Source organism: Helianthus annuus, chromosome 5 (assembly GCF_002127325.2).
Source record: "Helianthus annuus cultivar XRQ/B chromosome 5, HanXRQr2.0-SUNRISE, whole genome shotgun sequence".
NCBI lineage: Eukaryota > Viridiplantae > Streptophyta > Magnoliopsida > Asterales > Asteraceae > Helianthus > Helianthus annuus.
Genome location: NC_035437.2, coordinates 169,577,793 through 169,633,254, shown reverse-complemented (window position 1 = coordinate 169,633,254; position 55,462 = coordinate 169,577,793). Strand labels below are relative to the sequence as shown.

Below are 55,462 nucleotides of genomic sequence, written 5' to 3'. Positions count from 1 at the left end.
TCTTCCAACCATTACTTAAAACTAGTCTTAAGGGATAGTTAATTCTCTCAGTTAGTCGAACAATCGACGATCCTGGGCAGCTGATGGAAATTCTTAATTGTTGCTTAATTTGGGTTGTGATATTCAATGCATCAGCAGAATGAACCTTCTTTCTTAAATAACAATACCGATTTCTTCAGGATATCGAGTTAGGCTATATGAATCCTTTATTTTAAAACTTACTTAATCGGGGTTTCGGTTCTTCCAATGATGGTACTAGCTACCTTGAAGGTTTCATAATAGAATAACCCGAAATGGGATATAGATCTTAACTCTACTTGTCTCTCAAGAGGTGAACATGGTAATTCTTATAAGGAAGCTAATTATGACACATAAAGATGTCAGAGATTTCCGTACTCTCAGGCTTTGGCTCATCTGTCGCTGTGGGTGTCAGATAATGACACATTCCTTTTACCATTGCAAAGTTGCCCTAAGTAGAGATACTTATAAGGACATTTTTATATTGGATATCTTCTTTGAATACTACTAGTCGACTTTAGTACTATATGACTATTGGGATATCTTCGGGGATCCCATGCATTAAACCTCCATACTGATCAGGCATGGAAGCAATCTATGGGACGCACTAGGATACGCAAATCCTCATATGGCACTCTTATCAAACATAGTTTGGCGTTCGCAGACGATAGAAAACAATAAAAAAAATAATAAAATAAAATAAATAATATATATTGTCGTACTCTTTCTGGGGAAAAGTACTCCAGATTCTTATGAAAGGATTTTCTCCGAGGATGCGAGAGAGGTCATTAAAGATTCCATTGGTAATTTATACCTCATATTTAATATATGGAGTCCTTATGAAGAGTTTTAAAAATCTGATGTACTTATAGTTTACGAAGGATTTACTGGTATCCGAACCAAAATAAAACTCTTAGCATTTAAATTACTGATAAAACGACAAGGAATTGTACCTGATGTCATTATTTATGGGCCAGCTTAGGCACTTTAGGCGTTTTCAATTTTTTGGCTTTACTTCCTCCGCCGCATTTCCTTTGACATATTTAGGGCACGTAGTGTTGATGTGGCCTTTCTCATTACAGCCAAAACAAACTGCATTCTTCATGTCCTTACAGTCCAATGCTTTATGTCCCTTAGACTTGCAGATCCCACAAACCCTGGGCTGTGATTTGGATCTTAGTTTGAGCCTGCATTTCCCATAATGGCGCTTCTTGCAAGTCTTACATACTGGTTTCTTGTCAGACTTTTGTTTGTTCTTTTTCTTAGAACTCTGGGAGTTATCTACCTCCCTTTTCCTTTTTAGTCCATCCTTTGCATCCGAGGCATGAACGAGATCCTCCTTAAGAGCAAGGAAATGTGGTCCTAGATAAAACTTGGACCGAGCAGCATGGGGCTCTTTTAACTTTTTCACAGCCTTCTTCACAGCTTTTCCAACGGCTGCGTCTATCATATTTTGAAGAACATCTTTGGAAATTCTAAGGTTTACAATTTCAGCATCATTAGCATGTGTCGCGTCATCAATGGCGCGATTGACTGTTATCTTACCCGAGTTTGCCATACTCGATATTGGTTCCTAATACCAATAAAACAATTTCTTAGTTGAAATCCAACAACTGCTATTTTTCACTCTGATGGCCTTAATATATACTAACCATGGTGTCAATCACCTATACAGGCTATTATAGCACTAACATTCTTAATGAACGTTATTTAAATATATTAATATTACTTAGCCTAGGTCGCAAAAGACCATCAATGGCATTAAAGATTTGGACCTAGTCCATTACCTTTCTGACAGAGGATCAAAACGTCACATCTGACTTTATTATATTAAAGAATTTAGGTAGCTTGAAAGCTTGCCATAGGAATATCAGAAAAGAGTGATTCCTATTTAGATATAAAATATCCATCTAAGGTTTGTTGGAGCATTTTCTAAAGTGTCATCGGCCAATTCCTTCTTCGTATAAAATGACCGAAGTCCTACTAAGACGGAGACAACAGTTCTCAACAGTGATCGTTCATTATTGAATCACATGTGTCAGTATCAATTAAATTTCTGCATAAACTGCTTGATAAGGAATAGTACCTGCTATATAGTTATCCTTCCTAGCATTCATCCGGAAGACTCATGCATTTGTTTTTCCCTGGCCTCTCAGGCTTCTTTATAAGCTTTGGGCAGTTGGTTTTGATGTGCCCTTCCTCGTTACAGTTGTAGCATGTGGCGTTCTTTAACCCCTTGCATTCTAAGGTTTTGTGGCCCTTGGTCTTGCAAATTCCACACAATTTAGCGCGTGGGTTTATTGTACATTTTCCAAAATGCTGCTTTTTGCAGTTATTGCATTTGGGTCTGTTATCAGACTGACTCGAGTTCTTCCTCAACTCGGAATCTTTCCCACGCTCCGAGCTTCCCTTCTTCTTCTTGTTAGTTTGATGAGAGTTTTCCTCCTCTCTTCCTCTTCTTCTCTCGCCAGAAGCCTTAACAGACTTAAGTCTGATTGCATCTAAGGTGAGAGATAAGGATAAGTCCACCGCGGACCTATATGTGGTTGGCCTTGATGCTTTAACATTTCCTTTTATCTCTGGTGCTAGGCCTCCAATGAAACGCGTTATGCGTTTAGGTTCAGGGGTGACTAGATAAGGAACTAGGCGGGACATAGTGTTGAAAGTTGTCACATATGCCGGACAATTCAAATCTTCCATGACCAAAGTCAAGAAGTCTGATTCTATCTTTTCTACTTCATGCTGAGGGCAATAGTTTTCCTTGACTAAAGCAACAAATTGTCCCCAAGATAAGTTGTAGAGTAGAACTTTCCCCGTGGCTTGGAGCAATGATCTCCACCATGCCAACGCTTCTCCTTTAAATGATTGTGAAACAAACTTCACAACATCTTGCTCCGCACAACCGCTGATGTCAACAACAGCGTCCATCTCATCGAGCCATGTCATGCAATCGATGGCCCCATTTTCTCCTGTAAAGTCTCTGGGCTTGCAGGAGACAAAATATTTATATGAACAGGTCTTAACTGGTGCCTCTTGATGAAACACAACTTGTCTAGACGGAACACTCCTTTGATTTGACAAGTTATGGTCATCGTCCTTCCTTGACTCATGTGTTTCAGGAGGGGGCTCACTACGAGCCATAGATAGAGTCTTGGAGTGGGTATCATTTGATTCATCATTCTGTCGATCAAGAGCTCGAGTAACAGCATAATCTATCATTGCCTGCAGTTCTGCTCCAGTTACACTAATTCTGGTAGTATCATTGCTTTCCTTCAAACGACTGTTAACTTCATCTAATCCAGCCATGTAGCTTGATTGCTACACAATTATTAACAATGATTTATTCAGAGATTATTATGGAATCATCATCTTTGACGATTTATCAACCATGGTAATATAAACCATATTGGTTAACTTGTTAGTTATATTTAACTAGTATTTTCCATTATAATTTATCCTAGTTATAAAACATTAAGGATATTAAAGTGGCGCATAAGGCCTAGTCACAAGGACAGTTCTAAATTTTTGTAAGCCATGATTTCAGAGAATCGAGGCATTTAAGGTTCGAACCACGTTCATTACCTTCTATTGACAGGGAGTTGTAGACTTCAACTGTCTTTTGTCCTTTAGGACAATAGGCATAGCCCGTGGGCGTTCCCCTCATGAGGGATGGTTATAATATGATCATCTTCTCAGATGCTATTAGTCGAGATCGTATGGATCCTACCGACTATTATGCTTGGACCTGGTCCAACACTTTTAGACAGGAGGTCAGAGACCACCACTGTCGTTGTCTTATCGGACAACAAGTTTAGCCCGGAGGCACTTCATCACTATCGGATGTTTATAATGTGATCATCTTATAGGATGACACAAGCCATGATTTCTAAATCACTAGGCTAGATAAGAAAATTGGAAGAATCCAATATAAGTTTGATTGTTGTGATTTATCGAATCACATTTGTCAGGAGTGCTAACACGTTCTTCGGCGTTAACAAGGATCTGAATCCCTTGGGTAGGTTTCACCATCTTGGCCGCGTAGGCTAGATTCCACCTTTAAGATTCTTTTTAAAAATGCCTACTGGCAGGGAAGGAAGGATATTTATTTTATTCAGGATTTTATCATAAATCCTAATTTATAAGTTAATAATAGCACAAATGGCCTAGTCGCGTAGACAAGTTAATTTATAAGCCATGATCATCTGGGATCGAGGCATTTAGTAATAGCACAAAAGGCTTAGTCACGCGGACAAGTTTAATTTATAAGCCATGATCGTCTGGGATCAAGGCATTTAGTAATAGCACAAAAGGCTTAGTCACGCGGACAAGTTTAATTTATAAGCCATGATCGTCTGGGATCAAGGCATTTAGGTGTGAATCAAAGTTCATTACCTTTCCTTGACAGGGAGTCATAGACCACCACTGCCTTCTGTCTTATATGACAATTAGTATGGCCCGTAGGCGCTACATCACTATTGGATGTTTAAATAAGTTTGGCCCGCAGGCACTACATCACTAATGGATGTTTAATAAGTTTGGCCCGTAGGCACTACATCACTAATGGATGTTTAAATAAGTTTGGCCCGTAGGCATTAAAACATAATTATGTCCTTATAAGGACTAATAAGGAAAACGATTTTTAGTAAAAGGAGTTTCTTCTTTATCTCATTTCTGAATGCTTTCTCCTTGAATGTTCGTTCCATTTTAGCCGCGGTACGAGACTCAGCATCTCGGGCTCCGGTGTGGAGAATTCCTATTACGGCTTCTTCGCTTGGCGACGTACCCAATATAAAAATAATAGGAAGTAGTAAATTCCAGATTAGAATCGGGAGTATTCCTATGTTAAGTCTAGACTCAAGTATGTGCAATTGTGTCACTGAGATTAAACACTAAGGGCTAGTGTTTAATTCACTCAATGTTGGCTCTGATACCAACCTGTCACACCCCAATTTTTCCACGTGTCACCGGTGGGCCCGGTGGGGAGTATAGTGACGTAGTTGGCATCATCATAGACAAACAACACAATATATAAATGCACAGCGGAAGCAAAAGATAAATATATTACATTCCGAATATAAGTAATGTCAAAGTATTACAACGGAAGGTAAAGGATCCACAGGCGGATCAATAAAAGAAAACTGTTCAATAGACTTTAGGCATCTAGGATTTGCAAGATTCCCTAGTAACGCCCCGAGCTCCCAGCCAATTACGCATAGTACCTGCCACTTAACCTTTTGAAAAATACGTCAGTTTACACTGGTAAATACAATTAACTGACTCAGTTTGGAAAAAGAGTTTGAAAAGTGATACGAGTGCAAACGGCACAAAACATCTTGACACATTGATTAAAATGCACAGAGGCAAAATTAATCTTTATACTTGGGACAATTTTATTAATAAAAATCTTGTATCCGATTTACATGGTTGTCCAACATTTAGGGCCGGTGATTATACAATACAAGCCGGACAAGATTAATCGACACACCACAAATATAATCTCACAAGAAGATAATCTCACGAGTGAGTATACGTTATACATATGCAACAGGAGGTGTTTTGCCTACACCTTGTGCTTACGTCGTGGCCATTCACTTTTTAAAATGAGCCAAGGATATCCAGGACACGGTCATTAACCCCCAATGTTATTTGTTATCAATCAACACAGATTAAAACGGGATTATGCAATTTAATCATCTCCGATTAAACAGTTTCTACACCCGACCAAGCGGTATTTTTATAATACCGTATCCCAAGCCCGCATAAGGGAAAATAAGTTAAAAGTATTTACCTGAGCTAGCTCCTGTCTCAAATAGCAAGAATAATAACTCAGCCGTATTCCTAAGTAAGCGTAGGTACAATTTACCGGAAAGCTCTAGTCTGGAACGATGGTATAAATAACCAATTAGAATACTAACGGGTCTTTAATTAAGCCTAAGCTTTGACCGGTTAGTTTTAAGGATGATACGGTTAAACGCACGATTAAGCGAAAGACCGGATGGAATGTGATTTAGACCCGACAAGCTTGAATACTTGTATAATATGGGTATACTAAATACATCCTGGATTTTGAGATAAAAATGATAACGTTTGACCCGTTTCGGTCAATTTACGCAAACTAGTTACGTAACCCGAACCGAACGCAAAAAGGGCGTTACGGGTAGCCAAATAAGTCAAATGCAAGTTCCCTGAGATAATTATGCCTTAAATATGATATAATATCAGTAAGTTATGTTCTATATTGCCCGGAATAATTTTAAACTCAATTTATGCCTTAGAAGGGCATTTTGGTCATTTAAAAGATCATAAAAGAGTAAAATTAGAAATCTGAGTTTCGGGTCTGGTTCATACAGAAAATATACTTAATTTAACAGGTTATAACAGTAGGGTATGACCCATATATCAAATTTATCATTTAAAACCAAACTATGCACCGTAGGGGTATTTTAGTAAATTTACAAGGGCTAAAAACGCCAAAACTGGAAGTCTGAGTTCATGTACTTATACTCATTGTTTTTATATGAAAATATGCTATACACATCAGTAGGTATAGGTCTTATATAATTAAAACGAGTATAACGCTTACTATACGCTTAACACGCTAAAAATGCGATTTAAGGGCGTTTTCGGGTTTTCAAGGAAAAGCTGAGATTTTTATATTTCCAGAATACTTAAAATACTTTATTCAACAATTAAAAACAGTAGGAAAAGGTTTCGGGTCAAAAGAATGTATAAAACTCATTTTATGGCTTAAACGGTCAAAACCGACATAAACCGAATCGACTAAGCGATCTAAGATACGTTCAGCCAAAAATTAATTAAAAATCATCAAAAATCCCAAAATATTATAATACATCAGTGGGTAAAAAGTTTTATATCAAAACGTGGCCAGAAGTGGGTTATACGCGAAAAGGGCCGTTTATGTAACTTTAAGATATAGTTTTACGCTAATGGCCATAACTCAAAATCTGGACCACCAACTGATCCGAAATTTTCGATGCAAGTTTATATATTAGAAATAAAGATTTCTATTCTTTCACTTTTCCAGAAATCACGTTTTATCTCAAAAAGGGCAAAATAGTCAACTTTATGCATAAATCGGAAACATGCATTTGAATCGGCTAAGTATAGACTCAATCAACAAAAATTCCAGAAAGTTTTACCAAAATAAAAATGGTCAAAAATACTTTCCAATACAGATCTCGAACATGCATGTGTGAATCCGAATCGATAGTCTACGAGATAATCGTTTTACAAGACTTTCGGTTCCGATTCGTGTCTATACTATAGATTGTCGAGTTGATGATGGTAAAACACATTCTTATATGTATTACAAGTCATTTATGATGATCAATCAGATTGCATGTCTAATATATTAACATTCAAGCTTATTTTTGCAAAAATCACTTCTGTTGACTTTTTAGAAACATGTTTGACTCGACAATTAGCATGCATATAGTGGGATTCAGATAGTACCCTTTAGAGGGTTTGTTTCCCACATAAATACCAACATATATCAGGTTTCAATTCGAGAAATGACTGAAAGAAATCCGTTTAATCAGAAGGTCAAAGCTTATGAACAACAGTTTGACTTTTAGCAATAATCAAAGCAAGAACGGATTAGAGAACGAATTAGAAGCTTACAAAGGTCCTATAGATGCTTAGTTACTACTAGGATGTTGCCTTGTTGATCAGAAATGCTCCAGAAATGCTTGAGAGAGTTTTGCAAGTTGAGAGTGTTCTTGATCACAAAAGGAAATGCTAAGAAATGGGGTTTTGATCTGATTTAAAGAGGGATTCAGAGGTTGAGGATAGGTTACTGTTGCCATAGGCATGCAAGGATGTTTATTGGAGCTTTTGGAGGTGCCATGAGCTGTTATGCACTTCAAATTCGGACCAGAATTGCAATTTTCGCGAAATTTCGCTTCTGATAGTCTCACGCGGCCCGCCTAAGGATTCCCAGGCGGGTCGCCTGGGGTCTGCAGGCCCAAAAACTTTCAAACATTGGCAGATTTGGTCCCTGCACTTGCACGCGATGTTTCGGCTGCTTATTTTGACTCGTAAACCCCCAAACTTGGTTTTTAAGAACCTTAGGACATTTACCAACATGGTAATGTCCTCGGATAACTTTGCGCTCAACCGAAAAGCCATGAAATTCGACGTTGACGCTTTTAGTCCCTTAAGTACGGTTTTGGCCATAACTTTCTCATACGTTGACGAAACTTCATGAAATTTTTACCACATATTCTAGTGAGTATATTTTAGCTTCTCAAAGCTTCGGGTCTGCCAAAAGTTCACTCAGAGGTATAAATTCAACATGTTGACACTTTTGGCCCCTATAGTTTGCAATACTTCACTTTTGTGAAAATTTCCGCGTCGTATGACCCATGAACCATCCGTTTAAGGTTATGAACATTATGTAGGGTTATCATAGAGTCTATTTATCCATTGTTGACACTTTGGACCCTTACGTTCCATAGTTTTCACTGTTTGTCACTTTTAGTCCCTCTAAAGTATGTTTTTCACATACCGGAACCTTATGACACGTGTCAAGACATTATTGGACGAAATTTTTCGAGGTGTTACAGCAGTAGATTGTATGACTTGGCTTGATGAAATGGACACTGTTGTGGACATTAGTGGTTGTGCTGAAAGGGATATGGTGAAGTTTGCATCCCAATCATTTAAGGGTGAAGCCCTAGCATGGTGGAGGTCGTTGATTGAAGCCTCTGGGAAGGTTGCTTAGTTTTCCTCTATGTACGTGCTGGTTATGCGTAAACTATTTCGAACTCTATATGCTACTATCAAACTTGTATGCTCACCTTTACACTATGTGTATTGACTTTTATTTTAACGTATGTGACAGGTGTTTAGGATGCATATCTGCTAGGAAAGCGAGGCTATAATAAGTTTCTAGAGGCCAATAAATAGTTGTATGTACTAATGTAATCAGGAGTCTCTATAAGAAGATAAACAATTGGGCTATTTGAAAATCTGAGTTGTCGGAATAGAACTATTTGCCTAGATTTTGTCTGTACTAATTTGTTTACCTTGTGAGACATGGTATGTGACATGTTACTTTAAATTGATTGGTAATGATAATTGTTATGGAAACTTTTGAACAATCTGTTTCGCTCAGTGCCATGCCCCGATTATTCCGCCATCGGTTGGGGTGTGACAATTTACGTAGGTTAGATACGTGGAACACTGGATGCACGTTGTTTAGTTCTTGTGGCAGGTCGAGTCTGTACGCCACCTTGCCAATCCTTTCGAGTATCTTGAAAGGACCCACATAGCGAGGAGCGAGCTTTCCCTTCTTACCAAAATGAACTACTCCCTTCCAGGGCGATACCTTGAGAAGAACTCGGTCACCAACATCAAATTCCAGAGGCTTACGGCTATTATCAGCATAGCTCTTTTGTCTACTCCTAGCTTTGATCAAGTTATCACGGATCTGAAGAATCTTATCCGTTGTCTCTTGAATGATTTCAGGGCCAGTAAACTGCTTGTCACCAATCTCATGCCAGCTGAGAGGAGATCGGCACTTGCGGCCATACAAAGCTTCGAAAGGAGCCATATGAATACTGGAATGATAGCTGTTGTTGTACGAGAACTCAATCAATGGTAAATGTACATCCCAGTTACCACCAAAGTCGATGACACAAGAACGAAGCATATCCTCTAGGGCTGAATTGTACGCTCGGTCTGTCCATCCGTTTGAGGATGAAAGGCCGTGCTAAGACTCAAATGAGAACCCATAGCGGATTGAAAAGTTTGCCAAAGACGTGGAGTAAAACGACCATCACGGTCTGAGATTATGTCGAGAGGTATGCCATGACGGCATATAATCTCCTCAGTATAGATTCGAGCAAGTTTCTCCACTTTATAATCTTCACGAATAGGAAGAAAGTGGGCTGATTTGGTCAAACGATCAACAATCACCCAGATGCTATCGTGACCAAAAGGTGTACGGGGTAGTTTGGTAATAAAATCCATAGCAATGCTATCCCATTTCCAAACTGGGATTTCAGGTTGTTCTAAGAGTCCAGAAGGTCGCTGATGTTCGGCCTTAACCTTCGAACAAGTAAGGCATTTAGAAACATATACAGTAATGTCCTTCTTCATACCAGGCCACCAATAAGTCATACGCAGATCATGGTACATTTTATCGGCACCTGGATGAATAGAGTAACGAGACATGTGAGCCTCATTCATGATGAGCTCACGAAGATTATCGCGATCTGGCACCCAGATGCGTTTGAGATAATATTGAAGACCATCAGATTTAGTTTTGACTTGATTCACGTTAGCACCAAGAACTTCAACAGATAGACTACCTTCATTAGCTGACGAATACTGAGCTTCACGAATACAAGTATGCAGGTCACTAGAGATATGAATAGCATTAACATGAGTTTTACGACTAAGAGCGTCCAGGTTTGACCGAAGCCGACCAGGTTTAACCGTTTGACTGTCTTGACCAAAGTTGACCGACTCCCAAAACGGACCGGACTTGAACCCGAATCAACGGAACTGAATATGACCCGAATAAGTATGGCCGTTGACCCGAGCCGTTTGACCAGTCCTGACCACCGATCCGAGACTCCCGAAAGACCTGAAATAACCCAAAGCCCAGCTGGATCTAACCAAACCTAACCAGAATTTGTAACTTCTTCGCTCGAACCCACGCCGAGACCCAAACCAAATCAGAATCTGAGCTAGAATCAGAATCCGCATATGAATCAAAACATAACCTGGATCTCGAATCTGCTATGCCATTGTTGCTGTCTTCGTTGAGCTCCGACGGCCGAAGCTTGTCTCCGCCATCACGATCTTCGTAGGTAATCTGCCGGCATCGCATTGGACCACCACGAACCGGGGCTTTTCCTCTCTCTCTCTCTCTCTCTCTCTCCTCACTCACTCTCTTCTCGTCCGTCTCTTACCCATCACCACGCCGCCACTGTCGCCGCTATCGGCGGCTCCGCCGCCGAGAAGGATGAGGAGGACGATGAGAGGATAGGGTGGGTGATGGGGATGACGGTTGTTATCGGATGACGTTGACTGCACCACTGAATCGCTGGTCGCCGGTCGCCGGTCGTGGAGTGGGAGAAAGGGGTGTTGAATGGATGAGGGGCTATGGGTAGGTCTCCTGGCCGTAGAACAGGTAACCGGAGTGGCTCGTCAGTACGGCGGCTCTGATCGCCGGCAAGAGAGGAGAGAGGGAAGGAGAGGTATGGCTGAGGTTGAAGGTGAAAACCCTTTTTTTGTGTTGCAGAGATAGATATAGTGTCACGGCCCCCGACCCGGTTTGACCCGTTTCAGGAGCTGCGGGACAGGAATCCTGTGGTATTTCAATTTAGGCGACAGCGGAAGACTTTCTAAAACAGGATCTTTTAATAATTTAAACTGCCCGTTTCATAACTTAGGGATAAATTCCCGTAATTTACAATAATGTGATTTCCCAGGGAAATCTTTATTTTCAAAACATGTTTCTTTATTTATTTACATTGAGCCACTTTTCTAAGTTGGGAGTGCTTCACGGCACTTTTCTTTGCTCACAACAGATCACCTGAAACATGTTTGAAAAAGGTTTTGTCAGCGGGGAAATACTGAGTGAATCATTCGGTTTTACTGAAAACGACACATTTGTTATAATTCACAGTATTAAGAGCGATTACAATGTTTCTGATATCAAACCAACTACCCACAATATCTGTCACTCGACCATCCATTGGCTAGCCCATTTGTCCAATGGTGTCTGTGACTGTGGTCAGATCACCCCTTGGCCACCCGTTTGTCCAAGTGTGACGGGAAACAAGTAATGTATACAAAACCCCACATACCGGCTGTAATTTGGTGATTACATAGACTTAATCCCTGTAATTATAACTTTGAAAATAATTTGGAGTTTTGTAAAACAGTTTGATAAAAAAGAGAATGACTCACATTGCAGATTTTACGAGCAGAGTATAAGCTTTACTGATTAGCCTTCTAACCTAATTTAAATAACAATGCACACACAAACGGGGTTAGTAACTAATTCAGCAATTACGTCAATTCACGAGATTAAACCCTCACAACGATTAACAAAGTGCAATACTTAACAATTCAACTGATTCACAACGAATGACAGAGTATAGTCCGAGTTCGAACAGTACTCAAACATTCAAGTCGAAATCACGATGAATAACAAAGTATAAACTCAATTTGAGCGGCACTTAAACAATCGTTGGATAGTTTCAATCGATCGGACGTTGAATCGTAATAGCAATCGAGTTATTACCCTTATTGCGGCAGCGTTCCGTGATTTGTGTGTGTTGATAGTAATTTACGTATAACTCAGTGAATGAAACGAGTTTTAATGTCGAAACAAGCAATCTGATCAAGTCCCAAGCCCCCCTATATATACTGAAATTTCAAACCTCCCGCGAGTGGCGGAAGGTGCTTCTGTTTCTGTCGCGTATCGCGGGGCATACCCCCCTAGCCTAGGGTAGCCTCGTGTCTTGGGTAGCCTTGGTGAGTCGTCAGTTTATGTATTCCTAATTCAGACAACGTATTTTCGAAGATAATTATCATTTAGGGTTTAACCCCCTTGAGTTTTAGGGGTCCTGATCCTGATTCCGATTGTTATGAAAATTTTAGGGTTAGTGTAGAATTGCTTGGGTTTCTCAATTAGGGTTTCCTTAATAGATAATTAATTTACTAAGTATTAATTTTAGTGTGAGTTGTTACATATAGAGAGAAGAGAGGCCTGATTGAGGGCATTTGTTGAGATGATTATGTAATTTAGGTTTTCTAAGTCAAAAAGTGAAAGAAGATGGGGTTCTTGTATCCCTCTTGTGTGTTTATTTTGTAGATATAGCTTAGACACAAGAATGAGGGGGAAACTCTTGGTAGCGGCTGTATCAAAATAAAGGAGATAGGGTTTGCTAGTGTTTTATACATAGGGTTTGCCAGTGGGCTTTGAGCTTGGGCCCAAGGCCCACAAGCCCGTTTTCTATATTTAGAACAGCACGTAAGCTCCTACGAGATCCGTCTTCGCAACCCGAATGCTCCGTAATGTCGCAATCTAAAAGTTTATATATATATATATATATAATGGTGTCGGTAGTCGTTATTGGCGTGTCCGTTCATCGATTACGTAAAATCGCGTAATTTTTGCCGTTGTTTGTTTTTAACCTGTTTTTCGATTTGATTTCGACTATGATTCCAAAATTAGGAAAAAGAACACGTATTTTCTAAAAATAGAAATACAGAGAGAGCGGAGCGTTACAATAACCTCCTCCATTGAACCTCCATGAAGCTTTCCAAATCAACCCAAGCCTGAACTAAAAAATTACCATTGAGAAATAAAAATAAAAAACAAAAGAAAATGGCTCAAGAACCCAGACATATGAAGCCCTTGCTGTCGGATTTTTCTTTCGGATCTTTACAAATCGGATATGCTCCATTAAGCCTGAAAACTTGGATTTATTCCACGTCACTCGGGCGGGACTACGGATTTCCAGTTGGAGGCAGTCTAAGAGAAATAAAAAGATAGATTTGTACGAGTTAGGAGTGAAATGCATGTTCACTCGTGACTATCCTTTATAATAACGAATACGTATCTTCATTTTTGTCACTCTAGAAATGATCATTACACGATTCATAAAAGTATGGTTGTGAAAATCCCGAGTAACATCCGATTAGTCGCTAGTCGGAGGTTCACAGAGTAATTTTCATCAAATCAGTCAGTTAATTGCTAAACGGTCAACTTCAGGTCGATAACCCTAGGCAGTCTTAATCGATCATTTTCCGGTTAAATCTGAAACGCCCATTCTTTCAAGCGGTCAAAACCAAAAGTTAAACCATGAAAATTACGACCAAATTCGAACTTTTATACATTACTAAAGAAAACTTGGTTATACATACAAAGTTAACCATTTTTAACTAGTTACAAACCATCCAACATTTACAAAAAGTTATGGAACACATGTCTTGGGTTAATTTAACAACTGCACTTTAACTACATAATAAACAAAATGTTTGACCCATTTGCATAATTTAGTTCGGAAGCGTATTGAGGGCGAGAAGTGCATGTGTGTTCGTTCCAAGCGTCACGGATCACCTAAAGTGGAGCTTTACCTAAAACACAACAACAAGAATTGTTATCAATTGCATACAACACATTATAGTAACTTCCATCAAACATGATAATCATAATATTATCTCATTCTCATTTATAGCTCTTTCTAGACTAATATCAACATTAATTTTTTTGACCCGTTCATAATAGGTCAACATAGAATCATTCTAGTTCGTTTGACCCATCATAACGGATCAACATACAACCATTCTTTTTTACATTCTCCTTCTAGTCTGTTTGACCCGTTCATAATGGACCAACTTACGGCCATTCTTTTTACATTCTCATTCTAGTCCGTTTGAACCATTCATAACGGATCAACTTACGACCATTCTTTCAACATAACATTCTAATTTGTTTGACCCATTCGTAACGGGTCAATCACATTACCATTCTTCAAGTATTACGATTTCCACAAGATACAACAATAAGCATTGCTACAAATAAAACTTTAATCGTACAAGTAACGTACCTCGGTCTTGTGGGCCTTGAAACTTCTTGCTACGTGGACCTTCTTCCTTCACGCCTACACATAACACATTCGTTCTTTAGTTCTCATGAATCCATTTTATTGCATACAACTATTTCTCATATTCTAAACATGGATATCACTAAGAATTGTCATTAATTCACATAATCATTGTCTAATGCATTTCATCGAGCACTTGGCGTGCAACATTCATGGTTATTGAGAACTTATTGTTTTTCATGTTATTTCACACTGTATTTCCCTATACATTAAATTTTTCCAATTACTTAAATCATCACAACCACTAATGTTAACATATTCATTCATCCCACATCCTAATGGACTTGATAACATCACAATTTTACCCAAAATCTCCTATTTTATTATCACACCTATAAAACCCATTTCATGATTTATAGAGACTTTTATCAAAACATATTAACACCTCAATTTCATTCAATTAACATTCATACTTGCTTGAAATCTTGGTTTCTTCATCAATTTACACTATACCACTTAGATACTTAAGGAATTTACCAATTTTATACATTCTCATCACATCATAATCAACCAAATCAAGAATTGTGACTTACCTTTGGTTAAACAAGCCTAGATGATCGATTATAAGTGTTCATACATAAATTCTAGCCATAATTTCCTTTCAATTTCTAGATTTTGTGATGGAAAGGGTTTCCCCCTTTCTTTCTCTGGTTCTAGTCGATGTGTGTGTCTTTGTGTTTTAAGTTTGTTTTTTTAATACTTGTCTTTCCAACTTTCACAAATTGACCCATCTTGTTTGATTGTTTATTTTTAAATGGCTAGAACATATCTTTTAAGTTAAGATTTTTCACTTGCATCCTAACTAGGTTCATATATAAATATATTTAATAATAAATTTTGGGGTGTTACAAAATGTTATAAAATTTCGGTGATTAATCTTGTCTACTTGAAAAATGAGCCGAATGAAGGGTTAAAACTTGTCTTCTAAAATTAATACACAAAAAATGTGTGCATATATATATATGAATAGGAGTTGGGTAGAAAGTGTATTTTTCCTAGAAAGTCTAGGAAGCAATAAGAACACGACATGTGGCATTGAAGGATTTTAACTAAAAGAGCAATTGTGTAATTTGAATATTATTTTAACTATGGATTATTTTATTAGGATAACTAACTAACCAGAAAATTATGGAAACTAAATATCCCATTTAATTCAAACTGACAGTTTCAATTTAAATCGTACAATCCATAGACATATTCACAGGAATTCGTAAAACAAGATTTTACGACATTGCTGGAGGATTCTTGACATTGTGTTTTAACAACAAGCATATTTCTTGACGCTGTGTTTTAACCGCAAGTAGATTTGCTGGAGGATTCTTGATATTGTGTTTTAACAGCAAGCAGATTTCTTGACATTGTGTTTTAACAGCAAGCAGATTTCTTGACGCTGTGTTTTAACAGCAAGCAGATTGCTGGCCATTGTGTTTTAACAACAAGTAGATTTCTTGACACCGTGTTTTAACAGCAAGCAGATTTCTTGACGCTGTGTTTTAACAGCAAGCAGATTGCTGGAGGATTCTTGACATTGTGTTTTAACAGCAAGCAGATTTCTTGACATTGTGTTTTAACAACAAGCAGATTTCCTTGACGCTGTGTTTTAACAACAAGCAGATTGCTGGACATTGTGTTTTAACAGCAAGCAGATTTCTTGACGCTGTGTTTTAACAGCAAGCAGATTTCTTGACATTGTGTTTTAACAGCAAGCAGATTGCTGGACACACTGTCAGTGTCTTCGTCTTCAACACAACCTTAAAGTGGTAAAACACATCAACCTTAAATCATACAACGAAGATACGAAAGTGAATCGGGTAACCTAGAGTTAAATGAGATTGACCTGGATTCGAAAAGGGCTCGCCGGAAACCTTGACTGATCGTCAGTGGCGGCGTCACCCCAGGCGCTCCTCTCTGTCTACCCCCTTTTGGTCGCTGAGCACCACCACCACAGCGCCATCCTGCGCCGCCACCTAACCCCACAAAATCCCTCCTCCACTGTGTCGGCCATCACCGTTTTGAGGTTTTTGGAGGTGGGTTTAGAGAGGGAGAGAGAGAGAAAGAGGGGAAATCGCATGAATTTAGGGATTGGTTATTGATATGGCAGTTTCTTAACTGATTTAAAACACTTCCAATTACCAAAATACCCTCACTATATTAAAAGTCTCTAATTATATAACTCAGATATTACGAAAATGCCATCCATTTGATCTAAGCCATTAAACACACTCATCTAATGGCCCAGATCGCTGCCTACACTTTCTAGGAAAAACACACTTTCTGCAGGATCCCTACTCTATTATATATATATATATATATATATATATATATATATATATATATATATATATAGAGAGAGAGAGAGAGAGAGAGACAGAGAGAGAGAGAAAGAGAGACAAAGACAGGGGGTGAAGTTCCTCTACAAAGTGTGTTTTTCCTACCAAGTGTAGGTAGTGATCTTGACCATTGGATGAGTGTGTTTGATGGTTGAGATCACCTTGGTGGCATTTTGGTAATATGTGTTTCTTAAGAATAAGATGATTTAATTAATTGAGGGTAAATGTGTCATTTAGCTTGTTTTAAATAAGGAAATGAATGTCACACCATAACATATCGTGAAGAAACACAAGAAAACACATCGTGAATCATACAATATAACATGTCATTTATCTGTATGGTGTGTTATACAATATAACACATCATGAAGAAACCCAAAAATTATAAAACACAACACCAAGAAAACACAAAAGACATGTCACTCGTGAATCATAACTGATATAACACATCGTGAATTAACCTAAACACATCGTCAAGAAATTACAAATACATCTCCTTCCTAAAAACACATCAACAATTACAATTACATCTCCTTCATAATTTAAGTAACTGTCGAATTTTAAATTGATATGGGATATCTTGTTTCCTTAAAAATCACATTTTTTTTGTTTAAGAGATAAAACTTTTATAAATAATTTACTTAGTCAATTACCTTTATCCCCTTTATTAAAAAATACATATATGCCACATGTCACAACGAGAACACTTCCTACACTTTGTAGGAAAAGTAGGCTTTGTAGGCAACTCCTACACTCCCTATATATATATATATATATATATATATATATATATATATATATATATATAGAAAGTATAATGTACTTCAATGCTTAACCTACATTAACATACATGACAAAAAATATAACGTGCGTTATTATCATAGAACGTGCGTGATTATAGTCCCATGCGTGATTATGTGGTCCCATGTGTGATTATGTGGTCCCATGCGTGATTATGTGGTCCCATGCGTGATTATACCCCTGATCCAACGGTTACAATTGTCTCCTACGTGATGTATGATAAGACTTTTTGTATGTTAACCTTACTCTCTCTCTCTCTATATATATATATTATAAATCTAGTGGTGTAAAAGAAAAACACTTGTTTGGTATGAGGGAATGGAATAGATCATTTCAATAGAATTAAAAAAAAACATGTTTGGTTATCATATTGTAATGGAATCGATCATTCCATAAGAATGTGTTTACTTCCAAATATAAGAATTTTCATTACTTGGTAAGAGAGTGTTTTTTTTTTTTCATTCCTTTAAGGAATGGAAAGAAATCTACAATTATTATTATTATTATTATTATTATTATTATTATTATTATTATTATTATTATTATTATTATTAATTGTTTTTCTATTTTATTATTAGACAATTATATTTTTGTCGTTTTTATTAATTGTATTTCATTACTCTTCTTTTTTCCCTATAAAATTGTACATAATAACGATTCATTCTATTCGCATATGGGTAACCAAACGTCACAAAGGAATGAAATGATCTATTTCTATTCCGTTGTATATTTCATTCTTTTGTTCATTCCATTACTTTATACCAAACAGATATACTTATTAAAAATCTTACTTAATTAGTAGGTTTTCTTTTTTTTTTTCATTTTTTCTTTTTGCAAATTAGACTTTGAGGAGATGAACCACCCAAATCATTGAGTGTGTTGTCTTTTTTTAATGCTCATGTTATTATTAGCTATTGATTGATATTTTTGTTTTCTATTTTTTTGCTTAAGGTGCACGATGACAATACATACTAGCTATATTTAGACATTATTAAATGATATATATCTACTAAAGATGAGAAGCACAAACAAAAAAATCGGTAATATATGCGGATTGAACATAAACCAAAATGCTAAACCTATAAAGTATTAACATATACAGAAAACGATAGGGGAGAAGTAGTGTTTAAATGAGTTGGAACCTTTTGTCTTACTCAAGAGTGCCCCATATAATACATGCCTGAACTAATATTATTTATGAAATACATAAAGTGCAACCTAGAAAATATATTATATAGTTTTAAATGATTATAAAATGAATTAACAAAAGAAGATAAATTTCATACAATTTAATTATTTGTTAATACATAGAAACAAAATTGTACTGTAATAAAATAAAATTGAATACAAGTGTATATGGATGATGACACTAGTAAGCTTTTATATACTAAAAAAAAAGAAAGCAACTCATTATATTAATATTAATATTATATACAGAGATTAAGTGACATTTAATTTGGTAAAACATCTATATATAAAATAAGAAAGTAGGTCTGTAAACGAACCGAATGTTCATGAACTGTTTATGAACTTGTTCGCCCGGAAGTTCGTTTATGTTCGTTTATTTAATAAACGAACGTACACGAACAAGAAATTTTGTACGTTTAATTAAATGAACGAATCACACCTCGTGTTCGTTCATTAATGTTCGTGAACGTTCGTTTATGTTCGTGAATGTTCGTTTATCTTTGTTCATTTATGTTCGTGAATGTTCGTTTACATTTTAGTAAATACATCAATAGTTATATTTAAATGAATATTAGCTTTTCCAACTACTTATATAAATATAACTAATTACTAATTAAGTTTTCTAGTAGAAAAATGAATCTTAAACTTTTTCTTATATCGTAACTGATCACTTACTTAATATTATTATAAAAACCTACTTAATTTTAACATCCATGAATCCAAATTTAGATGTGTTTTCGGATAAACTGTAATATATTAGACTTGTTTGTTTGTGTTCACTAATGTTAAATTGTGTTTATTTATATTTGTTCAATCACGTTCATTTGTGTTCTTTTATGTTTGTTCAATCATGTTAATTTATGTTTGTTTATGTTCGTTTGCATTCGTTTATGTTCGTGAACTGTTCGTTTAGGCTTTAAATGAACGAACATAAACGAACACGAACATGCCCGATTTCTTAATGAACAAACACGAACAAAAAAATGTGTTCGATTACATGTTCGTGTTCAGTTAAAGTTAAATGAACGAACACGAACATGCCTATATTCGTGTTCGTTCGGTTCGTTTACAGGCCTATAAGAAAGCGACTCGTTATATTATGTTATATTTAGAGATAGAGATTATATAGAGATTAAGTTACATTTGATTTGGTAAAATATCTATATATAAGTTAACTGAATAAAAACGTATTTCAACCCGTATTAAAATATTTATTTGACTCTTTTTAATGTGTATCTAGTTAGAATGACCTTGCTTATATATTTTTTTAATTGCCAACATAATAAATTCTGAGCATTTTTAGAGCACCCACTAGAGCAAACGGAGTACTCTGAGAGTAACCTGAGTCCACCATCAATTTCGGGAAAAACCCGCTAACCCACCCGTCCGTAGGCACGATAGTGATATTACTGGTAAAACCCGTTTGGTTCAAATCGAACCCAGGTTTCCCTGAGTTTCCTATCATTGCTCACTAGTGCCTCACTCTGCACCAATTTCAAAAGAAATACAAGCCTTTCACCAATTGATCTACAGAAATATGTTTAAGTGTTTAAGTGATCAATTAATATTCTTTTGGCTTTTGCTGATCAAGTCATCCAACCACGAAATGGCATCAGATTGAGATGTATCATGTCAAATTGGTGAATTCCAAGTTCGACTCTGGGCCTACGTTCACACGTTTTAATAGACAGGATCAAACACTAAGAGCATCTACATTGATAAAACCTCCAAATGTTTATGAACGTGTATAGCCATCTAACAAACCAACCAAACTCACAAACATGCCCATAAGCTTTTCCAACGCAATAATTTTATCCCTCAACTATTTATACAATTTTCACATAATCACCAGCTTAAAAAAACGAAGAAAGAAAAAGAAGCAATCAACACCAACCCGTTCGTAGTTGGTCGTAGACAACAACATCAGAAACCACCCACGCCCCATACCCACCAGTCTAACCAACACCACCATTATAAACACACTGACACTGTCTTTGCAATTCTTCCTTGAGAAGGACAAGATCAGTACATCACTAGAGACCAATTTCCTTGAGTGGAAACTCAACTATAGAATTGTTCTCAAGTAGGACATTCATGAAACTGCTTTCCAACTAGAATCCTTATCAAGCAAACCAATGACATGATAGATGTGAGTTGGCCCATGCTTGCCACCATGACACCAGACTTTTAGAAGAATCTAATACAAGTGCAGGGGGCATTGGGCATATGTATGAGATAATCCATATGCTTCAAGAAATATTCCAAAAATGCATGCACACACTAATCCACAGGTATAAGCCTATAAGATAACTATGTGACATTAAGTTTTAAGTGTGTGCAAGATGGTTGCGCACTTGCGCATACCTCTATAAGTCCTATATCGTGAAGATGAAAAGTTAGATAAATCGTCTAGCTTCAAAGGATTAGATATCCGCCACTCCAGTTCCTAATCGACAATGTTTGAAAATAATTACGTACAGTTTGTGATTATTTCAATATAAATATTATATTGGATGTGCATAAGATGCTTAACTTAATGTTGAACATAGCATATATCCCGAAACCATGCATTAGAAAGTCTATGACTCGATCACCCTATTTTTAGTTAAGAGCAGGCGGGGTGGTCCGTTATGGCCATCCCATAACGAGTGATAGCACATAGAACACCGCCGCCTCCACTTCCATAATGAGTGATAGGGTATAACTCGTTATATGTATAACGTGTTGAACTTGAGGAGTGATAGGGTATGACTTGTACATTGTGTATTAATACTTGTACATTGGAATCTCATCACTAGTGATACCATTCCCACTACAATTCTATCACTAGTGATAGAATATTGGGTGATGACATGGCATGATTTAATTGGATATTGGGAGTGATAGAAATCTATCACTAGTGACCACCCGCTCCCCCAAAGAATAAACTTGACATTGCAATATATTTGTTTAACAAAGCATATACTTCAGTTTGTTAATGATATAAACTGTAAATTCAAGGGCTAAAGTGATAAATTTAGTTAGGAGAAAAATAGTAAAGTATTATAAATTTGGTTATATTTATTTCCAAAGAATTTAATCTTTTCTTTGCTTTGTATTCTAAGAAGATAATAATAATTTCTATTTAGACAATAAAAAGTCAACTATTTTGGCCTTTCTTTGCTTGCCCTACCTACACTCCAAATTCCAGTTTAAAGTTTCATATAAATACTAAGACAAACCATACCACTTAATTCCATTTTACAACTATTTTTATTTGCAACAAAGAAATCTGAAGGTATCTTGAAGATCAAGAAAACAATTTGATCCAATTCAAAAGATGGCAGATAGCTGGTGGGATTCAAGAACAAGACCTTGTTTGAATAATTCAGTTTCTGTCACCTCCATGAATCTTTTCCAAGAAACCACTGATAGCACCACCACAACCGCCACTTGCAGTGGCGGTCGTGGCGGAGATGGTGGGTTGTTGGAAAGCAGCCCCAACTTACAGATGATGGAACTAGGTCTTTCATCACAACCAATATCTCATTCGTTGGATTGGAATCAAGCTTTATAGTAAGTACATATTCTTGTTTTCTTTACAAAACCCTAATTTTGTATATTTTGATTCTTTTGGTGGCTAAAAAAGTTGTATAATTTTTGGTATAAAACAGCCATGGAGATCAAAGAAATGATCATCATCAAAGTGGTTACCAAACCCTAATTCAAGAAGATCATGGTTTGAGCTCAAACACAAGCCGTTTTCAAGAAAACCAATGGAAATCACATAAAATGTATTCCGGATCACCTTCTGAATTCAAGCAAATAAACGTTAGAGGAGCGCGACTTGATGAGCATGCACGATACAACGATGAAAACCGATTAAATCCAGGCTTCCAACCTATGGATGATCATTCTTATGGAAGTAATTCTACACTGATACAAAGTCTATTTGGTTCGGATAGCAACACAAGTGTACAACAAGATTCTAGTTATGATCAAAACCAAGGAATAAGTTATTCCTATCCACCCAGTTACGGTGGCATGACCGTATCTGGTGGTGGCGGGGGAGAAGAGTACGCTCTCCCGCCACCACAACAAGAATTCTCAACGAATTCTTCACCATCGAAAGTGCAGGGGAACATTGCCGCACAACTGCACTTTTCCAACAACGCGCGATTTTGGAATGTGTCGGCATCAAACTTTTTTCCATTGCAAATGCAATCAGCTTCATCAACCATTGAAGATAAACCAAAGGTATAGCTAGGTTAATGATCATCAAGATTCACAAACAATATTAATACCCACAATTTGTATTACACCAAAAGCCTTATATTTTATGTTACATTTGTGGATTTTTTGCATATATAACAAGAATCCCATATCTGAAATGGTGAAAAAGAGCAACACCAAGTCATCATCAACCAAAAGACCAAGAAATGAGAACCCACCAATGCCGCCTTTAAAGGTGCATATATTAATCTTGTTTTTACTCTATATAGATCTTTAAACCACAATTAAAGTTGAAACCTTTTGTGTTAATTTGGATGGAACAGGTGAAGATGGGGGACAGAATCACTGCACTCCAACAATTAGTTTCCCCTTTCGGAAAAGTATGCATGATCAATATCTATATCTTCATATTTTTCTTCATCATCCTTAAATTCTTCTTTTTGATCATTAATCTTGAAACTAAAGTCTTGTTATCATTTGTTGATAATACTAATAACCTTTTCCGGTTTTTCCAGACCGATACAGCATCCGTGTTGTCCGAGGCTATCGTATACATCAAGTTTCTCCATGAACAAGTTAATGTAAGTTTCATTAGTTAAAATTTAATGAAAAAACAATAAATGTTTCTTACTAATAAACCTATGTATCTTAATTATTTTCTCAGGTTTTAAGCACTCCATACATGAACAATGTTGCAATCATGCAACAACAAAAACAGGTGCATATATACTTAATCATATTATTTATGTTCTAGTTTGTTTTTGTAATGATTAAATAATCAAACTTGTGACATGGGGTTGATGTAGATTTCGGATAAACCATCGGATGGATCGCGACAAGATCTAAGAAGTCGAGGACTATGTTTGGTACCGATATCAAGCACATTTCCGGTGACAAACGAAACTCCAGTTGATTTCTGGACACCGTCTTTTGGAGGAACTTTCAGATAGGTGTGAAAACCAGAAAGAATTTGTTCATGGGGCCGATAGCGATCATCAAAGGAATTAATTCTAGGCAATAAATAATAGATATCTAGTAGAAATCTGAAGAGAAAGTGAAAAAAAGATATGAATCTTTAAAATGCTAGGCCAGCTACACACAAAATGATGCAGTTTTGGCCAATATTGTTCTTTTAGAGTTAAAGGTGTCCATCTTTGTACATAAAAACCGGGTATATTTGTAATAATTGTAGCATTAATAATGATTATTTAACTAAAGTTTTGTGTAGGAATATGTGAGAACAGGTTCTAATTATACCATGCATACTTAATCAAATTTGTATATTAATTAGTTGTGATTCTTTTTCATGATCATCCTTGATTTGTGCCTTCGAGTAGCATCCTAGGTTACATAAAAGTTAACAATAGGTTTTATGATGATCCATAATTTTTTTAGCGGCACTTTTGTGTCGATAACAATTTCCATTGATGATTATTAATACTTGTGGCTAGCTAGTGTGCTTGATCGAATGATCATGATGAACATCCTAGAAGACGTAGAAAACAATATTTAGTGTGTACGTGAATATACTTATGTTAATTAGCATACTTATTATCTGTCGATAATAAGTGATCAGTAATACTTGTATTTTTAGTTACAGAGTATTTACATGGATTAAAAGTTAGTAAGTGGTTTATAGGATATTTACATAGCTAAAAAGGATTAAAGTTATTGGTAGTCATTGGTTTTACTTATAAGTCTAATTAGTGGTCTTAACAAATCTTTTTGCTTAGATGATTATCATCATTATAAGTAAGACAACTTGTATTAAAGGTTTGGGTGTGGATGTTTGTTGTATTAAATATGGTTTCTTCAAACTTCTTAAGCTTATTGATTGAGTAATAGTAGGTGATTATGATATGATTTTGAAACTAAAAAGAAAAATAATAGAATATAATGTTAGGAATAAATGAGTTAGTGGAAGTGTGGTATTTTTGGTGTTAGTATTTCTTTTTTATTTTATATGTTTAAGATTCCTAAAAAGGAAATGGAAGGGTGTTGGTGAAGGAGTATAGGGCCCATGCTTTGTGCTTTTTCATTTATCTAATGGTCTATGAACAGCTAAAATACCCTTTAAATTTTTCATAAAAAAGCATTAGTTAAATTATGAAATATAACTAGCATTAAGCCATACCACGTTGCGTTGCAGTGGGGGTGTAAAACTATTTCAAATAATATCAATATCACACCATCGCCAACAATCAACACGTATTAATGTGAAGAAATTAGATCGTAACATAAAACACAGAAAATAATAACTAAGTTGACTTAGTACCCCCTCGTTGCGACCAACCTGTTATGTTAAACGGGAAAAAAATAGCGTAAAAACGTTGAACCATACACGTACGTTGTGACACCTGTGTCACCATGAACACCAAACAAATGCCAAACCTATGAAACATTGTGTTTCATACCTGGGATTTGTATAAATATGTGTATCCTTTGCACATATCAATTCTTGTTCAATTCCGAGCTTTAAATCGCTTTCTGGAAAGTTATATGCGCACTGGTGCGTAAACGTAATCAGTTTAGCGCGACAAACACTCCGGAATAGTGGAATAGGCTTAACATACCTTAAATGACCTTTACATAACTTAGAAATAAGTTTTGGAAGGTTTGGTATGGCGAAAACAAGTTTATTCGATCGCAGGGACTATTTGCGTCAAACTGCGAAACTATACCGATTCGTATGGTATCGAACAAGTCCAGAACTTGATCATAAGTTAAACATACCATATATAACCTAATCATAGCTTAGAAACAAGCTTTGAGTGGTTCGGTGTGCGAAAACATGCTTATATGATCTTACAGGGACTAAAAGTGTCAAAAACGACGTAAGTTTGCATTTTCGCGCATATCTTACGTTCTGGACACATCTGGACATCCAAAATTTTTGTACACACTAAAATATTTTTATTTTAGTGATCGCCATGCAAAAATTCCATTCGTCGTTTAATTTGGATCGATTTTGCGTTCGTTACAACTTCCGTCGTAATTAACCGAACAACGCGATTTTACGATCAAACGAACCGACATCCGAGATGTTTTTGAGCATGTTTTGAGTTCCCTATGCTTTAACTTCATTTTAGAGCCTTGAAATGAGGTTAACGGGGTTTAAACGCATCGAAAAAGGCTTTAAACGCGTGCAGGGACCATTTCTGCCATTTTTGAAACTTTGCTGAATCAGACACGCCGTAGCGTAGCGCGAGCCCTAAGGCCTATGCCGTCGCGCTACGCGAGTGCCTCATCTAGGCAGAATATGTGTTTTCAGCAACAGTTTGTAATTTCAGGGGCCAATCTTGCAATTTCTTTGTGTGGTAACCAAGTTACCACCTCTCCAAGGCTTTGCACCTGCTCCTAACACATGTATGGCTAGGATTAATGCTTAATGGCTAAGAAAAACAAGTGGAATGATCTTGTTAATCCACTACAACTATAAATAGCCATCAAGTTCACTTCATTTCTTTGCTCATTCACTCATTCCTCTCTTCTTATCTGCTTTGGAAGCTCTCTCAACTGATTTGGGACTTGTCTTCTTAGTAGAAAAGATAGCAAGGACTATTGTGAGCCTTCTTTCATTCTTTTTCTTGCTTTTTCCTTATGTAGTGCAGAAAGTCAAACAGTTTGGCCAACAGTTTGACTTTCGGTTTTGACCATCAATTGGTCAAGTCAAAGTTCAATTGAACTTTGACACGTGATTGTAATCACGATAGTTATAATCCTTCGCGATTATAACCGCTGATTACCACGTTATCTAGTTGTAGTGCCGAGTCAAAGTTTCGGTCAAAATGCGTTTTAGCACGCATTTTGCAACGGAACTACTTTAGGGTATCAAAACGCTTTGTTTTGATACCAAATCAGTAGGTTAGACATGTTTTGACATGTCTAACTCGACACTATTAGTTTGTGCTTGTTTAGGATCGTAAGGTAAGCGGTCTAAACAACCGCTTATACTTCCGAACCCGACCCGTTTGGTCGATCTTTAGGATCCGACCAAGCACACTTAGTGATCATGGTTACATAGGTAATAACCACTGAGGTTATACCTTATGATCACATAGGATTGGTTAGTCATTTGCTAGTTAGCTTGTATGCCCATAGTAAATGACCAAAATGCCCTTTTGAAGCTAAAATCCATATTTTGATTATGTGAACATATTTTTGACATATAATCTGATTTAGTAACATGTTTAGGGATAATTGGGCATGTAAGACTTGACATAGCACATAGATTACCATCCGAACATAGTTTTACGCAAACGACGCATTATAGTGGCTTATGTTACCATAATGTGTCGAAACGGGTCAAAAGCACTTAGGTAAGCCTTCCAATCAGAATGCTAGCTCTATTAAATCATACCATATGAGTTGCAATACTCATTTGATTTATAGAACTTCATTCTATCCTATCTCCCGATTTAGGATCCGATTGTTTAACATAGTGATCCATACTAGGTGCCACTTGATTCCTTGATTTCCCGAGCTTTGTTAGGACACTTAATCAAGGATACTTGCAATCTCAAGTGAGTACATAGTCCCCTCTTTTACTGTTTTCAATTGTTTTGGGGTGAAACATATATGCCTATCTGTTATTTTCCTGATTTTAAACTATATGATTACACATGCTTAATACATATTCTTTTGACAAATTAAACAATTACCTATGGTTTAAACACTGATTTTCCAAAACTTAATAAACAAATTGTTGGATTGTACCATTTTTTTTATACATTCACCCAGCCGATTGGTAGTATGATATAGCGCTATAGGACTAGACACCCCATTCCTGTTGTATGGAATGTCAGAAACCAAATTTAAACCAAATAGAAATTGCCTTCGTGGTATTTCTATAGTCTCCAAAGTGTAGTTTGATACACTAAGGCTTTGTTGAATACCAAATCACACTCTCTTTGTATATGTCGATATACTACAAAAGTACAGTTTGATGTGCTCTCAAATGTGATCTACCAAAGTATATTTTGATATACTATGTACAAGAATCCAACATATGTTTTAACACACCTACTTTGTTATTTTTAAACCAATGCATAGTTGATATGCTATTTTTAAACCAAAGCATAGTTTGATATGCTACTGTTTACCAAAGTATAGTTTGATATACTACCAACTTTGTTATTTTAAACTAAAGTATATTTTGATATACTATCTAAAGCATAGTTGATATGCTACTTTTAACCAAAGCATAGTTGATATGCTATTTACAAACCAAAGTATAATTTGATATACTACCAATACTTTTATTCTTAAACCAAAGTATACTTGAGATATACTACCGAAACTATTATTTTAATTACTAAAGTATATTTTGATATACTATCCATTTAACTATTTCAAAACTAAAGTATACTATGATATACTATTTGTACAAACTTTTCAAAACCAAAGTATATTTTTGTCTATACTATAAACCCGTTTTCCAAAACGACACATTTTCAGAAACAAAACTTTTACATTAGATTCATGGCTATTTTGAAAAACATAAAACCTTTTTCTCATATTATCTAAAGCCATGAATCTAATACACAAAATCCTATGTTACTCACAGGCATTTTTATGCTGACGTACCATATTTTCATATATGTTTCAGGTACTGCTATGTGATGATTGTTGATGCACGCTACATATAGGATGGACTTGTGCCTTAGCGACTTAAAACTGAGAAACAATTATTTGTTTTATTTTAAATTGTACCAAAACATTGAATTCAATAATTCAATAAAACAAAACTATTTAATCCATGGTTGTGAAACAATGATTCTGTTACAACACTCCCCGACGTTTCCGCCACGTTTTGTTGTTTTACGTGGTCGGGGTGTGACATACGTTGCGTCGTATTAACTCGCAAATTAGAACGAAGTGTTAAACGAAACATAATAACGTTGAACCACACACGCACGTTGCACCGTTTTAACTCGCAAAATTTAGAATGAAACGTTAAGCAAAAAATTTACGAAATATGATAAGTATAAAGACCAAAGTTGAAAGCAAAAAAAATGTTAGATTAAATTGAAAAAAATGAAAACTTTTAGGTTAAAAATGAAAAATCAATAAATTTTGGACTAAAAGTGGAATATTAACTTTTTTTTTTTTTGAAAGAGTTAATTACTGTTTTCGTCCCTGAGGTTTGTCAAAAATAACGGTTTCAGTCCATTAGTTTAAAAATTGCGATTTCAGTCCATTAGTTTCATTTTCGTAACCATTTCAGTCCACTAACTTAACTCCATCCATTTATTTTGTTAACTTTGAGTTAACTAACTAATTCAGGGACGGTTTGCGTCAGTTTTAGAAACACAGGGACTTAAGTGTAAACTCTAAAACATTAAAACAAAAAAAATAGTAAATTCCAAAAAATCAAAAAAATTCCAAAAAACCAAACAAATTCCAAAAAAATCTAAAAAATAATAAAAATTCTAAAAAATAATAAAAATTCTAAAAAATCATAATTATTCTAAAAAATCCAAAAAATCCGTTTCGGCGCAAACTGTTTCGAACCAGAACCGTTTCGAGCTGAACCGTCCGTACCGTTTCGACCTGAACCGTTTCGACCCGAACCGTTTCGAGCTGAACCGTTTCGACGCGAACTGTTTCGACCCGTACCGTTTCGAGCCGAACCGTTTCGGCCCGTACCATTTCGAAGCCGAACCGTTTCGAGCTGAACCGTTTCGAACCGAACCGTTTCGACCCGTACCGTTTCGAAGCCGAACCGTTTCAAGCCGTACCGTTTCGAACCGAACCGTGCCGTTTCGAACCGAACCGTTTCGAGCTGAACCGTTTCGAACCGAACCGTGCCGTATCGAACCGAACCATTTCGAGCTGAACCGTATCGAACCGTACCGTTTCGACCCGAACCGTTTCGAAGCCGTACCGTTTCGAAGCCGAACCGTTTCGGTTCGATACGGCACGGTTCGCGTCGAAACGGTACAGCTTGAAACGGTTCGGTTCGATACAGCACGGTTCAGTTCGAAACGGTTCAGCTCGAAACGGTTCGGTTCGAAACGGTTCAGCTCGAAACGGTTCGGTTCGAAACGGCACGATTCTGTTCGAAACAGTCCGGCTTGAAACGGTTCGGCTTCGAAACGGTACGGGTCGAAACGGTTCGGTTCGAAACGGTTCGGCTTCGAAACGGTACGGGTCGAAACGGTTCGGCTTCGAAACGGTACGGGTCAAAACGGTTCGGCTCGAAACGGTACGGGTCGAAACGGTTCGCGTCGAAACGGTTCAGCTCGAAACGGTTCCGGTCGAAACGGTACGGACGGTTCAGCTCGAAACGGTTCGGGTCGAAACGGTACGGGTCAAAACGGTTCGCGTCGAAACGGTTAAGCTCGAAACGGTTCAGGTTCGAAACAGTTCGCGCCGAAACGGATTTTTTGGATTTTTTTAGAATTTTTTAGAATTTTTGGAATTTTTATTATTTTTTAGAATTTTTTGGAATTTGTTTGGTTTTTTTGGAATTTTTTTGATTTTTTGGAATTTACTATTTTTTTTGTTTTAATGTTTTAGAGTTTACACTTAAGTCCCTGTGTTTCTAAAACTGACGCAAACCGTCCCTGTATTAGTTAGTTAACTCAAAGTTAACAAAATAAATGGATGGAGTTAAGTTAGTGGACTGAAATGGTTACAAAAATGAAACTAATGGACTGAAATCGCAATTTTTAAACTGATGGACTGAAACCGTTATTTTTTACAAACCTTAGGGACGAAAACAGTAATTAACTCTTTTTGAAAATACCCCTAAGCCTCTTTTACAACACCCCAATACATATACATGATGAAAATTTGTTGTATGTAAATTATATGATTTTTGAAATATGTAATAATTATTCAATCTGATATGATTGTTTTAACCATTTCAGTATTTATACTCTATAATAAAAAGAAACCTGATTTTGAACACGTGTCATTCATTGAAGATGTCTACATTTGTAATTTCCTGCATTTTCATACTTAATATTATTATTTACCAAATTGACACTTTTTTATTTAGTTTACCCTTGTCTCATATTTTATTTTATGAAAAAAATATCGATTATTCTATCTCTTATTTTCATATTGCATTTTTTTTTAAATTTAGTTTGTACTTATCTTTTCCGTTCAAATGGGACAGAAGTAAAATTATTGGGTTTCACATTTGTAAAAAAAAAAATCGATTATTCTATCTATTATTTTCATATTGCATTTTTTTTTAAATTTAGTTTGTACTTATCTTTTCCATTCAAATGGGACAGAAGTAAAATTATTGGGTTTCACATTTGTAATTAGGTTATTTTTTTATTAAGATGCTATCGTTCTATTTGTTCATGTTCAAAATGATCGAAAAAAAACTCAGTTATTTTTGTTTCTAGGAAATCATAATCCTTTTATTTGATTCAATCATTCTAGAAGTTTTAAAACTAAAATATAATCTATCATAATCAAATTCACATTTCAAAACTCTCAAAATTCAACCATTCAATAATCACAATTACTCACACGTATAAGCCCATATATAATCTAACCTATTTTTAGTAAAGGATTCTAATTAATTCTATGTGAAATTTATAAAGACTTTTTGTTATACACTTATTTCATATATAATCTAATCTAACTTTTAATAATGTATATATGTGTGGACGCTCGGAGGGCAAAAGTGTAATTGCACTAATTTTAACGTTATTTCACTAAATTTGTGAAAATAACGTTAAAAGCGGCGGACGGTTAATCATGCATCATCATCATGTGGTGGCGTTGATAGGAGAAAGACAAAAGGGAACATGCACTAATCGGTCTTTGTCCCGATTGCTAAGTGTTATGTGCCTTATGTCCAAAACTTGATGCAAAACTACTATCGAGTCGGGGGTCTTACTGAAAGCAGTCTTTACATCTTACTCTTCTCAGACCCTACCATAGCTTTGCTATTTGTGGGATTTACCGAGTATGATGATGATGATGATGAATTAGTATATATGATTAGATTTATTCAACCCGTATAATACACGGGGTTTATAAAGATATATTTTTTTTATTATTTAGTTTATAAAATTACATTTATCCAACCCGTGTAATATATAAGGTTACAAAATTACATTTATTTAACCCGTGTAATACATAGTGTTTTTAAAGATATAATTTTTTTTATTATTTAGTATATATAATTAGATTTATTCAACCCGTACAATACACGGGTTTTTATTATTTGGTATATAAAATTACATTTATTCAGTACAATACATGAGGTTCTTATAGATATAGTTTTTTTTATTATTTAATATATAAAATTACATTTGTTCAACCCGTGTAATAAACGAGATTTTTAAAGAATAATTGTTTTAATTTAGTATATTAAATTACATTTATTCAACTCGTGTAATACACGAGGTTCTAACCTAGTTTAATGTATATACTATATTATTTTATAGCAATCACATAAAACAATTTTATAAAGGAAAATTGGTTTTTAATAAACTAACCTTTGTTCCGTTGGTAAATAATAATCTTACCTACGTAATTGGTATACAATAATCCTATCTATCAACATGTTGGTACTCAATGAAGTTCCGTTAATTTTTTTTAACTGAAGTTAGTTTTTAAGTTTTATTTATTACAGAAACAGTCCCTGTAGTTGTAATTTACTAGTTTTAACTATTTTAAAACTAGTAAATTACAGTCCCTTGAGGTTTTTTTTTGTTTTATAAAATAGTTAAAACTAGTAAATTACAACTACAGGGACTTTTTGTGTAATAAATAAAACTTAAAAATTAACTTCAGTTAAAAAAAATTAACGGAATTTCATTGAGTACCAACATGTTGATAGGTAGGATTATTGTATACCAATTACGTAGGTAAGATTATTATTTACCAACGGGACAAAGGTTGGTTTATTAAAAACCAATTTTCCTTTTATAAAAGGATAGGTACGTATGTTATCAATATTTAATGTATTATACTATATTATTTTATAGCAATCACATAAAACAATTTTATAAAAGGATAGGTACGTATGTTATCAATATTTTATTAATTAATAAATAATATACATGATTAATTAAATTACGTTTGTCTTTTTATATATTTGTGTGACTTTCCCTATTGTGAAAAAAATGATAACGTCATCAAGTAGTAGGGACTTGGCTACATAGATATTCCTTGCTTCTCTTTGATGGATAATATAGTACAATCATATTTTGTGCACAACATATGACAATCATAGTTTGGTGAACATGTATATTTCCTATTGCAAAAATCTTAGACAACATTTTTTTATACTCGGGCAATACAGTAAATAATTAAAAATGAACTTTCAAGCTTTATGTTACCCTAAATCTTTTAAAAAGTAAGGAAAAGTTTAAGGATTATATTGTGAAAGTAACAATCGTGCCAATTTGCTGATAAAATATACCGGTCTAATTTTGAACATACAAGTTAACAAACACTCTATCTTGGAAGGGAATTTTCCCGGCAACAACACAAATAACTACTTTGATTACCATAAAGTATCAAAATTGTCTTTCGACACAAAACCGGTCTAATTTTGAACATACAAGTTAACAAACACTTTATCTTAGAAGGGAATTTTCCGGGCAACCACACAAATAACTACTTTGATTATCATAAGGTATCAAAATTGTCTTTCGACACAAAAATTTCATATATGGCCAACTGAATTCATGCAATTTTAGAAAGCAAAAAAAAAAAAAAAAAAAAAAAAAAAAAACCAACTAACAAGTTGACATGTGTAAATCATAGCCATTCTACTTGCGAACTTGGGTTGTGAAAAGGCAAAATTGCAAAAATAAATAAATAAAAATGGGGATTTCTAGAGATTAAATCATTAAATTTGAGTGTAAAAAAGCAAAATCACATGATATTTTCATATTACACAAATCGGATGTTAGAAGTTTATGCTTCAGGGTTAATTAAGTTCAAATATATGATGCAATTTAAAAGTATTTATTCATCATGTATGACCTTGCATGGGTACATTTAAATTTACAAAAGAGTATTATCAAATGGTTGAATTCTCATATTTGTATCCTAAAATAAAGTAACCTGACATGCATCTTTCAAATGTTATTTATATAACTCATGAATTGAAATTTAATATATTTATAGGTTATGTATCATTTACATACATATTGTGGAAAGTCAATTTCTTAGAATGTAAGCTTGAATGTGTATGAATGATGTAAGAGTGACATAAAGAAAGAAGGAAAAAGGAGAAGTTAAAGAAAACAAAAAGAGACTAGTCTATGTTTATATTGTTTATTTGAAGAGGCGATAGATAGCGACAACACTAGCTCCTCTCATTTCCCTTTAATAATACTCCTTCCCACCCAAATACTTCCCCATCATTACCATACTTGTTTGTTTTCATACATTAAATTATGACTTCTCTTGCCTTCCCTAGCTACTTGCCATCATACATGCATCTTAGGGTGAACGGGGCGTACTCGGGGAGTGCCCTCGGTGAGCGATTTCCCCGATCGGGAACACCGCCGCCATCAACGCGGGGTCCCGAATCGGGGGTGATTTTGTTTGTGTGTTCACCGCTTGAATTTGGCACAATCATCGAGATTTGACCGTTGACAACGGTCGGATTTTAAAAAAAAAAAAAAAATCAATTTTTTTTAAACTAATATAAATACTCAACTCATTTTCACCCTTTTTTTATCCACAACCATCTTATTCTCTATATTTTTTATACCAAACTCTCCAACCACAACCATTTCACTCTTTATTTTTTATACTATCCAACCAAACCCCATCCACTTTTTATTTTTTATACACCGAGCAATGGAGAACCGACCCCGCGAGGCCAAGAAAAAAAATAAGGGGCGGGTATCGAAACCGTCTCGAGATGGTTCGAGCGGTGCAAATGCTCAACCACAACCCCCTTACGGCTACACTTCACAACCCCCGTTTTATTTCCAACAACCTCCACACCCCTCGTTTTACAACACCCAACAACCCAATTTCGGCTATTTTCAAAATTTGCTATCAATGGACGCTCCTCCTCAATCCCCCGCCTTCGACCCATATGCTTATCGTTCTCCACAAGTTCCTTCTACAAGAGGAAGTGTCGAACGTTCTCTACCTATTGACGAGGACGACGAGGACGATGAGGTAGTGCCCGAAACTCAAAATTTGGGCGACGACGACGAGGAAGATGAATATAATGTGGACGAAGAAGCGGGCAACGAAGAAGACGAGGCTCGAGAAAAAAAGGGAAAACGGTGAGCGAAAAATGGACAAAAAAACAAGAAGAGGCGTTGGCGAAGGCGTGGGTACATTGTTCTACCAACAAAAAAAAGGGCAATCAACAAAGTCGCGAAAGTTTTTGTGGTAAAATTTTAGAGCACTATAACAAAAGTGTCGGTGGAAGTAACCGGACCGTTCATCAAGTACGGTCTAAATGGAACCCGATGCATTCGAAAATAAACTTTTTCAACGGCCTATACCAACAAGCGGTAAAAATTATATTTTTTTTAACATTGCATATTTTTTATTTTTTTTCTAAGTTCATACTTTTTTAACACTTTCTAATTTTTTTTTTTATTTTATAACATGTAGGATCGCACACGAGCAAGTGGATGTCAAGATCTCGACGTGATGAAAGTCGCGTTAAAAGAATTTAAAGAAAGATTTCCAAGCGGTTTTCAACACCTCGAGGCGTGGGAGGTCGTTCGAAAACACGAGAAATGGGCACAAGTGCCATTGATGGGCGAGGAAGGTGAAGGTTCGGCACCTAAAAGAAAGCCCGTTGACGTAGACTTTTCAATCCCGGATATGAACGAAGATCCCTCGCCACAAAGACCACAACGGCGAGACAAGCGTCAAGCTACATCGTCCGAGGGAAGCTCGGCCGAGTTGGCGGCACAATTCAAAGTGTACACCGCCATGAAAGAAGCGAAGCATGCGGTAGAATTGGAGGCGATCGAAATGAGGAAAAAAAGAGATTCGGAGGCTCGCGAGCTCATATCGGCACAACTCGAGACGATGAAAAACTACAATTTCGATCGAGATATGAAAACCTTCCTTAAGCCGCACGACGATGTTCCGCCAAGTATGTTGCCAATCATCCTCGCCCGAAAGCGAGAAATCGCTAACAAGTACGGGTGGCCATGCGATTTCTAGTTTGAATGTATTTTTTTTTTCTAGTTTGAATGTATTTTTTTTTTCTAGTTTGAATGTGTTTTTTTTTCTAGTTTGAATGTGTTTTTTTTTTCTAGTTTGAATGTGTTTTTTTTTCTACTTTGAATGTATTTTTTTTTAAATTTAATGAAATGTCTTTTATATAAATTTTTAAACATCAACAAAAAAAAAAAATAATAATAATTTTGAACTCACCTAATAGGTGAGTGCCGCCATCAAAAAGGGGAATTAGGGGAGTGTATTAGGTGAGTTGACGTGGCACCATGTGATTGGTTAGGTGTAAGATAGGGGACTCACCTATTAGGTGAGCACCCCTTACACCCTTAGCAAAATCTTTATCGGTTTTCTTGAAACCTCGATCCGAATTTCAACTCGGATCCAACCAGTTCGCTATGGGTGAACGGGGCGGGTTCGGTAAAGGAAGCGGCAAAGGGTTTTTACCGGCGGGGAACACCACTACCAATGTTTGAGTCACCGTGCAGTGAGATGAAAATCAGTGACTACTCACTGCACCCAAAATGTGACCGTTGAACCATTTTGTGACTGTTGGAGGAGTTAAATGCAACGGCTTTATAGCCGTTTTTTATAAAATAAAACAAAAATAATAATTTACATATTTTTACACTGTATAAACCAAACTCAATTTATAACAAATTCTCACCAATCCATTTTCTCCAAAACCAATCTCTACCCCTATTTTATTTAAAATAGTGGATGGAATACCATTGTTTTTTTCCATCCGATAGCAGTGATGACGAGTTAGCTTCAACCGATAGTAGCATAATTTTTTTTCCAAAATCTCATCGAGCAAGCCGAACTACAAGACACGGGCACATCTAGCAAGAAACGATATGTTCGTCGTGATCATGAGAGTGGCCACGAAACCCTTATGACGGATTATTTTGTCGAGGACCCGAAATACAACGATGGCATTTTTCGTCATAGGTTTTGTATGTCAAAACGTTTGTTTCTAAAAAATGTGAGCGACGTGGAAGCGAATAATCCGTGGTTTGAAAGGGGTGTGCATGCGAGAATGAAGAAGGGTTTTACACCGTTGCAAAAAGTTACATCAGCTATTAAATAACTTGCAACCGGTAACCCTCCAGGCGAGAACGACGAGTATTACATATGGCCGAAAGGACTTCTCGCGAGTGTCTAGACTATTTCTGCGAAACGGATACGCTCCCGAGTTCTTACGTAGACCAACAAGCCACGACATGGCGCTTTTGTACTAAGCTCATGAGGAGAAACATCACCTTCCTGGTATGGTCGGTAGCCTTGATTGCACCTATTTTGTTTGGAGAATGTGTCCCACAGAGTTTCGGGGCCAATATATGAGAGGAGTTCACAAATACCCGACAGTTATGCTCGAAGCGGTGGCCTCTCAAGATTTGTGGGTTTGGCATGCTTTTTAATTTAATATAATGTTTTTTTTAATTTATTGTACTTTTATTTTGTTAAAAATATGTTTTATTTATTAATTAATAGTTTATAAAAAAAAGAAAAAAAAATAGTTTACCACGACCCAAGAGAGGTGACCACCTCTTATGTTTTCTGGACAAGATATGACTTAGAGAGGAGAGTTAACATAGCAACAGTTTACCTCTATCAAGTGTTAAACTATTTATTAAGTTCGCATAAAATGACAATTTTACCTATTTTGCACCTATTTTGTTTGGAGAATGTGTCCCACAGAGTTTCGGGGCCAATATATGAGAGGAGTTCACAAATACCCGACAGTTATGCTCGAAGCGGTGGCCTCTCAAGATTTGTGGGTTTGGCATGCTTTTTAATTTAATATAATGTTTTTTTTTTTAATTTATTGTACTTTTATTTTGTTAAAAATATGTTTTATTTATTAATTAATAGTTTATAAAAAAAAGAAAAAAAAAATAGTTTACCACGACCCAAAAGAGTTGATTAATGGTTAGTGATGATGTCTTACTCCATCCAATGACAATAGGGACTATTCATTATCTTAGGTTGTGAATAATTAAAGATTTTCCGATTCTCATAATTTTTATGGTGTTATATATGACGATGTAACATTTTCCGTTCCACTACTGGTAAGTACTTTATCATATGTTGTACTTGATCACATATTGATTCATCTTTGATACCACCATAGCCATATATACTTCATGGTTTCATAAGCGAACATGATTGTCTGTAATCACCACCTGTGACGGGGTTCATTATTTTTTTCACTTTTATTCAAAAAAGGTGTTGTGAATTAGTGGTACCCAAAGATCAGATACGTATATTACAGATCATAAAGAGTTTTAAAATTACTGTGGTTTTCATACATTGTGTTATTATCATAACCTATAACACAATGTTATTTTGGGTTCTGTCCATTGTGGTTTTATTATCAAAACCTATAACACAATGAAGATGGTGTTATATTTAAGTTTTCTATACATTGTGTTATTTGTTGTGATTATTGTGTTTTTCAACTAGGTGGGTTTTCAAAACAATGTGTTATAGGTTATGGTCATTGTGTTTTAGTATGTTGTTCCTTGTGTTTTTATTCCGTTGTCCATGGTGTTTTATTTTGATGTCTATTGTGTTTTTAGGCTTTTGTTCATTATGTTTTTAGTATGCTGTCCGTTGTGTTTTTAGTCTATTGTTCATTATGTTTTTTATATGTTGTCAATTGTGTTTTTAGTCTACTTTCTATTGCGTTTTAGTTTGATACTCATTATGTTTCAAGTTATGTCCATTGTGTTTTAAGCAACTGGATTTTCGATTTTTGTTTCAAAAGTATAACACTATGGAACTCATATTAAAGATGAAAAGACACTCGATTTTATGGTATAATTCTTGAAAAAAAAAATATGACGTATCAAAAAGTTATAGACATTAAAAAAAAGCGGGGAGAATATCATATGACTTGCATGTGAAAACGTGTACCAGTGGTGAAGCTTGAAAATTTTCACCGGGGGGTCGGAAGTTACCGAACTAAAAATTCTATATAAGTAATTTTTTTTTATAAAACCGGGGGGTCGAAAACGTATATACCTAAAAAATTCTACACGAAACGTACATACATAGCACTACTAAGCGAAAAGTTCGAGGGGCCGGGCGCCCCTCCCGGCCTCTTGAAAGCTACGCCCTTGACGTGTACATGTTCTTTCTTTTCTCTTGAATGAAACGTATTACCATTTCTACTTGATACCTCCTTGAACACTTGTCAATCTATGATAACTTCTCACCCTTCTTATTTATATTAGTCTTTGTACAATATCTTAACCCTGTTTATGCAACAGTTTAGTTTTTTTTTTTTTTTTTTTTTTTTTTTTTTTTTTTTTTTGTTACGGTGACTTTTGAGTGATTGTTTGATAAATAATTGGCCTTTTGAATTCATACTTTAAGTTTTTTGAATGTACAAATATGATTGCACATAGTGCCATGACATGCCTTCCATCCTAAAATTACTTTTGTAATAATTAAATACTATTCAACATATGTTCACACATATTCTTGTGAATCATGAAACATGGACAAGACGAAAAATAATTTTAAACGTTTCAAGACTTTGGGATCGCATGTGCAAAATTCCTCACATATATATGAAAAACTAGGTCTAACTCCCAAGAATTGGTATAAACACAAATGATATTTGTAAATAACTCTCACGTATATTACACTTAGCAAAAAAAAAAAATAACCTCAAAAATTGAATACAGTGATCTACAAACATAACCCTAAGACTTGACTATGAATTTATAGTTAAACCCCAACTTGGTCAACAAGAAAGCAACTAAAGAAATCCTAACAAGCATCGACTTGTGACTTGGATTCCTTTGTCACCTTTTCCCACCACTGACTAGTGAGGAGTCGGGAATTACTACCAACAATCACCCCTAATTTCTGACCCAAAAAAGTAGGTATGTCTTCAAGTTCAATCTTATCATCTTTGTCCAACTTACGGTGCACCATAACTCGATACACATATATTGTTGTTGCCTATTTGGGATCTAGTCCTTCGAATCTATACTCGGGGTTGATTTCCAGGTTGAAATCAAAACCAACAATGGTGACAGAAACTTTGATCGATCTTTCGGCTTCTCAAACGACTTATTGATCACTGGCTTCTTTAGCTACTAAATCACCAAGAAATCTTTTACAACTGTTACAGCCCCAAAGTTTAAAATGGTTGCTTCCCATAAGAGAAAACGACTCTCAAAATTGCGGACACCAAGCTCTGATACCAATTAAAGTCCTAAGAATCATAATAAACACACATGATATTTGTGAATAACTCTCACATATATTATACATAGAAAAATAACACAAAATTTGAAACAATGACTCTCATACATAACTCTAAGACTTGCCTATGTATTTATAATTGAAACCTAACTTGGTCAACAAAAAACAACTAAAGAAAACCCTTACTTGCTAACCAAACATTATCATAACTAATTATAATATAATCATGAAAGTTAATTTTACCAACTTGTCAAACCTAGTCCCTTAGGTTCACCAACTTATCACTTGGATTCCTTTGTCGCTCTTCCACCACCGACTTGTGATGTGTTTGGAATTACTACTAACAAGATCCAAGGGAAATAATTGGGTTTTTTATCATATACTCTTAAATATTATAAAGAGTTAATTACTGTTTTCGTCCCTGTGGTTTGTCAAAAATCACTATTCCAGTCCATTAGTTTAAAAATTGCGATTTCAGTCCCTGTGGTTTCACTTTCGTAATCATTTCAGTCCACCTCGTAATCATTTCAGTCCCTGTACTTAACAGAATAATGGATTGAAATGGTTACGAAAGTGAAACCACAGGGACTGAAATGGTTACGAAAGTGAAACTACAGGGACTGAAATCGCAATTTTTAAACTAATGGACTGAAATAGTGATTTTTGACAAACCACAGGGACGAAAATAGTAATTAACTCTATTATAAATATTAATATGTTATGTCGTTTGAGTTCCCAAATCAAAATGATACATATTAACATCTATATTTATTTGAGACCACATAATCACTATATTTATTTGAGACCACATAATCACAACATTTGAGGGGAAGAGATATGTTTATTGAAACATGATTCCTCAACTAAATACGAATATGCATAATTCCAATATAGGTGGGAGCTATTAACAAACCAATAATACATTTCATGGGAAGCTAGTTACGACAAAATAGTTGTGAAAGTAATCCTCTCAACCGATACGAGATTGAAGATGAGTATACTTTAATGACACGGTATGAATAAGATGCAACAAGATTAAGTCTTTAATACTGAGACAGGTCTCGAAATTGCTTAAGCTTACCAAAGGACGAAAATCTATTAGGAGTAAGTGGATTCCCAAGAAAAAGTGTATATATAAAGGTGTACCGTTCTATTTCTTTATTTTCCATTTTAATGTAATTCGTACTCTCTCTTCAATTCCTTGTAGTTTCGAGACTTGATCATAATTGAAATTCTCTTTTATATTATTCTTGCCTAATTATTTCTTGTATAATGCAAAAGAACACTCACGAATACGCATTCTAATTCAAAAACGAAGAACACATCGAGATTCTACTTTCTTTGGAATGTTATTTCATAAGTGTTTTTATTATTTACCATGCTTGCATACACTTAAATACCCAAAAATAGGCTTAACTATGAGTTTTTAGCATAGAATAACAAACAAAACAATTTCAGGGACTAAAACTAAATTTTTGAATCTTCGTCGAGGTCGTTGCGGATCGTAACCCTACTCTTGCGATTCGCAAGGGGTGTATCTGACAGCAGATTCACGAATAACAACGTTTTTTTGAATATTTTCATCCTTCTAAACCCCAACCAACTCATTCAATACCCCAAACTCAAATCCTACTTATAAATACTAACCCCTAACACCTCCTGAACACTTTCACCACTTCAAAAACTCTCTCGAGCTCTCTCAAATCATCCATTTCTCCAACTTTGGGTAGTGAATTCAAAGACCAAAACACTGAGTTTTGGTTTCTTTCTTGTTTATTTCTTACTTGTGTTTTTCTTCCCCATACTTGGAAAGCCTCTAAGAGTTATACCACTTGTTTATCAAGGTAAATGAGGATGGTAAACCACTATTTTAAGGGCCAAGTTGGGATTTTTCTTAAACTTAATATACGTGTTTTCTTTACTTTGTTTTTGAAACTTCTTCACACCAAACCAAGTCACCAACAAGTTTCCATGTTGAAGCTCTTGTATTAAGGTTATTTCAAGAAACTTTGAGGTTCAAATGCCTCCATTTTATATCTTTCTAAGTCTCTAAGTAAACGACAACCAACTATGTGAGTGAAACCAAACCAAGTCTCCAAACAAGCAATGTTGGAAGACTTGTGTTATGGTACAAATGGTGATGTTGCGGACCTTGGTTCTACAACTAAAACTTCCACCATCTCTCACTTGGTTACTTAGCAAAATAGTTTGTTTTTTATGCATTCTTCCTTGTATTTATGACCATCTGAGTCATCAATTATGCTAGTGATTTTGTGCAATGGTGAAACCCTTGAGGTTTGTGGATTACCCTACCTCTAATGCTTGACTATATAAATAATATAATTCACGCATACAATACTTTCCCCAAAACCAAACCATAATATCAACCAACCCATGGTTTAATGTTATGTGTTAAGGTGGAGAATATCCTAGTCTTAGATTCCTAACTTTGGACTTCTAATGGTTGTTTAACACTCATGAAAAACAAACACTAATAATAGTGTCCAAATAAGTATCTAGGCGGGATATGTTTAATGTACTTTCATACTCGTAATTTCTAATTATTTTCCATCCTCCAATCCTTCGTACACCTTTGTTTACCATTTTACGGTGACTTTGGTGTTTCATTCCTCAAACCCGCTCGCTCGCATATTGTGGATTTTCTTTGCAAACCGTGAGTTTATACATACTCATTTTACATTTTAAACACTATTTAGGTTGCAATATGCATTCGTACTAAATATACATACACACACATACAAGCAAACTTATACAAAAAAACTCAATCCTTAAACATGCTTATTTGTTAATTATGGATACATGCTAGAATATTCTTATGCTTAGCTATCTACCATAAACTTTGCAAGCTTCCCTAAACATGTACAACGCTATAGGGGTAGCAGACCGCCCTGTTTTGTGGGTTATTGTTAAGTTATTCTATTCGGCCTTATTTGCTTTGATGATAAGGATATGCTAGTGCCAAACTTTGGAGTGATTTTAGCTTTTGCATGCTAGTGTGATACATAATTTAGTATGCTATAAATATGTGGATTTGAGATTTATTCTTATCTATGCTATGTGTCACACCCCAATTGATGGCGGAAACATCGGGATGAGACGAACAAATTGCTCAAGATTTCATAACACTATGTGACGATATAATTTAAATTCAAATTTCATTGCAATGCTAAGTTGCCATACAAAGATTCAAATAAAACAACATTGTTTTCAAAACATAACACCAACATGATAAAATAATCTAGGTGTGTTTCTAAGTCCACCTAAATCTTGTTTCTTCTCATAACATCATAACGTCTATCAACCTGCAACATGTATTAAAATATATCAACAAAAAGTTGGCGAGTATACAAGTTTTCATACATAGCATAATATAGATTAAAAAGTTTAACGAACTCATATCCAACATGAATAACCAATATGCATGTTACTAATATGTTGAAACGGTGTACTATATGTTCAAACCCAAGTATACAACACGTTGATTTTGCCTATCCCAAAGAATAACGGGAGGTTAACATGTTTAACTTAACAATACCCCAAGTTTCGTGGGCGGTGCGTTAATCCTATAACGCTATAATTGTTAAGGTAGGCTAGCAAAGTTAATGAGCATACATCGACACAAATAGTTTACATAGCATACAAGATTCACAAGCATCATATAGTTTCATGTTAAGCATGGATAGAGATTAAAATAGTTTAAGTGTCGTGTGATTTTGTATAACATACATGTTGCACCCAAAGTGTAAAAGGTAAAACGGGATCGAGTATACTCACGGTTTCGCAAGCTTTCCACTTGATAATCCCGCGAGAGTTGTTGGTTGATTAGAGTGGAACACCGTGTCTTTCTACACGAAGAAACATTGGTGCGTGAGTATAGGAAGTTAACGGAGGATTAAAGATTCGGATTTTTAAAATACATGAAAGTATACATATGAGGAAAATAATCATCTAGTCATATAATACTTGTTTGACACTATGAAACCCAAAAGGGCTAGAATGTTTTCATTGGTCAAAATACCCATTAGAATCATAACAAGTTATTAAAGTCTTAGATGATATAACGTACTATCTTGACAAATGACCAGTAGTTCATCATCAAAAGTTTGGTTACTTGAATATTATATAAGTTATATAGATATCATATTGTCATATAAGTCAAGCATGAGGTAGGAGGATGAATCCTCCATTTAGGAACCTCTTTTGTATTTCACATAAGTCATGCATGAGGTAGGAAAGACAAGTCTTCCATTTAGGTACCTCTTTAGTGTCCACCACTACACATGTTGTCATGGACAACAAGGAGGGTCATGTACATACAATAGGAAATGAAATAACTACAACTAATCTAAGAAAACATCAAGTGATGTGTGGATTTTTAAGTAGGATAGCCCAAGCTAACCTTGTAATCACACAAACTACAAGCTTTAAGCTTGTACACCACTTGTGAGTTAAACCCTAACCAAAACAGAATGTTTATGAGGTTTTTGAACCTCTGATTTTACATGTCACAACCTTGTTTTTAAGCCCAACTAACCATAGATTTGATTATGAGTGTAAGGACATAGGAATTTGTATGAGAAACCTCAAGTTTAAGTAGTTTAACAAGTGTTTAAATCCAAACATAAAGTTTTCTTCACTTTGGAGCCTGTTTTGATTATGAGTGTAAGGACATAGGAATTTGTATGAGAAACCTCAAGTTTAAGTAGTTTAACAAGTGTTTAAATCCAAACATAAAGTTTTCTTCACTTTGGAGCCTGTTTTGGTGATGTTTCCAGGCCTTGGTTTTCCATGGAAAACATGTGGTATGATACCTAAGGTTATTCCAAGTGATTAGAAAGAAGAGTCAAAGAAAAAGGTTGAAGAATGAAGAAGTTATGCTCACTTAAGCAAGTTGATACGAATCTGCCTATCTCCTGTCTTTTGCTACTGATTTCAACTGATTTAGGAGTGATTTGAGAGTGAATTTGTGAGTTTGTAAAGTGGATGAAGTGTGGAAATGAGTTAGCTTTTATAGGGAAGTGTTAGGGTAAAGTCTGGTGGGTAATTAATGTAGAAAACACAATAAAACACAACAAAATGGCCCAATCCCGTAACCAGCTATGTTTTTCTGCGGATTCGAGTCCGTCGTGGGGCGCGACTCGCCCAGGCAGGGGCTTCGCGGATCGTGAGGCCTAGTATTCGCTGAATTGTTTTATTTTTTGTCACTTATGGCCCTTGTCCTTACATATGTACTTAAAACATACATATGTTTTAAGTAGATTTTAGGTGTTTTAAGCACAAAGGGTCATAATCAAGGGTATGTTATGTAAATTAATCATAAACTGAATATAAAACACATATAAACACGTATGTTTGTCGAGGTTTAGTATCGAATCTGCGTAAATTGAGCATATAGATCACGAGTTTGCAAGTTTGACGTATTTCGCATAAATTGTTAATAAAGTGTCATAAGTTTAATAGATTCGAACATATGAACATGTATGGAACGTGTATAACATGAATGTAAAGAAAATACGAATTCCATTATGATCCAAGTCTCGGATTTTACAACGATTACAACGAAAGAACGATTACAATAATACAAGACTTCCAAAAATAGAAATACATGCACCGGTTTCTAATTATGGAAAGTATAAAAAGGTAGGGCGTTACACTATGTAACAAAACTAGTATGCTCACCGACATATTTAACGGGTAACCCACGAACTAGCTGAAGTACAAGACGTTGTTCATTCGCAAGACCATGTTTAACTGACCAGTTAACTCCATGACAATAGTCTTCAAGGCAGTGGCGAAACCAGAAATTTTAACCGGAGGGTCAACATATATATAGACATACACTCAACCGATAGTGTATAATAATAATAATAATAAGAATAATAATAATAATAATAATACTTTTACCGATATAAAAAATTAAAGATTTAAAAGAATGATAAATTTATTAATCTTGACATCTTCTAAACTATGTAAAAAAATGAATGACAAATTTATATATCTTCACATTTTCTAAACTAAATAAATGAAAACTATTAAATTTATAAATTGTTAACATTCTAGTAAAAAAGACCTACATTAAAATATTAATATTACTGTTTAATATTTCAATTTGAAAAGAAAGAGAACACCGTACAACTATTTGACTGGTGGTCAGGCTTTTTTTATTGGCTTTTTATTGGATAGTCATAACATGTCATCTTCTTCATTACTTTAAGTTTTCACTTCACCATCTCTGTAACTACGGTGCATCCTATCAGAATTATTCCGGTGACTATTTTTTTCACCTCTCTTCGTTTTTTTTCTTATTTTTCGCTGCACTTACAGCTCAACTATAAATCTGGGGGGTCATATTATGAAAACCCACTAGATGACAGATTAAAGCTTGAATGGTCGGTCGGTGGCCGGAGGGTCAACGGACCCTCCTGACCCCCTGTAGTTCCGTCCCTGCTTCAAGGGTTGAACCCTTATCATTTAAGAAAATATGTTTAATCATGTTCAAACTTCAAACTAGGCATTTCAACGGATGGACATTAATGATCCAACTTAAATGGATCATGATCCAATCCAACATAATGGATCGTGATCCGATCCATATCCAAATAATTTTAAATAGACGGATCACTATCCGGATTGATCCATACTAAAAAATATAATTAAAAAACTCTAAAAAATTAAAAAAATAAAAAAAAAATTAAAAAAATATCATAAAAATAGAAAAAATTAAAAAATCAAAACAATTTTAGAAACAATAAAAAAAAATCTAAAAAAATTCAAAAAACTTCAAAAATCTAAAAAATTCTAAAAAACCAAAAAAAATCTGAAAAATTCAAAGAAATAAAAAAAATTCTATAATATCAAAAAAATTATAAAAATAAAAATATGTAAAAAATTCAAAAAAATCATAAAATTGTAAAAAATCAAATAAAACAGAAAAAATAAAAACAAAATCTGAAAAAAAAAACAAAAGAATTCAAAAAAAAACTGAAAAAAATCAAAAAGTTCTGAAAAAAATAAAAAATAAAAAAATGTAAAAATTCAAAGATAAAAAATTTCTAAAAAATAAAAAATTATCATAAAAACACAAAATTACAAAAAATCTCCAAAATCAAAAAAATCTTAAAATATTTCTTGAACCAGTGGGATTTCCCGCACTCCGCGGCGGGATTTCCGTCGATATTGGTACGGTTTCTTAAAGTATCGGCTCGGTTCTTATAGCAGTTAGAAGAAATACACCTAAAAGAATACTAACATGTGTTTTACATCGATCGAGAACTATAGAAACAAATAACGATACTGGTAGCGATGTTTTTCGGGCAGGGCATCAATTTGGTCACCAACACTTGCTATAGCATACGATACTAAAAATACTATATTGCCAATACAACTTTATTTTCAATCACTTATATAATGCCACGTCAAGAAAACATCAAAACGCATACGATACCAATACCGATATAGTTCGAACAAGATTGTTTCGGTTCGTCACGTTAAAGAACAAAAAGAATCAACTATATTTACCCATTTGATTAAAAGATTTATGGAATGGTAGATAAAAATAAACATGTAGCAATAGTGTATTCAAAATTTTATATTATGTTCTTCAAATAACAAAAAAGGTAAACGGTATAACTATGTATAAAGAAACTCAACGATTTCTATATCTACGTGTCGAAAAAACCATGAAACAAAAATTTTATAACAATTATATTAAAAATAAGTATAAAATTCAATAAAAACGATACAATTCACTTTAGAATATAATTAAAAAATTAAAAAAAATGAAAATATGTAAAATGGACAAATAAAGAAAGTACTGTTCAAGTACTTTGAAAATGTTAGGATAGAAGAATTGTTAGATTTTTTTTAATATATATTTTTTTTTGGTTTTTTTAGAACTTTTTTGATTTTTTGGAATTTTATGAATTTTTTACATTTTTTATTTTTTAGATTTTTTTGAATTTTTTGATTTTAAAGATTTTTTTTGAATTTTTTTGATTGTTTAAAACTTTTTTTATTTTTATGGATTTATTGAATTTTTAAAATTTTTTAGATTTTTTTATGAATTTTTTTGTTTTTTAGAATTTTTTTTATTTTTATTGTTTTTTTGAATTTTTTACATTTTTTTAAATTTTTTTTATTTTTTTGGATGGCTTTGGAAGAAATTTTCCTTTTTCTACTTTTTTTTTTAATTAGTAGTGGACTGATCGGATGGATCATGGATCGATCCATATAATTAATTGGATAAATGGATCGATCCTTTGGATTAGTTAATGGATTTGTGGATATTTTTTATGATCCAATAAGTGATTTAAATGGATCGGATTGGATTGGATATGGATCAATATCCAATCCATTGACAAGCCTAGTTCAAACCCTCCATAACTGTTGATTTCCGTTTCAAGAACCCGATGAAGCAAATTATCTAACCGTGTTTTGTAGATACGCATCAATACATTAGCATCAGTTTTCATCCTCTAATCATACGTTGGATCGTCCTTGGATGGTGGTTCGTTGCCATTGATGTGGTTCATAACATCATAACCACATGCGGGAAATCGAAACAACTTCACCCAAGATGAATACGAAACCTTGGAACCATCAAGAACTCGAACCTTCTTCCGGATATTTATAACAGCGTAAACAAGATGTAGAACACCTTCTTCCGGATATTTGTAATAGCGTAAACAAGATGTAGAACATGTTGTTTAGAAGACGAAGACTCGACTCTGTCATGCTTATCACCCATTGCTCGATTGCACTAGAAGAAAACAAAGATCGATTTGATGATACAAATACAAATAAATACAATTTATTTATATAAAAATATGTTCTGCTAATATTACCAACTTATTTTACATTTTTTTGTTATGTCTCAAACATAACATGTATAGATTTGATGATATTTAAAAACTATCAGAAACTAAAAATAAAATAATTATTTATTGTAAGTGTGGAAGAACACTTTTCACTCTATCACATTCATTACATATCATACTCATTCAACATTTGACACCCCATTTCATCACATTTTCACTATCACACTTGCAACACCCATCACACCAGCTCAATCATTAACCCACACCCAACATAACCCTTGATTCAAGTTTCACTACCATGATATACATCGTTGTCTTCCTCTTCACCGTCGTGAAACATCCACTTGTGACGGTGTTTCACATTCATCACACCCCTGATGGGGGGTTTCACGGGGGCACCCTGACCACCCTAATAGCTGATATTATAAACCAACCTTAAAAGGTGTAGGACATCAAAGTTGACGGTATATACATCCATATGGGTTACAATGCCACTACCGCAAGCTTACGGTGCTCTTTTAACCCATTTTCAACTTGTTTTTAAAATATTTTGTTAAAGCCATGTTTAGCTTAGCTTTTCAAAACAACTCATGACTTTTTGGAAAAGTTAATAAGTCACAACGAAGTGACTTATTGACTTTTTCCCTCACATAATAATTTATGCCAAACACTTTTTAACTTTTTAAAAAGTCAATAAACTAATAAATCACTAAAATAAGCAATCTCAAACACCCCCTAAATCTCAGCCTTAAAATTTTAGAAAATTGTGTATAAAAACTAACATGATAAATTAAGCTTAAGAAAATAAAAGTTGAACATATATGTATCCATAATAATCCATATGAATTGTGTGTATCAAATCATAGGATTATACCCAACATTACAATATAATTTTTTTTTAAAAAAAAAAAAACAAAAACAAAAACAAAAAAAAACAAACTGAAGTCTCAAGCTAAATATATAAAAGCTGAAAATATTTTTCCAGTTTCCATTCAACGTAGAAAATCATACTTGATATTTCGCTGATTTGATTGTAAAATCAATTTTCTCAAGTTTCAGTTTCAGTTAAAACTATTCATTCAACTTGCAAACTGCACTTATAACTTATTAGCACTCCATGTATAACTTAAGCAAAGAAACCCAAGAAAATTTAGAAAGATCAACGGATCCTCAGGATGGACGAGTTTAGACGCCAAAGCTCATTTGTCGTATGTTGTTATCTATCAAGATTCTTTTGGACAAATGTTGTATAACAAATCATATTATTGGTTTTTATGAATGACAATTACGAGAAACAACCTTAAAACGACATATAAATGTGTGTTTGTTATAATAACAATCACCCTTTTCCAATCACATAAAGATATGAAACTATTATGCAGCTCCCTTGAGTTTCTTAGCAATGGTAGCGATGTGTTTCCCCTGGTGAAACGCCTGTTGTAGCTCCAGCTCGGATGGTTGTCTAGAACCATCCCCAGCGTAAGTTCCTGCACCATAAGGACTTCCACCTTTCACTTTCTCCATTTCAAACATGCCCGCTCCAAATGTGTATCCGATTGGCACAAATATCATTCCATGGTGAACCAGTTGAGTTATGGCCGTCAAACTGTACGCACATACATGTTAACAAAATATATACATGTACTGGAAAATCATATTAATAATAAGGGGGTGTATCTAGTTTATTTGTAGGGTAATAGGGGTGCAAACGAGCCGAGCGGCTCGAGATCGGCTCGACAAAAAGCTCGAAACGAGCCGAGCCTTATCGAGCCCGAGCCAAGCTTGAGCCTAAAATAAAGCTCGTTTATTTACCGAGACCGAGCTTGAGCCTGGCATGTGAAGCTCATCAGGCTCGTCGAGCCTTATCGAGCCTTAGTGTAATATTAGTTTTTATTAATATTTAATAACATTTACCCCTTATTTAAAGTTGTCTAGTAAACGGGCTGGGCTTATTTAAACTTGTTTACGAGCCAAGCCCGAACCTAAAAATAAGCTTGTTTAGTAAACGAGCCTGAGCTTCACTTATCGAGCTCACAAGCCTAAACAATTCTATTATTTATATTATATTTATTTAATACATTAATTAATAGATAATAAACGAGCCGAGCCCGAGCTTGAGAAACTACCAATGAGCCGAGCTCTAGCTTTGAAAACAAAGCTCGAACCGAGCCAAGCTCGAGCTCGGCTCAGCTCGTTTGCACCCCTAGTAGGGTAGCATAAATGGGTACTTTACTTACGCAGTAGTTTCTTGACCACCACCTTGAGATCCGGTGCTATAGAAGATGCCAGCTGGCTTGCCAGCGAGCTGTTGGGTTCTCCAAAGGCCACCAGTGGAATCGAAAAAGGCTTTGAATTGGGCCGACATCATACCGAATCTTGTTGGAAACCCGAAAACAAATCCATCTGCTTCAGAAAGTTCGTTTGCTGTGATTACTGGTACGTCGCTCTTTAGTGGTGCACTCATTTTCCCAAGCACTTCTTCATTCAATGTCTCTGCGACCTGCATGTGTTCGAAATAATCAAAGTTATTTGACCCGGCCCGTTTTGCCTCACTTACAAACAATAATCAGATAATCGTTTAATTATCTACCTGCCATAATTTGGCTTCAACTCCTTCAACAGATGCAGCTCCTTTTTTTATTTCTTCTGCTAACTTCTCTACATGTCCATACATTGAGTAGTACCTGCCATAAGAATTAACTGTCAGTAAATTTATGTAATTAATTTCTTTAATAAGAAAAAAAGTCAAATCTCAAGTCAATTCTAAAGGACTATACAGGCACCATAGTAAATTTATGCAATTGTTGGTTTAATATAAATATACCAAGAGTTGGTCATCAAAATGAAAAATTGGAAAAAATAAAAATAAAATAAATAAATAATAGGTGATGTTGCAGGACAACTGATAGCATAAGCATCTATAACTCTATAAGACTTTATAAATTCATTTAATAGCTTCTTTTGGGCTGATGCTATTGCAAAACAATCAAATTTAGTTCCAGATACTCCACTTCTCGATAATAGAGACGAGGTGAGGGAGTTGTGCGATTGTATCATATACTATATAAATTGTAATACCTAAACAAGAGACCATGATGAAGATTATTACTGTTCAAACACACAAGAGTTACAACTTCAGTGTTGTGTTCCTTTTCCAAATGAGGTGTTTGGGATTGCTTATTAGACTAATGGGTATGGGGGCCGGCTGAGGCCCGGCTAGGACCGGCGCCGGTCCCCCACACCACCCCCCTCATGTCCGGCCCGGCTCAAGCGGCTCCCCACAGCCGGGTTAGCCCATCCTCTCTCCTCTCTCCTAACACACATACATCTATACATACATACATATATATATATAAAGGGGTTCATCCCCCACCCCCCTAGGTTCATCCCCTTCAAGCCGAGCCTACGTGGCGCCTACGTGGCGGCTCATCCCCTCCAAGCCCATCCTCTCCATACCCTTTAGTCTTAGAACTCCTTATCCGCCTAGTGCCTTTTAATACAACAGTTTGTTTAGGATGTTTGGGATTGCTTATCCTAACTATTTATCTAACTATTTTTTAGTGCAATAAGTTCTTTTTAAAAAAAGGCAACAAGCACATTATCTTCCAATCACCGTTCCTTTTAAAAGGGCTCCACAATGCAACAAGCATAACTGAATGTGATACTTATTGACCTCAAAGGACCTTTGCAACTTTTTATGAAGAAAACATGACTTCTGGAGACGTGGTAATGACTAATGAGATAATAGCTTATATTCATATTTGCACAAAGATGATCACAAGCAAGCAACAAAAAGAATAAATACATTCTCCACCTACCATATTAATAAATTCTGTCAGATCTATGAATGTGGAATTCCATGACAGATGTCAGGTGACCTTTAAGGTCCTGACACATGAGTTTCAAATGGTAGGACATCATCTATATTCTACACTAGCAACAACATATTCTAACGCCTTATGTGGTGTCTTAATCATTTACCTAAATCTTTTCACATCTTAAATTTCCTGTACCAGGATACTTCCTATTAAAAACAAAGGACCAGCAAGTAAATTACGTTTTTGGCCCCTGTGGTTATATCATTTTTACTATATTAGCCCAAAATAAGAATTTTTAACATATCTGCCCCCATGGTCTCTATAACTAACCATTTTGACCCTCATGATCTCTAGACTTAGGGGCCAAAATGGTTAGTTATAGAGACCATGAGGGCAGATATGTTAAAAATTCTTATTTTAGGCTAATATAGTAAAAGTGATATAACCACAGGGGCCAAAAACGTAATTTACTCTAACACATATTTCTCAAATCAATGTTTCTTCCCCTACATCATAACCTGAATTGTTACTTTTCCAATTCTTATTTCCTGGACTAAATTTGATTATTTTTCTAGTTATTATATCCATCAACATCACGTCATTACAACATATGAAAAAATATAGAGTAGACCTGTATCCACATTGCTGATCATGAATCTTAAGCATATACAGTTTTAACAGGAGAGCAATTGTAAAGGTTTGCTTACCAGTCAATCCGAAATGCACGCCTAATTCCACTTTCTATCAGTAATTTTACACCGAAACACATATCATCCTATGTGATTTAACATCTTAATTTTTTTTTTTAAATAAAGCTTTTAAGTAAATTGTCATTTTCGTCAATGATATTTTTTTTTTTTTTTTTTTTTGCAAATAAAGTAATAACATTCCACACGAAAAGGGCAATTACAAAGCAATGGTAGGTAGTCGGGCAACAAGTTGCGCCGCCACCCCCTTTTGAATAGAAAAACCAATTCTACTAAATACAAAGTTTGAAACCTTTAGCGACGAAGAATTACTATTAACGACTTTTTGAACCCGATTCAAAAGTCGCACAGCGTCAGGAGCGAGACCACCAAAGGTATCAAACGCAAACGGGACAAACACATGTTGATTCTCCAGGCAGGCTTTCTCATGTTTTGCCACTTTGCTCGCCTCTGCCTTGAGCACCGCTTGCCCTACGACAAAGCCCTTGTCCTTGAGCCCGACAAGGGGGGAGACTCCAGTTGCTCTCCTGTTAATCATTTACATTTTTAACAGGAGAGCAATTGGAACGGTTTACCAAACGATCCTAATTAATATGCATCTTACTCATATAAACTTTTAACAGGATAGCAATTCGAAAGGTTCACCAATCGATCCGTCGAAAACGCACATCTAATTCTACTTTCTATCAGTAACTTTACACCTAAACACATATCATCATACTACGTGTTCTAACATCTTAATCATATAAACTTTTAACAAAAGAGCAATTCCAAACGTTCACAAATTCAACTCTCTTATCACAGCACCTAAAATCACTCTACAAACTTCAATTTATAAACCTAATCAACCGATCTAGATCGCACAAACTCATCCACAAAACCTAACAGATCGTTCAACAGTCAACAATTCATAATCAATAAACTAAAATTGCATAAAATCAAGTATAAAACAAGTCAACAACTATCAACATCATGAATGAAATAGAGATAAATTATATATAACATACACGATATACACTTTTGTAGCCATTGATGACGGTCGTCGGAGGTGTTTTCCGGTCGGTGATCGGTCAGAGTTGTTGACGATTGATTGAATTGACTGGACAACGATGAGCACTAGCATCTGCTATTTATACTACATTTTTGGGGATCAGTTGAACTGTGCCAGCTGGCATATAGACGAAGGTTTACTAGCGGAACGACGTCGTATTGGTTGGAAAAAGGAAGGTGTATCAATGCTGTATGTGCGTGAGTAATGATGGCATGTTGTTGTCACGCCCACCATCATTTTTCTTTGCCATATACGTCTCGCTATATTATTATTACTACTATTGCTATTAGATACGGGTCGGGTCATTTATTGAATTGTAACGGGTCATTTGATTTATTGAATTGTAACGTCCATATTATTAGGTCCTAAATTCGATTTCCACAAGAGCACTGGCGAATCTTGAGATTTCCAACCGGATGGTCGAAAATGTCTATACCAAAAAGTTTCTATAAACGGGGGGTCGAAAACGTATATACCAAAAAATT

General features: G+C 35.2%; 3 protein-coding genes across 3 annotated transcripts; 2 read left to right on the top strand and 1 right to left on the bottom strand.

The window, feature by feature from the left end:
- Positions 1–22,217: 22,217 nt before the first annotated feature.
- Positions 22,218–24,431, top strand: LOC110942042 (transcription factor bHLH123). Its single transcript, XM_022183734.2, has 7 exons — positions 22,218–22,543; positions 22,642–23,224; positions 23,343–23,435; positions 23,524–23,580; positions 23,716–23,781; positions 23,865–23,918; positions 24,007–24,431. Exons 1-7 carry the CDS (start codon positions 22,308–22,310, stop codon positions 24,148–24,150), a joined length of 1,233 nt encoding a protein of 410 aa, XP_022039426.1. The 5' UTR covers positions 22,218–22,307; the 3' UTR covers positions 24,151–24,431.
- Positions 24,432–34,629: 10,198 nt separating this feature from the next.
- On the top strand, positions 34,630–36,447 carry LOC118492404. Its single transcript, XM_035990386.1, has 2 exons — positions 34,630–35,664; positions 35,768–36,447. Exons 1-2 carry the CDS (start codon positions 35,620–35,622, stop codon positions 36,329–36,331), a joined length of 609 nt encoding a protein of 202 aa, XP_035846279.1. The 5' UTR covers positions 34,630–35,619; the 3' UTR covers positions 36,332–36,447.
- Positions 36,448–50,610: 14,163 nt separating this feature from the next.
- On the bottom strand, positions 50,611–55,213 carry LOC110942041 (NAD(P)H dehydrogenase (quinone) FQR1). The gene is made up of 4 exons (XM_022183733.2): positions 54,934–55,213; positions 51,992–52,085; positions 51,639–51,901; positions 50,611–51,007 (listed from the first exon to the last, which is right to left on the bottom strand). Exons 1-4 carry the CDS (start codon positions 55,047–55,049, stop codon positions 50,776–50,778), a joined length of 705 nt encoding a protein of 234 aa, XP_022039425.1. The 5' UTR covers positions 55,050–55,213; the 3' UTR covers positions 50,611–50,775.
- Positions 55,214–55,462: the final 249 nt, after the last annotated feature.

Excerpts from the sequence above, each read along its gene's own strand:
- LOC110942042 (XM_022183734.2), top strand. The coding sequence starts at position 22,308 with ATGGCAGATAGCTGGTGGGATTCAAGAACAAGACCTTGTTTGAATAAT. Across the intron at positions 23,225-23,342 it reads CCATTGAAGATAAACCAAAG|AATCCCATATCTGAAATGGT; the intron begins GTATAGCTAGGT and ends ATATATAACAAG. Across the intron at positions 23,581-23,715 it reads TAGTTTCCCCTTTCGGAAAA|ACCGATACAGCATCCGTGTT; the intron begins GTATGCATGATC and ends CGGTTTTTCCAG.
- LOC118492404 (XM_035990386.1), top strand. The coding sequence starts at position 35,620 with ATGCATTCGAAAATAAACTTTTTCAACGGCCTATACCAACAAGCG. Across the intron at positions 35,665-35,767 it reads ACGGCCTATACCAACAAGCG|GATCGCACACGAGCAAGTGG; the intron begins GTAAAAATTATA and ends TATAACATGTAG.
- LOC110942041 (XM_022183733.2), bottom strand. The coding sequence starts at position 55,049 with ATGCTAGTGCTCATCGTTGTCCAGTCAATTCAATCAATCGTCAACAAC. Across the intron at positions 51,902-51,991 it reads TTGAAGCCAAATTATGGCAG|GTCGCAGAGACATTGAATGA; the intron begins GTAGATAATTAA and ends GAACACATGCAG. Across the intron at positions 51,008-51,638 it reads GGTGGTCAAGAAACTACTGC|TTTGACGGCCATAACTCAAC; the intron begins GTAAGTAAAGTA and ends ATGTGCGTACAG.